General features: G+C 47.3%; 1 protein-coding gene across 1 annotated transcript; it reads right to left on the bottom strand.

Annotated features, from left to right (window-relative positions):
- Positions 1-11,768: 11,768 nt before the first annotated feature.
- On the bottom strand, positions 11,769-51,805 carry St14 (ST14 transmembrane serine protease matriptase). Its single transcript, XM_090319835.1, has 19 exons — positions 51,569-51,805; positions 29,963-30,122; positions 29,547-29,674; positions 29,284-29,354; positions 28,139-28,296; positions 27,950-27,985; positions 27,453-27,693; positions 23,735-23,874; positions 22,998-23,095; positions 22,521-22,630; positions 22,280-22,410; positions 20,254-20,358; positions 19,627-19,737; positions 19,413-19,526; positions 18,892-19,014; positions 17,869-18,055; positions 13,798-14,072; positions 12,666-12,802; positions 11,769-12,449 (listed from the first exon to the last, which is right to left on the bottom strand). The coding sequence occupies exons 1-19, from the start codon at positions 51,647-51,649 to the stop codon at positions 12,288-12,290; spliced, it is 2,568 nt and encodes an 855-aa protein (XP_090175961.1). The 5' UTR covers positions 51,650-51,805; the 3' UTR covers positions 11,769-12,287.
- Positions 51,806-53,804: the final 1,999 nt, after the last annotated feature.

The raw sequence follows: 53,804 nt of genomic DNA on the forward strand, positions 1-53,804 counted from the left end.
ACTCGGCCCCATGCTAGTGGTTCATGCTTGTAATCCTAACTGCTTGGGAGACTGAGATCTGGGGATAGCAGATCAAAGCCAGCTCAGGCAGGAAAGTCCATGAGACTTATATCCAATTAAATCCCAAAGGGACCAGGAGTTTGGCCTAGTGGTAGAGTGCCTTCCTAGCATGCATGAAGACCCAGGTTCGATTTCTCAGTACCACATACATAGAAAAAAGCTGAAAGTGGTGCTGTGGGTCAAGTGGTAGAGCTCTAGCCTTGAGAAAAAGTCCAAGGACAGTGCTCAGGCCCTGAGTTCAAGCCCATGACTGGCAATAATAAATAAATAATACCAAAAAAATTAGAAATGGAATTGTAACTCAAGTTGTAGAATGCTAACCTTGAGGAAAAAAAAAACCTCAAGGACAGAGCTCATGCCCTGAGTTCAAGCCTGAGTATTGGCACATTAAAAAATAATAATAAAGGTGTAAAACCTGTGTTCATTGTAATCAAGCTTTGCCCTTGCTTCCTAGAAGTTAGCTGTGATGCTCAATAGCTGACATACAAAATAGAAGCCCAAGGGGAATGCAAAATGTCTGAGGGACGTGTGACTGACCTTCTGGTATCAGTAATCCATGGCACCAAACACCTTGCCAGATCAAAACAACCTCTGAATAGCTGTGATGTTTCCATGTAAACATGCACCATGCATCATTTATGCCCTTGCTTTCCTTCCTTCCCTTCAATGCCTCTTGTCAGTCTTTAATAGTCCCTCTTCTACTTTTTGTGTTTCTGAATAGGAGAAAAATATCATGATAGTTGTCTTTGTGGGGACAAGATGTGTGCCCAAGCTCATGTTATCTAGGGCTTGAACTCAGGGCTTAGGCACTGCACCTTGAGCTTTTCTGCTCAGAATTAAGAGTCTCACAAACTTTCCTGCCTAGGCTGGCTTTGAACCATCATCCTCATATCTCAGCCTCCTGGAGATCTAGGATTACAAATGTAATCTACTAGCACCCCCCAAGTTTAAAAAAAAATACTGAACTACATTCTCCTGTCTTCATCTCTCACTTATTTTATTTTGTTGCAGTGCTGGGGATGGAGTCTCAGGCATGCTAGGCAAGCCCCCTACCACTGAGCTATACCCTACTCAAAATATTTGTAATATGAGATGTCCACCCAGTCCTTCTACTTGCCTGCAAATGACAAGATTTCATTTCTCCATAGGGTAGCACATTTCTCCATTCATTTGTCAGTGAGGCTCCTACAGCTTGGTTATATCAAATATGAGAGAGAAGGGGGGGAATACCCCAGTGCTGGGGTAACATCTAAGGGCAAGTGTCTATTGAAGGCTCACTTTGATTCCTTCCCATACATCCCCAGGAGGGGTACAGCTCAATTATAATGCACTTCTGGTGTTGGCTCCATCTTCATTAGATATGGCTTATCAGCTGTGCCTATAAGTTCATTTTCCTCCACATCCTCTTCAACATTTTTGCTAGATTTTTTTCAATAGCCATTCTAACTGAGTTGCAATGAAATCTCAATGTAGTCTGGATCCACATTTTCCTGATAGCTAAAGGTACTGAGCATCTTTTCATGTATGTATCAGCCATTTGCACTTTTTCTTTTAAGGAGTGTCTATTCAGGTCATTTGCTTTTTTTTCTTTTTCTTTTTTCTTACTTTTTTTTTTTGGTCAGTCTTTGGGTTTGAACTCAGGGCTGGGCCCTGTCCCTGAACTATTTTAGCTCAAAGCTAGCCACTCTACCATTTGAGCCACAGCTCAACTTCCAGCTTTTGGGGTGGTTAATCGGGATATGAGTGTCATGAACTTTCCTGCCTGGCTGGTTTTGAACTACAGTACCCAAAGCTCAGCCTTCTGAGTAGCTAGGATTACAGCCATGAGCTACCACCACCTAACTAATTTGGAGTGTGTTATCATTAAGCTTTTTGAGTTCTGTGTTCTCTGGATATTATTAATCCTCTGCCAGATGATGAGCTTGCAAAGCTTCAATCAGAAGATGAAGTATTCAACTTGAGAACCCTCAACTTCCCAACACCTCACTTTCCTCTTGGAGTTATTTTGAAGATCATGGCTTTAACCTCTCCACCCCCTCCTCCTTCCTAGCCCCCCAACCTCCCTGGAAGGAACAAGGCCAGGCATCCTGTAAGAAATATCTAAAAAAAAATTTAATATCTAGATGAATAAATAAGGTGTTGGAAATATGCAGTTACTATTAATGGATTCACAATCACAGAAGCTAGCAATCAGGCTCCAGTTAATTAAAAAATCATAAAATAAACCAAGGAGTCCTACCTCAATCTCGAGCTACGCAGGAGAGAGAGAGGCAGGCTGATCATTTGAAGCCAAGAGTTCAACATGAGCATAGATAATGGAGACCAAAAGCAAGTACATGATGATCTTCTGTCTGTTCCCTCCCTCCCACCATCATCTCCACCCTCGGGAATAAAGAAGCCCCGGTTCCAGGCTGGTCACTGAGCAGTCGCGCTCTTTCCAGCTCTTGTATGCTTTGTGAGGCTCCAGCTCTAGGAACAGTACCAACAAGTACTTGGCATGACCTTAGCAACCTCCCTCCCCACATTTTCTTCAGCTTTCCTAAAACCCAACATATGCCTCGCTGAAAACCTAGAAGTCAGGTGCCAAGGGCTCACAGCTGTTGTCCTCCTTACTCAGGCATCAGACACCTAGGGGACTGAAGTTTAAAGCCAACCTAGGCAGATAAGACTCGAACTCCAATTAATAAGTAGACATGCTGAGTGGGTTGAGTTGCAGTGGCCCACCTCTGAAATCCTGGCTACTGCGGCAGCTGAGATCTGAGGATCGCAGTTCAAAGGCAGCTCAGGGCCAGGAGTTTGGCCGAATGGTAGAGTGCAAGCACTCCTAGCATGTACGAAGACCCAGGTTCGATTCTTTGGTACCACATACATAGAAAAAAGCTGGAAGTGGTTCTGTGGCTCAAGTGGTAGAGATCTAGCCTTGAGAAGTCCAAGGACAGTGCTCAGGCCCTGAGTTCAAGCCCCCACAGCTGGCAAAAAAAAAAAAAGTAGCTCAGGCAGGAAAGTTCATAAGACTCATCATTTCTAACTAACCACCAAAAAAACTCTGGAAGTGGGGACCGGGAGTTTGGCCTAGTGGTTAAAATGCTTGCCTAGCATGCATGAAGACCCGGGTTCGATTCCTCGGTACCACATACATAGAAAAAAGCTGGAAGTGGTGCTGAGGCTCAAGTGGTAGAGCTCTAGCCTTGAGAAAGTCCAAGGACAGTGCTCAGGCCCTGAGCTCAAGCCCAGGACTGGCAAAAAAAAAAACTCTGGAAGTGAAGCTGTGGTGTAGAGCGTGGGGCTTAAGCAAGCAAACCCTGTAGATTAATGGTGGAATGCTTGGCTAGCATGCACGAAGCCCTGGGTTTGAGTCCCCAATACCACATACACAGAAAAGCTGAAAGTGGTGCTGTAGCAGTGGTAGAGTGCTAGTCTTGAGAAAGCCCAAGGACAGTACCCAGTCCTTGAATTCCAGCCCCAGGACTGACAAAAAAAAAAAAAAAAAGGCTGGGTATGAGGCTTAGCTCAAGTAGTAGACCAATAGCCATGAACAAGAAAGCTAAACAAGCATGCAGTCCTGAGTTCAAGCCCTACTACACACACACACGACATGGCTTAAAAAGAAACCATGAAAGGGATTCTACTTAAGATTTATGAATACATGCTTTATAGGTGGAAAACAGGATAGATAAACAGAATAAAATCCAAGGTATTCTGAAGAGTATACCCCTGAAGCAGAGAGAACCGTCCTCTCTGTTACCAAAGCCCAACTTCCTTTGGCCTCTGATGAACTTGCTACAAACCTAGATATCAGCCAGAAAGCTTGCTCAGCTCACTCACTCCACAAGGGCAGCGTTGGCTATCCAGGAAACACTTGTGGGGCTTCCAAAGTTGTCTACCAGTCCCTACAAAGCATGGGCTCCCATCGTGGGTGAAAACAACCATTGCATCTGGAGTGTTCACACAGTGGAGTGAGAGGGTAAGGACCAGGAAAGTCAGCAGAGCCAGCCACGGGCAAGATGCCTTTACAGTGGCATGGGAGCTGACATGGCCCGGCCACCTCGTGAGACCATGTGTGTTTGACTCTGCTTCTAGACACATGGTAGGGTCAGAAGAGGGAAAACTAGAAAAAAAAAAAAATGAGGGAGAGTAACAGTGTTCAAAAAGAAATCTATTCATGACCTGACTTAACGTTAACTGTAACCCTACCATATGTCACCTTTATAATAAAATATAAATTTAAATTTAAAAAGACACATGGCAAATTGCATGGGAGGGAGCTTGTGGGAAGAGGTAGGCTTCTTTCCCAGGCTTCTTGTCTTTGGCTACTGACCACACTGAAATGTAGTGTGTGGGTGCCCCCTGCAGCCCCCATGTGGAATGTGCCGCGGGGACATATCCACGCTTACTAGCCTTGAACATAAAGAACTCAGAGATAGTGCCTAGACCTAGAGTTCAAACCCCTCCACTGACCATAAAAGAAGGAAGAGGGCCAGGAGTTTGGCCTAGTGGTAGAGTGCTTGCCTAGCATGCACGAAGACCTGGGTTCGATTCCTTAGTATTACATACTTAGAAAAAGCCAGAAGTGGTGCTGAGGCTCAAGTGGTAGAGCTCTAGCCTTGAGAAAGTCCAAGTACAGTGCTCAGGCCCTGAGCTCAAGCCCAGGACTGGCAAAAAAAAAAAGAGAGAGAAGTATTTCTGTCCCACTTCAAAGGTTCCATTTGTGGGTCCTTGTGGGATGGGGAAATCTGGGCACAGGGATGGCCCTGTCTACGAGTGAACCCCATCCTTATCCTACCTTATCCCACACCTAGCACCAGGCAGAGGTGACACATGGCTTCTGGCCTGTTTCCTTGGCTTTAGGCAGCTCAGGGGAGGACTGCAAGGCGGAGGGACTGATGCTTCCCACTCAGAAGATGGAACACCACGTTCTGCTGCCCACGGCCAAGACCTCAAGGAAACATCTCTCCTTCCAGTGCTCACTGCCCCGGGCAGAGGAGAAAGAGGAAGCAGATGCGTTGGCCTCTGAGAAAGGGGAATGCCCGGGGGTTGCTGGGGGTAGCCAAGGAAATGGGAATGGGAAAGATTTAGAAGTGCTGAAGGAATCATTTCAGAACTCAGCTAATAAAAGTTCCTGTTGGCCAGGCCTCAGCCAGTCAATTTATTACCTGGCAACAGTCCTGGACCCTCCCTCCCAGAGCTCCAGGTGGAGAGGCCTCAGCTCCAAAAGGATGTGTAACTCCAACTGCCAAACCCTCAGGGTCCCCTCTGTCTTTTCCCTTCCTGAGAGACCTTCCAGGTACCCGCAGGGCCATCTCTGGGCCTGTCTCCCCTCCCCTGGAAACCATGACTGTGGTAGTGAAGATGGAGTTGGGGTTGTGTACAAGACACAGGGCCCTGAGTGTTGGCTGAGCTCTCACTGTACCTTATTAAGTGATAGGACACTGCAGATTCTATTCAGCTCCAACCCCCAGCAGAGGAGACAGGACATTTTCTAATCTCATTTGGCGAGAAACAGAATCCATTGGAGGTGGAGGAATAGCTAGTTCCCAGCTAATGGAAGTCTGTTTCTGTCTTTATGCTTTGTGTGTGTGTGTGTGTGTGTGTGTGTGTGTGTGTGTGTGTGTGTGTGTGTGTGTGTGTGTGTGTGTGTGCCAGTGTCAGTAACAGGGACTTGAAGTGAGAGTCTGGGTGTTCTCTTCAAGGCTAGCACTTTGCCACTAGAGCCACTGCTCCACTTCTGGTTTGTTGGGGGTTTTTTGTTGTTTTGTTTTGTTTTGTTTTTGCCAGTCCTGGGGCTTGAGCTCAGGGCCTGAGCACTGTCCTTGGGCTTTCTCAAGGCTAGCACTCTACCACTTGAGCCACAGCACCACTTCCAGCTTTTTCTGGGTATCTGGTACCGAGGAATTGAAGCCAGGGCTTTATGCATGCTAGGCAAGTGCTCTACTACTAGGCCATACTCCCAGCCCCACTTCTGGCATTTTTCTGGTTAACTGGAAAGAAGATTCTCACCAGATTTTCCTGCCTGGCTTTGAACCTTGATCCTCAGATCTCAGCCTCATGGTGGCTAAGATTATTGGCATGTCCACTCTCCTATGTTAAGGAGAGGCTGTAAAGTCCTCCCCTGCAGACAGCTGACTCACCTTAAATTTGTTAAGGCTCAGGTTAGGAGTTTGGCCTAGTGGTAGAGTGCTTGCCTAGCATGCACAAAGACTTGGGTTCGATGCCTCGATATCACATACATAGAAAAAGCTGGAAGTGATGCAGTGACTCAAGTGGTAGACTACTAGTCTTGAGGAAAGCCCAAGGACAGTGCTCAGGCCCTGAGTTCAAGCCTCAGGACTGGAAAAAAAAAAGTTTTCGTTAAGGCTCTGCAAGGTAGATTCTTCTCTTTCTCAGGCAGCTGTGAGTTCACATGCACTTCATGGAGCCATTTAAGGGCTGTGGAAGCCCTTGCATGCACAGAAAAAGACTCCCTGCAGCCTCCGTCCCCCACCAGGCACTGATCCACAGGACCTGCAACATCACACATTCCTGCTACTAGGAACTGAGCAATCCCTGGCTTTGAAGTGCACAGGGTCCTGCCTGCCCTGGGGTCTTGCTGAGCCCCACATGACACCACCCCTGCCCATTCCTAATCCCAAACTCTTTGTCATAGAGTCACAGAAACACTGAGTTAATGACTGGTGAATTCATGACTTGGGCTTTTCCTCCTTCTTCCCACCAGCTGGCGTGAATAATGTTACCTTTTTTTTTTTTTACCAACAGTCACAGGTTTCAAACTTCTAACTCCATGTGTGAGGGTCTTGGCTCACATCTGTACTAGCGACTCAAGAGGCTGAGACCTAAGGATCACAGTTCAAAGCCAGCCTGAGCAGGACAAGTTCATAAGACTCATCTCAGCTAGTGCTGGTGGCTCACACCTGTTGTCCTCGCTATTCAGGAGGCTGAGATCTGAGGCTCTCAGTTCAAAGCTAGCCCAGGCATGAAAGCCCATGAGACTTACCTCCAATTAACCACCAGAAAACCGGCAATGGCACTGTGGCTTGACAGTGGAAAAACAGTAGTCTTGAGCTGAAGAGCTCAGAGACAGCACCCAGGCCCAGAGTTCAAGCCCCACAACTGACCCCCCCCCTTCTCCCACAAAAAGACTTATCTCCATTTAACCAGCAACAAGCCAGAAGTGGAGTGGGCTTCAAGGGGTAGAGCATCAGTCTAGAGCAAAAAAACTAAGAAGGACCACTCCCAGGCCCTGAGTTCAAGGCTCTTTGTCTTAGCTGTTCAGGTAGGATGTACTTAAAGGCTGTGAACTTCAGAGAGGGAACAGATGGATGTCCTATGCAGTTGGAAACTGGCCTCTGAATGCCCTCTTGTATGGGGAGACCTCCGCCTTCCCCTCCAGGACCTGCGCCCTCGCCTCGCCTCCCCCTGCACACCCTGTTCTTGTAGCTCTGGAAAAAGCGCTGCACTGGAGATGGAAGAATTCCCCTGTTGCGTTAAACAGGACCATGTGAAGTTCTGGCATGGAGACTGGAGCCGGGGCTATTCTTGACCACAGGGGTGTGGGCCGGGAAGCAGTGATAACCTCTGAGGTGACAGCGTGTGTGGAGGGAAGCGCTCCAGCCAAGGGGAAGGGAAAGTTGACTTCACATCCCAGGAAAATACAGCCCTTCTGCTGGAAGATGCTGAGACAACGGAACAAACAGACAATGGAGCTGCTTCCACCTCCGCCTGGAAACACTGGCTTTTTAGGAAACGGAGGGAGGTGAGTGGAAAGGGTGGGATGAATACACAGCCCCCAGGCTGCAGGCAGAGGGTGAACTCAGAAAAGGAGGAACAGATGGATGGCTGGGTTTGCCGAAATCTGGACTTGGGATGTCTATATTGGAATAGTGTCCTTACTGGGGGCTGGTGGTTCACCCCTGTAATCCTGGCTATTCAGGAGGCTGAGATCTGAGGATTGTTGATCAAAGTCAGCTTGGGCAAGACAACTGAGACACTCTTTCTCTCTCTCTCTCTCTTTCACACACACACACACACCCAACCCTATAAAACATGTCTTCTGAAAGAAGCATTAAGGGCAGGGGCAGAAGGCAGACCTTGTGAGATTTGTCAAAAGTCTCAAAGGAACAAGGGACCAGGGCTGTAAGCCTAGCTACTTAGGAGGATAAGAGTGGTAGGATCTTAATTTGAAGCCAGCCTGAGAAGAAAAGTTAACAAGACTATCCCCAAAATAACCAGAAAAAGACAGGACTAGACATATGGTTTAAATAGCAGACAGCCAAGCAAGCAGGAGGCCCTGAGTTCAAAAGCCCCCTCCCATCTCGAAAAAGAACCCCAGGGTTTATGTGACAAGCAGCAATTTCCAGATGCTGCCCTGAGACCATTATGTCTGGTATGCAAAAAATAAAGAGGGCCTTGAATTAAACCACTTAAGAGAGTGACGCATACTGAGGATGACCTACCTTTCATCTTAACCAACCAGTAAGTTTCCTAACATTACGGAGATAGTGATATTATGTGGATACACACAGCACAAGGTAAGGTGTCTCTTCCTGGAGCCCCATCACCAGCCTCTAAGCCTGGATCCTATATTCCCTTAGCGTGGGGGTCTTAGGCCAGAAATTCAAAGTCTTGGTGCCCTGTTTTCTATTGGTAATGTGAGAAGGACAGAAGACCCTTTGGAGCTCAGCAAGACAGATGTGGTGGCTTCTGTCTTCAATCCCAACGTTGGAGAGGTTGAGGCAGGAGGATCGGGGGTTTAAGGCTGGGATAGGCTACTTGATGAGAACCTCAACAAAATTAAAAATTCTTCAGTCCTGTTCTTCTCAACCCTAAGAACCATCCTTTCTGGTGTCCTCAGGTCCTCAGGACCAGTAATCGAGACTGAGATGAGCTGGACACTGGGAGGGGCTGGGAACCAACTAGAAAGACCTTGTGCTGGGGTGACTAAAAGTTATCTAGAAACAGCCTTGCAAAACCAGTACCCACCCATCCACCCCACCCCACCAGCAGCTCTCCCCCTTGTAATGGTGCAACATTGCCACCGTGTGGCCAGGTGCTAAACAACAGCCTCCCAGTTCCAGGGACTCTGCAGCTAAACAATGGAAACTTAATGTGGTCCTGGGACTCAAAATTTTATCTCTTCTCTAAGATCTACCCTCACAAACACAAACTGCAAAATCTTGGTCTGAGTAGAACTCCCTATAGATGCAACACATACAAAATCCCAATTCAATATATTCAATTTTCTTTCTTTTTTTTTTTTTTTTTTTTGCCAGTCCTGGGCTTGAACTCGGGGCCTGAGCACTGTCCTTGGACTTTCTCAAGGCCAGAGCTCTACCACTTAAGCCTCAGCACCAGCTTCCAGCTTTTTTATATGTATGTGGTACCGAGGAATCAAACCTGTGTCTTTGTGCATGCTAAGCAAGCACTCTACCACTAGGCCAAACTCCCAGCCAGTATATTCAGTTTTCAGTGATTCTGATTAGTGGCTAATGGAGATAAAAGGCAATCTGCAACCAGGCACCGGTGGTTCAAGCCTGTAACCCTAAACTAATCTGAAGGCTGAGATCTGAAGAATGAAGTTCACAGCCAGCCTGGGCAAGAAATTCTGTGAGACCTTTATCTCCAATTAACCACTAAAAAGCCAGAAAGAGAACTGTGGCTCAAATAATCAGGTGCTAGCCTTGAGCAAAAAGAAGCTCAGAAATAGCACTATGCCCCAGTACTGGGGGGGGGGGGTGGAGAGAAGCAAATCTAGAGTCAGCTAGAGCTGGGGGAGGGGGGACAGGAAAGGGACCGACAACCCTGATCTGTCCCCCCAGGAAGTCCAGACTAATATGTAGGAGTTACTTGGGACACAAGTCCTCCCCACTCAGACCCAGCTACCCAGCTACACCTGTATGACAGAGGCACAAAGATTCTAAGGCACCCTTCACTCATGCAACAGAACAGCACTAGGGATGCTGAACAAACCTGGTTCCCCTCCAATCGCACTCTGCCCCATGATCACCTCTTATGGCCTGCTGGGGGCGCTGTCCACCACCTCCTGCAACTCTCCCTTAGGGGTTCCCAGAGAATGGCCAATGCATATAACATGCATTTGACTGCAGGGTCAGCCACACAATTTGTGGGACCACCTCTGAAATGTGGGGCCCCTTGGTGAAGACTTCAAGGGTAGCAATGGTACCTGCTACTAATCAAACACAGAGAGACCTGAGTATAACCTTCTGCAGGTAGCACCCCAGCCAGGTGGTTTGGCATGCAATGACAGGCATCTAGCTCTCATTCCACGCCCTGACCACTGGACTTGGCTACACAGAAAGCCTGCATTCAGTAAGTTGAATTTCTTGCCATCTGCTTGGAGCTAAGAGTTCTTGAATCAAAAATGAAAATGTATGCAAAACAGTTTGAGTTCCTTAGCAGCTGACCCCTCCCCCTCCCCCTCCTGCCCGTTCTTCCCAGCTTGCTGCATCCCTGTGTGGCCTCTAACTATTTGAGTGCCCAGTGGTTTATCTTTATGGGCTACTTAGCAACCAATGTAAGAGGATGAGATTGAAGGACCATGCTTCTAAGCCAGTTAGGATAGGAAAGGCCAAGAGACTCTCATTTCCAATTAGCCAGCAAAACGCTGGAAGTGTTATAGAGCTCAAGCGGTATAGAGCTTTTGTTTTATGTGAGAAAGCTAAGGGACAGCATCCATGACTTTACCTGAAGCCCCATAAAAATAAGTAAAAGTGCTCTGCTTTTTCTCCTTATCCCAGTCAAAAGGCTTATTGGACTTAGCTCCTTATCAGTGTTTGTTTGCTCATTCCTTGCTGGTATTGGTGCTCTGCTACTTTAAGTCACAACTCCACTTCTAGCTTTTTTGCTGGTTAACTGGAGATAAGAGTCTTGATGGCTGTCTATCATTTTGAAGGCATTGACATTACATTGACTTCCTAGGGATCAAATGCGACTGCCAATCCAGACAGACTTCTAAGTTCTTGCCAATACATGGGAGTGACGGCATCACTACATCCGGGCACTCGGTGATGCCACACTCAGAGGGACACAGCCTACAACTAAAACATGCAATGTGCTAGCATCTCTCCATTCTATAGCCAAGCCAGTATAATGACCTCCCTTCAAAATGTCCCTTCAAAAGATTGCTGGCTCTGCCCCAGAGTGTTGACACTGGCAACCCTGAGCGAGGACAGGCAATTTCAGAGGAAAAAGGATTAATACAGGAGGAGCCCTTAAGCAAGGCACTGCCCATTTCTCCAAGGCCTCAGGTCCTATCTATCCACCCCAGGCTGCTCTACTAGCTTCTTGAACACCCTGTGTCTGTGTGTGCAGACCTGTGCACACACAAAGCTCACATGATCCACCTCCATGACCAGTACATAGCCACACCACTTCCTGATTTCCTCTGACACAACTCCTCCCTCTCCCAAACTGAATCAGACCTGGGAAAGTACAGCTCTCCTTCCACACACAGGCCTTGCCCCCACACTCCCTGTGGCTCCACCTATGTCGGAGCACCCAGGCCTCTGCTCCCAAGTGCTATAAGAGCTTTAGAATCACAGCCCCAGGATGGCTTGACAGGGCACTGTGGCCCCACTCTCAACCTGACAACCACAGTCTATGTGAAAAGGGATTTATGAACACATTCTTGAAAAGGAAGTTAGCAGGAAAGGAGAATTCAGAGTTGGTGCATGCCAATAAAAAAAAAAATTACCTAAAAAGAAACAAAATGTTTTACTCATACACACAAATACACACACCGAGCTCACCTTGGGAACTGGTAAAACAATTCCAATCTTAGGTTCTATTTTCCCAGTCCTTGGAGCTTGGATTTCCTAGAACCCCTCCCGACCCCTCCTCCCATGCCCTTGGGCCTGCAGCCCCTCCCCCTCCACCAGGCAGGTCCCAGAAGCTGCCCCACTGAAGAGACAGAGGAAGCAAGGCTTCAGGAAAGTCTTTACCCAGCCTGAAGCTGGAATACCCTTTGTCCTCGGCTGGACTACCGGCACAAGTTCCTCCTTTCCTGCCTCCTGTCCTGCTCTGGGGGCTGAAGGAGGTTCCAGGTTCTGCAGCCGATCTGGAGAGTCTTCTGGGGTGCACTTCACAGTCTGGGCTGCGGGGGCGGGGAGCCTAAGCAGGAATGCAGTCAGTGGTCCTGTTCTCAGTCTGCACGTGTGCTTTGGGGTCGACCCATCGGGGGTCCTGTTGGGGTAACTGGAGGCCGGCTCCTGCCTCTATACTCCAGTCTGTTCTCTGATCCAGTCTCGAAACACAGGAAGCCTTGTGTACACGCCTGGCTTATTCTTTTGGGCGCAGCCTTCGCCCCAGCTCACCACGCCTGCCTGGAAGAATCGGTTGTCTGCCTCCACGCTGGACAAGGGTCCACCAGAGTCGCCCTAAGCAGAAACAAGACCTGTAAGCAAAGCCCCGCCCCCGCCCTGCCCGGCCCCGCCCAGACCTGGCTCCACCCCGCCCAGGCCTGGCTCCGCCCCACCCAGGCCTGGCCCCGCCCCACCCAGGCCTGGCTCCGCCCCGCCCAGGCCTGGCCCCGCCCATCCCAGGCCTGGCCCCGCCCCGCCCAGGCCTGGCCCCGCCCACCGGCTTCCACACACCTGGCAGGCGTCCACACCCCCGCTGAGGAAGCCCACGCACATCATGCGAGGGGTGATCAGCTGTGGCATCAGGTCCTCACAGGTCGTCTGGTTAATGACTCGGATCTCACCTTTCTGCAGGATCAGAGCCCCTGTGCCTGGGGGAAGAGGGCAGGACAGGACTGACTGCCAAAACTAAGGGAGCCGTGCTGCAAAAAAGCTCTCGGCAGATGCTACCTGCAAGGAGTGAGCTTACCAGCCAAACCTGGAAATAATCTAAATGCCCGTGGATGGCAGGTCAGTGTCACCAATAGGTAAACATGCCTGCAGCTGCACACAGGTCATCCCTGTGGGAAGTCATGCAGCCAGAGGTCATGCCACCAAATGCCACAGGGGCTGTATCAGGGCAATGAAGCTGCAAAGTGGCTTTTACTATTCTCTTCCTACCTGTTACAACTTTTCAACAATGGGTGATGCTAGTGGAGTTTTTTTCAACCTAAACTCTAGCAGCTAACAGCCTGCCTCCTACACGTGGGGAGAGAAGGAAAGGGCAGGTGGCTCATTCCTAAGTGGGATCAGGTCACAGACACAGCTTAGTAGCCTTTCCAAATCACAGACACGCTCACGTTCATTAAATACTACTCCTGCCTAAGGAAGATAAAGAACCAGGCACATACCTGGCATTGATGTGCTCACCTGTAACCCTAGCTACTGAGGAGGCTGAAATCTGAGGAACACAGTTTGAAGCTAGCCAGGACAGAAAAGTCCTTGAGACTTATCTCTAATTTGCCAGCAAAAACCAGAAGTAAAGGAATGGCTCAAGTAGTAAAATGACAGCCTTGATCAAGGGGAAAAAAAACCTAAAGGACAGTGTCCAGACTGAGTTCTAGCCCTAGTACTGACATGCACACGTGCATACACATGACACACATTCACACAATAGCCATGAAGCAATGTGTCCCAGATCACACGTAATTAATTAATCTATCAGAAGCCTCCTTTCCGCCCTGAACAGCCAAGCACAGGGAGATCAGAACCCACCAGACCAGAAACCAGCCAGGGCCCTTGCGGATGGGGATGGTGTCATACAAATATAAAACATGGGAGGAAGGCCCAGGGCTCAGCAGGCCCCTCAGCGCATCCTGAAGCTCACCTCCCTCCTGGGTGTGCCCCCAGCCCGTGACCCAGATGGCCTTGCCAGCGGGAAAAACATGGGAGGTGTCGGGCAGGCAGATGGGCCGCACCACGGTGCTGAACTTGGCCGGCTTCTCCAGCTCCAGAAGCGCGATGTCGTAGTCAAAGGTGAAGTCGTTGAAGGAGGGGTGGGTGATGATGCGCTTAAGCCGGTGCTCCTGCACCCCAGACGCGCTGCGGTTGCTCTGGTCCAGAAGGCCCAGGTAGACCACCCACATGGTGGGGTCTGAGTACCTGGGAGGGGAAAGCGTGGTCATGTGAGTGTGGGAAGACCTGTGATGGGTGCACACCCTACCGCTTCAAGTGTCTATGTCTGCTCACGTTCATCAAAGCCTCCAACAGTGGCAGAGGATCAAGTGAGCCAAGAGTACGAGCCTAACCCCTAGTGAAACAGCACTTTTAGTGTTTGTCAGAAAATCTGTATCTTATGGATCTGAACTTTCATAGGACTTAGACAAACTCCAACCCAGTGTGTGAACATAGACCAAAATGAACTTAAATAATCTGTGCGTGTGTGTTAGTACTGGGAATTGAACTTAGGGCCTCATACTCTTCTTTAGCTTTTCACTCAAGACTGTCATTCTACCACTTGAGCCACATCTCAACTTTTAGCTTTTTGCTAGTCAACTGAAGATTAGAGTCTCTTAGGTTTACCTGCCAGAGCTGGCAGAGCTGACAGAGCTGGTGTCAAACTGAGATCCCCAGGTCTCAGCCTCTGAGGAGCTAGGATTATAAGCATGACCCACCATTGCCAGGCAGGCCCAGCTTTTTAAACTCTGGTTTTTGCAAATTTGGAGTTGAAATCCCATGGGCTTTTCTGTCCTGGCTGGCTTTGAACCTTAATCCTTGGGATCCTAGACTCCTGAGTAGCCAGAACTACATGTGTAAACCACAGGTGCCTGATTACTAACTGAGGGGTATTATTAATTGCAGTTATTTATTATAAATGCCAGTCCTGCATTTATATAAGAAGCTAAAGACTGGGGCAGGGAGTCTGGCCTAGTGGTAGAGTGCTTGCCTTGCATGCACGAAGACCCAGGTTCAATTCCTCGGTACCACATACATAGAAAAAAGCTGGAAGTGGTGCTGAGGCTCAAGTGGTAGAGCTCTAGCCTTGAGAAAGTCCAAGGACAGTGCTCAGGCCCTGAGCTCAAGCCCAGGACTAGCAAAAAAAAAAAAAAAAAGAAGCTGAAGACTAATTGGACAAGGCCAATTTAGGCAATATAGGCAATATAAGCCAAACATCGGCTTGTTTTTATGATTTCAGTATATTTACAACATTTTGTACATTTGAAAATTTTCTCAAAATAAAAAGTTGGAAAAAGGGGCCGGGAGTTTGGCCTAGTGGTAGAGTGCTTGCCTTGCATGCACGAAGACCCAGGTTCAATTCCTCGGTACCACATACATAGAAAAAAGCTGGAAGTGGTGCTGAGGCTCAAGTGGTAGAGCTCTAGCCTTGAGAAAGTCCAAGGACAGTGCTCAGGCCCTGAGCTCAAGTCCAGGACTGGCCAAAGAAAAAAAGTTGGAAAAAATGTATCCTCACAATAAAACTAAATGAGTGTCAAAGAAAAGAATAAAGACAAGTCCATTTGCTCTCAGGACATTGAAGTGTCAGGTTGAGCTGGGCACGGTGGCTCACGCCTGTAATCCTAGCTACTTAGGAGGCTGAGATCTGAGGATTAAGGCTCAAGAAGGCTCTTCTCAAGCTGAAGAGCTCAGGGACAATGCCCAGGCCCAGGGTTCAAGCCCCACAACTGACCAAAAAAAAAAAAAGAGGCAGACTATGTCAAGTCATAGCACCCCTCCTCATCCAGTGTTCTTCTTTGTATCTGTCATTTTTTGCTTCCCCTCCCCCACTCTGGTACTGGGGTTTAATGCCAAGACTTCGTGCTTGCTAAGCACTAGTACCTTAGTACCACTGAAAAAGGAAACACACAACATAACACAACACAAACCTGGTGGCTCACACTTCTAATCCCAGCTACTTGGAAGTGGAGATCAGAAGATCACAGTTGAGGCCAGCCCAGACAACAAGTTATCAAGACAATTACACAGCTGTCATCCCTAGCTACTTAAGCATAAATAGGTTTGAGTCCAGCCTGGGCAACACAAGAATCTCTGTCCTTAGCTGGGAGTTTGGCCTAGCAGTAGAGTACATGCATAAAGCCCTAGGTTCGATTCCTCAGTACCACATACACAGAAAAAGCCAGTGATAGAGCGCTAGCTTTGAGAAAACAAAAAAAGAAAAGAACCCATATCCTGAAAAGAACTAAAGCTGTCTGAGTGCTGATGGCTCAGACCTATAATCCTAGCTACTCAGGAGGCTGAGACCCAAAGGATCACAGGCAGAAAAGTTCAAGAGACTCTGTCTCTAATGTAACTAGCAAAATAGCCAGGCTGGAGGCATGGCTCTAGTGATAGGGTGGCTAACTAGCAGGTATGAGGCCTTGAGATCAATCCCAATATGAGGAGAGAGGGGGAAAGGGGAGTGGGGAAAGGAAAAGAGAGACTGAGAGAAAAAGACACAAAGACAGAGACAGAAACAGAGACAGAGATGGGGAGGGGGAGAGGGAGAAAGCGAGGGAAAGGAGAAAGAAAGGTAGGAGAGAGACTGAGAGATTGAAAGGGAAGAAGGGAGGGAGGAAAGGGGAGAGAGAGAAAGAGAGAGACAGAAAGAAACACTGTAGTTCATGAGTCCAGAGAAGCTTGGGACAGTGAGCTAACTTAGTTCCCTCCAGCCACTTGTGTCTCCACCACCCACACCACACACACCTGTCTAACCTGCCTAACACCTGTGCCTTTACCTACTTCCTGATGGGCCTTGGCTCTCCTCTCTTCAGGAGAGTGATGGAGGCAGCGTGAGTCACCTATTCCCAAGCTGCCTGCTGAAGAAGAGCATGAGCAGGAAAGTCTAACAATACTTCTGACTATGTGAATCTTCTACAAGGACTTGCCTATGTCCTCTGAGCAAGCTGTTCCCATAGATTCCTTCCTGTGGCCAATGACTGGGGAGCCTGGGAGGCCAGGAGCTAAGACAATCAGCTATAGCCCAAACTTCTAGCCAGTGGTCCTGACCCTGACTCTATACCTGCCCAGTCCTGGGACACTGGTGTGCCCTTTCCAATGTGCCACACACAGTGATAAGTGTCTCAAGTTGATTTTCAAATTTAGTTCTCCCAGTCCAAGAATAAAACAAGTATCCTATCACCAGTGAAAATCCAATGCTGGGGCTGGGAGTTTTGCCTAGTGGTAGAGTGCTTGCCTAGCATGCACAAAGACCCCAGTTCAATTCCTTGGTACCACATACATAGAAAAAAGCCAGAAGTGATATTGAGGCTCAAGTGGTAGAGCTCTAGCCTTGAGAAATCCCAAGGACAGTGCTCAGCCCTGAGTTCAAGCCCCACAGTTGGCAAAAAAAAAAAAAAACAAAGTCTGAATACCTTGGCCAGGTGCCAGTGTCTCACACCTGTAATCTTAGCTATTGAGGAAACTCTGAGAGACTCCTATCTCCAAAGAACCATCAGAAAACAGGAAGTGGCACTGTGGCTCAAAGTGGTAGAGCACTAGCCTTGAGCACAAAAGCTCAGGGACAGCACCCAAGGCCTGAGCTCAAGTCCCATGACCACCACCACCAAGAACAGTCTGAATAACCTGTCCAAGGTCCTTTGCTAGCCACAGCTGGAACACAAAGTCAAGGCCCATCTTCAACCAATCCCAAAGAACCAAGCCATTCAGATGAATTACACAAGCTTTGGCATCTAGACAACTAGGCTCAAGTCTGGCTCTAACACTTAGCTTGCAGCCCTGAGCCCTTACCTCTCTGGGTGTCTGCTTTCATCAAGTGGACATATAAACAGACGGGCCGAACCAGTTAGGGTGGCAAACACATGGTGCTGGACCAGGAATGAGTGTCCAATAAAAAGCGAGTATCTATTTGCACTGTAATTAAGCTCCATCAGAATATCTGCCTGCCACCCCGGTCTTGCCCCACCCCATTGTGAATCATGGACATCCACATCCAGAGACTTACTTGAACATTTTCTCATCTGTAAAGCAATGAGCTGCAGACACCAGCCAGTTGGCAGAGATGAGCGAAGCCCCACACAAGTGGCCCTGGCCCAGAGCGTGGAGGCTCACCTGCCAGGGCCACTCACCCTCATCTGCATTCGTACCACCAACAACTCGAGCGTGCTTGGTGAAAGACCGCAACCCACAGTCTGCAGAGGGCAGAAAACACCAAAGGCCAGTGAATCAAATAACACCCAGGAACCAGGTACAGCATGACTCCACAGCAGGGGAGCCAACTCTGTGCCCTTGATCTAGCAATGCTAGATCAAGTGGTATGAGGAACCTTCTAGATGTACCTGTTTTGTTTTGTTTTCCTTTAGTGGTATTAGGATATTAGGGCCTGCTTGCTAGGCAGGAATTCTACCAATTTGAGCCATGCCTCCAACCTTTTTTGCTTTAATTATTTTTTTCAATAGGGTCTTGAATTTTTGCCCAGCCCAGCCTGGATGATCTCCTCCTATTCATGCCTCCCTCATAGCCAGGACACAGCTATCCATCTTACTTATCAACCTTTCTGGTTGAGACAGGGGTTAGGGAAGTTTTTACTGACTCTTGGCTTAGGCTGGTCTCACAATCCTCCCAGTCTCTACCTCCCAAGTTAACTGGGATGACAATGATGAGCCACAAGCCTCCTGACTTGTCCCCGTCTCTGGCCTCCATGTTCCACACCTCACCCCGTGCTATGCAAATACTCTGAAGGGCTCCAGACACTCATGGGCTTGCTCAGACTTGACTTGGGTATCATTTGTCTAGATTTCCTTGCTCAGTGCTGAGGGCCGTGGCTCTGTGAGGAAGAGTGGATGGGGACATGAAGGCACTGAATGGTGGCATTCTGCTCAGTGCTTCTGAACCACTAGGCAGGTTAGAATGTAAGCACTGCTGTAAGAGTAAGGCGCTATGGAGATTTCCACCTTGATTCTGGATGCATCCTTTCACAGTGACAACCCACCCCGTAATACACAGCCCCACACTCCACCCCACTCACCACAGTACTTCTCGTCTGAACCATCACTACAGTCCTTCTTCCCATCACACTCAGGGTTGCCTTTGCTCAAGCAGAGCCCATTTTGGCATCGATAGGTGTGTCTGGTACAAGGGACCACATTCACTGTTGGTGGGGGAGGACACGGGAGGAAATTGATTCCTTGGAAATACCCAGCTAGAAGCCAGTGTCTATCAGAACACCCCCAGATCCTTTATAATAATTTTTTTAAAAAATACCCCAGATGTTATACCATGATCCAGCCACCTAATACCCCTTGCCCAGACCTGCTCCACCCATACCCATAGCCACTGTTCTTTCAGTCCCACTACAGGTTCTCCACCTTCTAGAAGATTCTCCCGCTCATCCTCACACTTTTCTGGAAGGTCCATATTTATAAACTTGGGCAGGCTTTGTGTGAGGCAGCTGCTGCCTGCTCCCTCGGGGTGCAAATTCAACTAAAGGGACATTTCTGTCTCCACAAGAAGTCTCCCCACAGGAAGACAGGCAGGTTCAGGCCTCACCATTGTCACACGAGATCTCATCTGAGCCGTCCCCACAGTTGTCTATTCCGTTGCACTTCTGGCTCTCCAAGATGCACTTCCCATTGGAACACTTGAAGGACCCATCTGGACAACCTAAAGAAGCCAAGCCCTTCCTTAGCAGTGCAGGCTACCTGGCTGCACCAGCCAGACAGGTGGCAGGGGAGCCCCAGCTGCTACCACCCTGGGCACTCACTGCACTTCAGCTCATCACTGTTGTCCCCGCAGTCATTCACATTGTCACAGACCCAGTAGAGGGGCTTGCACATCTTGTTTGCGCATGTGAACTGGTAGGTGGCATTGCATTCTGCAGTGGAGGAGAGGAGAAATCAGCCCCTTCCTCAGCCTCATCACTGGCTGCTTTTCTGAGTGACAGGTATAGGGAGGCGGGCCTTCAGAGCTGTCAGGACTCTTGCCCATCTGGTGAACAGCCTGGAGTAAAATTCCCAATGGCAGAGAGAGGCAAAGGGACCCTGTCTTCACAAATTGAGGCAGGAGAGTGGAAGGTGGGAATTTTCACCCACTTGAGATTTTTCTACCATAAGGATCAGCTGACCAGGAGATGGGGCCTAGCAAGGTCAGGAATAGGGGAGGAGGGAGGAGATGAGGTCAGAAGGGAATTGGACTGTGTTAAAGGTAGGAGGGGGCAAGGTCATACACAGATATGAAGGCCAAAGGGGGCAAGGAGGGCAGGAGGGCGTGGGGTCATGGAGAAAGCTGGAGGGCTAGTTGGGGCAGGGCCAGGGGCAGAGCAATGGAAGGGGGCAGGCTGTGGGGCCTGGGTGGCATGAGGGCAGGACAGGGGTTCGCCAGCAGCACTCACGGCAGTCCCGCTCATCACTGTGGTCGGCGCAGTCCACCCAGCCATCACAGCGTAGCTGCTTGCGGATGCAGCGTCCAGTGTTGCACATGAACATGTTTGGGCACGCTGCAAGACACAGGACAGGCCTGAAATCCATGGCTCCTTCCCCCACACCACCACCACTGCTGACTGCAACCCAGGAACTCCAGGGGCAGGAAGAGAGTCTGGCTGCCTGCCCAGTCTCTCCTCGGCCTGTGTGCCCAGCCTGAGTGCCCGGCTAATGGCCTGTGACATGACGAGTGTGTCCTAGCCAAGTGAAAACACTTCAGGCATACTAAGTGCATTCCACTTTGCTTTTCTTCCTTTTTTCTTTTCTTTCTTTCTTTCTTTTTTTGGCCAGTTCTGGGGCTTGAACTCAGGGCCTGGATACTATCCTTGAGCTTTCTCAAGGTTAGCACTCTACCACTTGAGCCACAGCACCGCTTCTGTTTTTTTCTGTGTATGAGGTACCAAGGAATCAAACCCTGGGCTTTGTGCATGCTAGTCATACAGTCTACCACTAGGCCATGCTCCCGGCTCTGCATTCCACTTTTCAATGAAACTGGGAGGCTAGGTGCCTGTGGCACATGCTTATAATCCTACTCAGGAGGCTGAGAGATGAGGATCATGGTTCAAAGCCAGCATAGACAGAAGTCTGTGAGGCTCTGATTCCAGTGAACCACCAAAAAAGTCAAAAGTGGAGCTGTGGCTCTAGTAGTAGAGTGCCAATCTTGAACAAAAAAAGCTTAAGAGGGGCAGGGAGTTTGGCCTAGTGGTTCAAGTGCTTGCCTAGCATGCATGAAGACCTGGGTTCGATTCCTCGGTACCACATATATAGAAAAAAGCTGGAAGTGGTGCTGAGGCTCAAGTGGTAGAGCTCTAGCCTTGAGAAAGTCCAAGGACAGTGCTCAGGCCCTGAGCTCAAGCCCAGGACTGGCAAAAAAAAAAAAAAAAAAAAAAGCCCTGCATACTTCAGTACCAAGCACTCCCCCCCCCCAAATAACATCTTATTGTGCACATGCAAATATTCCAAGATCTAAAATACCTGAAGCCTCACACAGTTCTATTCCCAAGCATTTGCGACATAGTATTTTCTAATATATGTGATTTTAAAATTATATTGTGCTATCAGCCCCAAAGTCACAGTGATGCTGAACCATAGGGACAGATGGTCTTAGGAACTGAAAGAAAAAGTCTTCAGGCTTTATTCTTCACCCCTAACCCCCAAACTGGGATGTAACCCTGAATAGTTTTGTTTTGGAATTCCCATACTGGGAATTTGATCCCAGGGCTTCATGTTTGCTTGGTTTGCTTGCTCAGCTAGTGCTCAACCACTTAAGCAAGCCTAGATTTTTGCTAGTTATATTTTAGAGGTGGATTTTTCTGCACGGGTTGGTTTTGTACCATAATCCTCAGATCACTGGCTCCTAAGTAGTCAAGGTTACAGGTGGGACCCCTTTCCCTTTTTTTTTTTTTTGCCAGCCCTGGGCTTTATTCTCAAGGTCTGAGCACTATTCTTGGGCTTTCCTCAAGGCTAGCGCTCTACCACTTGAGCCACAGCACCATTTCCAGCTTTTCTATGTATGTGGTACCAAGGAATCGAACCTGGGTCTTCGTGTATGCTAGGCAAGCACTCTACACTAGGCCAAACTCCCAGCCCCTTTGTCACCTTTCTTAACAAAAAGTCTGCAAGGATGGACTGGGAATGTGGCTTAGCAGTAGAATGGTTACCTAGCATTCATGAAGCCCTGGGTTTGATTCCTCAGTACCACATAAACAGAAAAAAACGGAAGTGGCACTCTGGTTCAAGTAGTAGAATGCTAGCTAGCCTTGAGCAAACGAAGCTCAGGGACAGTGTGTAGGCCCTGAGCTCAAGCACCAGGACTGTCAAAAAAAAAAAAAAAATCTGCAAGGATAAGAGGTATGCATCTCCCATTGTTAGCTCAGGAAGCAGCGCTGGTAAAACAGAGTGCATTGTGGGCCAGCCCCTCTTACAGTATTTACTCACGGTTTCGGGAGTCATAGGACAGGTATTCAGCTAGGAACCCTGTGTCAGTGTAGGAGTGATCTGAATGAAATCGAACTGTCATCTTGTTACTGTTGCTGCTGACCACAAACGGAGACCTCTCTCCACAAAACCTGGAGGAGAAGCACGGCGTGAGAAAGAAGCCAGCGCACTGGGGTGCAGGACAGCCTAGCCTTTCACATCTCCAGCTCCGCCCTTCTCCCCGGCCCCTCCAGCAGCTCACTTCTCTCCATTAATCTCCACATAATCCTTAGAGCAGGTTCCCGGCTGCACATCGTGATCGAGCAGGTAAAAGAGTTTGAATCGCACCTTCACGTTCTGCTTGTTGGGTACCTGGACAGAGAAACGGTCAATGCTGCACTTGAACTCAAGGCCTTATATCCTTGCTTAGATTCTTTGCTCGAGGCTGGAGTTGTACCATGTGAGCCATCTCTCCCTGTCCCAAACAGAGAGGTTAAACACAGGCACCAGAGTCCTCAGTCAGTCACTGATGAGGACCTAGGACCTGAGTTCGAGTCAGGGTGTGCCTGACGACGTGCTGCAAGAGTCTACGCCAGTAGGGATGGCTTTAAGTTGCTGAAGACTCTTCCTCTTCCCTCTCCTGCCCTTTCTTGGGATGCTGACTTGGGGCATCTGGCACTCCTCCCCCTCTGCCCCCATCTTCTCTCTCTCTCATACACCCATACCACACAGCTCCTACCTCTATGTTCCATGTGCAGTCAATGTTGGGTGGGTAGTGGCCTGGGTAGTAGGGGCTGCTAAATGTTCCTTGGGCTTCACGCAAGTTGCCTCCACAGCCTGAGTGGAAAAGCAGGACACAGCATGAGGACCAAGGACTTGTTGAATCACGGGGCATTTGAATGTGTCCTGAGGATAGTGGCCCAAGGCCTGGAGCAGCCAGCTAGGATATTTGTCACTTCCAGCAACTGACTTCTTTAAAAGTAGTTTTTTTTTCTTTCTTTTCCTTTTTTTTTGGATCAGTCTTGGGGCTTGAATTCAGATCCTGGGTTCTGAACCTGAACCCGAGCTTTTGTGTTCAAGGCTAGTAGTTTACCACTTGAACCACAGTTCTACTTCTGACTCTTTCGGTGGTTAATTGAATACAAGAGTCTCACAGACTTTCCTGGCCAGGAACCAGATCTCCTCTAAATTCTCAGACCCTCAGATCTCAGATCCTCAGCCTCCTGAGTAGCTAGCGTGACAGCCATGAGCCACCAATGCCTGGCTCAAGAGTAGCTCCTGATCCAGATAATGCAGCTGAATGGCCTCGAGCTTTAAATTTCTTTCACCAACTAATATCAGCTCACCAACCCCTGGGCCTACAGCCTTCCTCAGGTTTACCCTCTAAGGTCCTGACCCCTTCTCATGGCCTGTGAGTATACCCTCCTCCACTCCCTCCAACCCTCCTCCACCCCTCCCTGCCCCACTCATCCTTACTGATCATCTTGGGCAGCTGGAAGAAGGTGGCCTCAAAGCCAGGATGTCGCCGCTCTGTGTTGGTTATGAGTGTGACCAGGAAGACGTTCTGGGAGGAGAGGAAGGTCAGATTGTAGGAGGGAGGGTATGTGCCACATAGCCTGAAGGAGAAAGGGGACAGAGTTAGGGAGAGAGACAACAATCAGACTTCACATACCTGACTCCCCGAGCAGATGGAGACCAAGGGCTCCATGCCAAAGCCTGGTCTTGTACATAACGTTGTGGGTCAAAAGACACTCCCCTGGATACTCAGGAGGCTGAGATCAAAGGAAGAAGCCAGAAAGTTTCAAGAGACTCTTAGCTCTATTTACCCACCAAAAAAGAAGTGGAGGTATGGCTCAAATGCTAAAGTACCAGCTTGAGTGAAAAATGCTAAGGGACAGCACCTAGACCAAATACAACCATTCATCTTTTGTTTAAGCTAGCAAAGCCTTACACATATTAAATGCCTAACAGAGAATTCATTAAGCAAATTGGGGGTTGAGGAATATTAGTAGTAATAGCAACTAATACTTATTAAGAACGTGCCTAAAAACAACAACAACAACAACAAAAACCCTGTTGTGTGGTACATACTTATAATCCTAGCACTCACAAGGTGGAGGCCGAGGGATCGTTCGGGGTCAAAAAAAAAAAAGAACATACCAACTATAAATAAATGTAGAACAAAGAATCTCAGTGAGAGCTGTGGATAAGTAGAGCTGAGATGTGAGGAAAGGGAAACAGGCTCTGTTAAAGACTGGATACCGGTGGAAGGGCGATGGATTAATGTGGAGGGTAAATGAGGCCAAATAAGGGTGAAATAGTTTGCATCTATGGGAACGAGATCTGGTAAAATTGTATTGGGACGAGAGGAGGGGAAAGAGTAAGGGAAAGCGATGCAGGAGGTGATAATGATTGAGGTACATTTCATAGACACATGGAAATGTCACAATGAAATGCCTGTTGAACAACTAATGTATGCTAATAAAAAATTAAAATAATCTGTGCATTTCCTATATATTATTTTTTAACTTGTGCCAGTACTGGAGATTGAACTCAAGGTCTGGGTTCTGTCCCCTAGCTTTGTTATTCAAAGGTGATGCTCTACTACTTGATCCACAGATCTACTTCTGGCTTATAGCTTAATTGGACAAAAGGGTCTCATGTAGTTTTTGTTTGTTCGTTTTGGTTTGTTTTGTTTTTGTCAGTTGTGGGGCAGGAACTCAGGGCCTAGATACTACCTCTGAGCTTTTGTGCTCAAACTAGCACTCTACCACTTTGAGACACAGCTGCACTTTTGGTCTTCTGGTTAATTGGAGATAAGAGTCTCACGGACTTTTCTGGCTAGGCTGGCTTTGAACTAGAATCCTCAAATCTCAGCTTCCTAAAAAGCTAGGCTTGCAAACTTTAAATTTCTATTTTAATTGTATTAACTATATACAATTAAATTTACTAAGAAAGAAAAAAAATTTAAATATGCCAGACCCTATTAGATACAAATAGTACAAAAGCGAGGACTCAATATTTGCGTACCCAATGCTATGGACATGGTATTGGAAATATAAACACAACTACATAGACATAAAAATGTATGACTCTAGGTGCCGGGTGTTTGGCCTAGTGGTAGTGTGCTTGCTTAGCATGCACAAAGACCCAGGTTCGATTCCTCGATACCACATACGTAGAAAAAAGCCGGAAGTGATGCTGAGACTCAAGTGGTAGAGTTCTAGCCTTGAGAAAGTTCAAGGACAATGCTCAGGCCCTGAGCTCAAGCCCAAGACTGGCAAAAAAAAAAAAAAAAGAATTATGACTCTATAGACATGTTTTATTACATAGATTAATATGTATTTATGACATACAAACCCTCAGCCTAATTTTAATTATGCTCTAAAAGCTAAGTGCCACTGATTATATATAGAGATTCCCTTCTTGAATATTTGTTAAACACGTCATTTGAAATATGATATGAAAATCAATGTTAATAAATTGTTTAATAAAAAAATATGCCAGACCAAGTATGGTAGTCCACACATATAATCCTTGCTACTTTGGAATTTAAAATCAGAAGGATAGCAGTTGGAGGCAGAAGGACAAAATTATGAGACTATATATTTAAAACAACTGAAGCAAAACAAAAAGCTAGGAGTACAGCTCAAATGACAGGAGTCCCTGACTAGTAACCACGAAGGCCCTGAGATCAAAGCCTCAATATTTTCCTTCTTTTTCTTTGTTCCTTCCTTTATTTATTTTTTTAATTTTAATTTTGCTTTTTTAGGTTTTAGCTTTTTTTTGGGGGGGGGTGTCAATCATGGGGCTTCAATACTGTCCCTGAGCTTTTCAGCTCAAGGCTAGCGCCCTGCCACTTTGAACCACAGGGCCATTTCAGTTTTCTGGTGGTTAATTGGAGAGAAGAATCTCATGCCTCCTGAGATCATAAGTGTGAACCACCAGTACACTACTGGTTTTGGCTTCTTGAGCCAGGGTTCACTATGCAGCCCAGGCTGATCTCAGACAAGCTATATAATCCATGCTGGCCTGTCAAATCTCCTCCCTCAGCCTTCAAGTGCCAGGATTACAGGTACACACTACAGCTACACTCAGCCCAATTTTGCTTTTACATGGGTCAATTAATAATATTCACAACAACTTAATAAAGTGGTTGTCCAGCAAGGAATTTAAGTTCTGCTTAATTATCTCTATTTCATGAATCAGGGAATCAAGACACAAGAAGTTCAGTACCTAGTCCAAAAATATATGGTTAAAACTTTAGAATACAAGGCTGGGAGTTTGGCCAAATGGTAGAGTGCTTGCCTAGCATGCACAAAGACCCAGGTTTGATTCCTTGGTACCACATACATAGAAAAAAGCCGGAAGTGGTGCTGAGGCTCAAGTGGTAGAGCTCTAGCCTTGAGAAAGTCCAAGGACAGTGCTCAGGCCTTGAGCTCAAGCCCAAGACTGGCAAAAAAAAAAAAAAAAAACTTTAGAACACAAACCTAGACAACTCAGGCACCAGACACCACACTTCTAATGATTTTTGCCATCTCCTTTAAGCAATGCAAAGTGAGGCAATCATCACAAACAAGGCCGAGAGTCAGGCTGACTGATTTGAAAGATGGCATTAACAAACAATGTATAGTATAATCTGACTTCTGAAAAACACATACGTACATACATAACAAAAGTATGGGAAAGGGCTGGGAATTTGGCCTAGTGGTAGAGTGCTTGCCTAGCACACTGATGCCCACCCAGGATCAGCCAATGCCTAGGGACAGGTGAGGGATCATCTGTAAACGTAAATCAACCAACTGAGGGTCCACACACCTCCTCTATGAGGCAGGACCCTATCCTTATGCTAATCCTCCCAGCAGGGGAAGAGGGAGTGGGGAGCAGACCTAGGCTTTCAAGCCTGCTAACATGATTCAAATTGCCGCGCCCTAACCTTGTGCACCCCGTATCATCTGTATTCCAGGGGAAGGCTCATGTCCACCATCTTCCTTGCCAAAGGCAATGATCACCTGAGAGACACTTGCTGATGCTAAGAGGACATCACACCTGCCTTCACTGCATTTCACAGTGAGCGGCAGCTACAAATGACAAGCTGTATCTCCGACCTGTGCAAGGGTAGCTTCAAGGGGTGCATACTGGCAGAGATGGCAGCCGGCCTGCTAGAGCATGTTGCTGTCTTCAGGATACTCACTGGACCACAGCATGGGGCTCCACAGGGCTCAGGGTGTCGTACACCATGACTAGGTCACTGTTCTGTCCAGTACAGGGTGCCACGTCAAAACTACGGAAGGTGAGGCTCAGCACGGAGTTGGCATCCCCTCGCAGGGCCCACTGGCAGCGGGCATGAGCTGGGTAGGGGCTATCCGGAAAGCCTGGGGTGGCGAAACGAGTCCGCTCCGAACCTCGGGCGTGCAAGGCGAAACTGCAGCTATCTGTTTAGGGGACATAAAGATGGGCACGGGTGGGGCTGGGGCTGAGAACTGCTGGGGAAAGTCATCTAGAGGTCCAGTGGTGCTGGACCCCAGACTTCCCAGGCACCCCACATCCTGAGGGAGACAAGGCTGGGGACTCTTGGGGGGAGGGAGGACAGAGGAAAAGAAGGCTCAACTTTTGGGAATGCACCTGGCTCAAGGGATATCTGGTCAAATCCCACCTCTTGCCAACATGGGGTGGAGACATGTTACTTACTGTCCTGGGTCCTCTGTACTGATCTGGGGTCAGAAGCTGAAGAACAAGAAAGAACATCTGCTACCATCTAGATCCTCATGCTGCTCCCGACTGTTCCCAAGGGAGGGGCCAGTAAGCAGGGGTCTCTCCAGAGCACCAGCCCCACCCCACTCCCCGCACAAGCCCACCCCTGGCCCACCCCTGACTCACGGAAAGCCACCACTGAGGTCATCACGAAAGAGTGCAGGGCCCGTGCTCTGGGCGGCAGAGTGATCACACGCTCCATCGCCATGGCACGCTCTGCCTCCTCCTCCAGGTACTGGGGGATGCTGAACTCTGACCAATAGTAGGCGATGACACTGCCCTCGCTGGAGAGATGGGGGGAGGGGGGGGCTGAGACAAGGAGGCTACAGGGACCCACATTTTCCTATACAACTAGGAAGGGGCACACACTGAGGCTGTGCTCCAGACCCCTATTTGATATCTTGTCCCTTATCTTCACCCACTCCCCCATCCCATAAATGTATCCTGGGACAGTTTACCTTTAAGACTGAGGCAAAAAAACTTGGAATTTGGCTACTAACTTGGACACATTGTATCCCAACTCACAGGTCTGATTTCTGATCAAGGAAAAGTGATGACAATGCCCCCTGCCACCCACCCAGCAGTCCTCAGGATTTAATTAAACAAGGAACATAAAAAGCTCTTTGGAGCCAGATGTGGTGGTGTACACCTGTAATCCCAGTTACTCGGGATGCTGAGGCAAGAGGACAAAAACCTATCTGACGAGCTCAAGAAGAGTATCTAGACCCAGATTTCAAGCCCCACGACAGAGAAGAAAGAAGGAGGAGGAAGAAGAGGAGGAGGAAGAGGAGGAGGAGGAGGAGGAGGAGGAGGAGGAGGAAGAAGTGAGGGCAAGAATGGGTGATAAGGCCAAGTGAGAGCACTAAACTCTTAGTTCAGACAGAATGGCACATGTCCCGGTGGTAGACCAGTTGTTCTACCTATATGGGGTCCTGGATTCCAGTTGCAAACCAAACTGTGAGGGGAGGAGTACTTTATGGAAAACAAATTATGTTAGCATGAAAGTCTTTCTGAGCACCCCAACTTGTTCAAACCCAAGTCCAGAAAAATAATTACTACCCTTCCTGAGCACATCTCATGTGACAGGCATTGTGCAAAAGTCCTCCCTTGCAGAAGGACAGAACAAGGACTCGCCCTCAGCTTGCCAAGCCAGACTTTCAGCTTCACCTCTCCTAGTTATGAAGCATTTTGCTCCACACACTACTCCCTACTCAGAATGCCTAGACAGTGCAGGGATGCCCCCACACCCCGAGCCCTCCCCCAGCACCCACCTGAAGGCAGTCACTGTAGACTTCTTGTGGTAGGGGCCCAGGACAGAGACTTCACTGTACAACAGCTTCAGCTGAGGGAAGGGGACAAGGCTCATGACGGGCCTAAGGGCAGCAATAACTGCTTCCCTAGGTCCAGGTTACATCCTTCCCTCCCAGGATGCCCTCCTAGACCTCCCTCCCCCAGGAGGACCTTGGGGCAAAGGTGAGAAGTTTCCCTTCCACTTGGTGGGGCTGACAAGATTCTGCCCTGGGCCTGGACTCACCGCCTCCTTCACCTTGTTGGCCAGGCTTTTGAATTCACTAGTGTTTGAGTTTTCATATGCATCTATGAAGTTCTCATTTTTGATCCTCAGGTAGCCATTGAATACCTTCTGAACCCGCACGTTCCGATCTGTGCCAGGCCAAGAGAGCAGTCAGGGGCCATAGCACTGTCTCCACCTGCCCTCCCCTGCCTGCAGCTGCCCACAGCACCAGAGGAGCCAGTGCCCAAAAACCCAGCTCTGACTGGCTCCCCAGCACTCTCCAGCACACAAAATAGATCCAGGGAGGTAGTGCCCAGAGATCTGTCCTCCCCCAGCTTCCCTCCTGCCCAGCACAGGTAGGCCCCAGAATCTGTCCCTGAAGGAGAAGGGACACACCCTACCTCATCCTCCCAGCAACCCAGCCCAGCGGTACTCACACTGGAAATGCCACACCAGCAAGCCAGCCACGAGTGACAGTAAGAGGAAGCTGACCAGCAGGGCTGCCAGCACCACCCAGCGCCTGGGGCCCCGCTTCTCCACCTTCTTGGTATTGTTTGCAGGCAGGAACTCCACACCCTCCTCCAAGCCATTCATGCTCTGCAGAGATACACAGCACTTAATAACTTCCCTCACCACGTTGACAGCCTCTCAGCCCCACTCAGGAAAATTGTGAGGGCTGGCTCATGGGAAAGCCAGGAGAAGGGCAGACTTCATCCTTGAGTGCCTGGACCACTCTGCCCAGATGTGGAACCCACTACCCAATCAGAGGAAAATGAAGGTGGCTGGATGAACATGAATTGCTTAACAGCTGTTCTCTGAAATAAAAATAAAAATAATAATAAAATAAAATAAATGGTTGAGTTCCAGTGGCTCATGAGCCTGTAATCCTAGCTACTCAGGAAGCTAAGATGTGAGCGCCATAGTTCAAAGCCAGTCCAGGTAGGAAAGTTTGTGAGAATTTTCTTTCCCATAAACTACTCAGAGAAAACCAGAAGTGATGCTGTGGCTCAAGTAGCAGAGAGCTAACCTTGTGCAGAAAGAGGCTCAGGGACAGTACCCAGGCCTTGAGTTCAAGCTCCAGGACGAAGAAGGAGGAGGAGGAGGAGGAGGAGGAGGAGGAGGAGGAGGAGGAGGAGGAGGAGAAGGAAGAGGAGGAGGAGGAGGAGAAGAAGGAGGAGGGGGAGGGGGAGGGGGAGGAGGAGGAGAAGGAGAAGGAGAAGAAGGAAGAGGAGGAGGAGGAGGAGGTAGAGGAGGAAGAGGAGGAAGAGGAGGAGAAAGAGGAGGAGAAAGAGGAGAAGGAGAAGGAGGAGGAGGAGGAGGAGGAGAAGGAGGAGGAGGGGGAGGAGGAGGAGAAGGAGAAGGAGAAGGAGAAGAAGGAAGAGGAGGAGGAGGAGGAGGAGGAGAAAGAGGAGGAGGATGAGAAAGAGGAGGAGGAGAGAGAGGAGGAGGAGGAGAGAGAGGAGGAGGAGGAGAGAGAGGAGGAGGAAGAAGGAGAGGAGGAGGAGGAGGGAGAGGAGAAGCAGGAGGAGAAGGAGGAAGAGGAGCAGGGGGAGGAGGAGGAGGAAAAAGAGGAGGGGCACCAAGATGGAGGACAGCCAAGTGTCAATGGCTCACACCTATATTTCTAGCTACTCAGAAGGCTGAGATCTGAGGATCAAGGTTCAGATGAGCTTTTTCCCCATAGCACAGGCCTGTGCATCCCTCTGTCCTGGGGAAGCATGATACTCTTCCACTGTGGTGGTTCCTGATCACTCCTAACAGACCCCAGAGGACATACAAGGAAAGCAAGACCTCACCCTAATTCCATAGACTCAGCCAGTTCACACTCTCTGCTATGGTTTTTCTGGTAGTCCACTTGAACAACATATCCATTAACTCACTGCTATCCTAGGGTCTCTCATTTCTGTGACACTGAGGCATTTACATCACTCATCAGAATTTCCTATGTGCATGTACCTATGCAGTATCTCACTGAGAAGCGCCTCTCGGCCCCAGCCACTTCAGAACTTTCCAAATCATATGATAATAACACTGTCTTGATTCATCAGCTTAAAATATTGACTGATTTCCTTTTTTTTTTTGACAAATATAAATTAGAGGCAGGGGGAGTGGGGAGTGTGCTGAGACTTGAACTTAGGGTCTGGGCACTGTCCCTCAGCTTTTTGTTCAAGACCAGCATTCTACTACTTGAGCCACATTCTACTTCCAGTTAAGAGTCTCACAGATTTTCCTCACTTGGTTAGCTTCAAGCCACTATTCTGTTTACTAGTAATGCTTCCTTTCCTATTCGATTTATATTTACTTATATTTTCTTTTTCTTTATTTCTTTCCTTTTTGTTAATTGTAGGGCTTGAATTCAGGGTATGGGTTCTATCCCTGAGCTTTTGGGCTCAAGCTAGTGTTCTACCAGTTTGAGCCACAGTGCTACTTGTAGTTTTCTGGTGCTTAATTACAGATAAATGTCTCATGGAGTTTCCTGCCTGGGCTGGCTTTGAACCATGATCCTCAGATCTCAGCCTCCTGAGTAGCTAGGAATGCATAGGTGCCTGGCTTTCAACTTACATTTTATTTTTCTTTTTTTCTCAGTCATGGGTCTTGAACTCTGTGGCCTAGGCACTGTTCCTGAGCTCTTCAGTTCAAAGCTACTGCCCTACCCCTTGTGCCACAGCACCACGTCCAGTTTTCTAGTGGTTAACTGGAGATAAGAGTCTTACAGACTTCAGTGCCCAGGCTGGCTTTGAACCATGATCCTCAGATCTCAGCCTCCTGAGTAGTTAGGATTACAGACATGAGCCACTATACCTGGTGTCAACTTACATTTTCTTGAGGTGAGTTTTCATTTGCTTATATTTCCTCTCAGAATAACAACTCCATATAATATCTCAGAGCTCTGTCATCTTCTCAGTTTACAACTAAATCTTTTCTTTTTCTTTCTCTCTCTCTCTCTCTCTCTCTCTCTCTCTCTCTCTCTCTCTCTCTCTCTCTCTTCTCTCTTCTTTCTTTCTTTTTTGCCAGTCCTGGGGCTTGAACTCAGGGCCTGGGCACTATCCTTGAGTCTTCTAAAGGCTAGCATTCTACCCCTTGAGCCACAGCTTTTTCATGTATGTGGTAGACCAAGGAATCAAACCCAGGGCTTCGTGCATGCTAGGCAAGCGCTCTACCACTAGGCCAGGCTCCTGGCCCTTCATTTTCTTCCTGGTGGCTTTCTCCAAGAGTCTTCTGTCCTTTCTCATAGTGAATTTCCTACACCATCACCCTGGGAGCTACCTGCATCTTTGTCTTGAGTTGAAGCCCATTGTCTAAAATTCCATGTGTTCATTTCTCTATTTCATTTTCAGTAGCTTTCTGAAAAGAAAATGCTTTTTTTGATACTTTACCTATTTCTGAGAAAGACCTTAATTCTACATTCACATGTGTTGATAGTTTGCCTGGAAACCTATAGAATCATAGGTTTCAAATAATATTCACTTTAAATTTTGAAAACATTGTTCTTGAGAAACATAATAGTATAAAGCCATCATCTCTTCTACTTATGACTATTTTTTTTTTTGCCAGTCCAGGGGCTTGAACTCAGGCCTGGGCTTTCTCAAGGCTAGAGTTCTACCACTTAAGCCACAGTACCACTTCCGGCTTTTTCTATGTATGTGGTACTGAGGAATCGAACCCAGGTCTTCGTGAATGCTAGGCAGGCCAAACTCCTGGCCCCTAATTACGACTTTTAATTTAATGACTGTTTTCTTTATCTGAAAGCCTTGAGGTAGTGCTTAGAATGGGATCTTAAAATTTCGTAAAGTTGAATGCTATTTGAAATGTCTGCCTTTCTGGAAAACTTGCCTATTTCTTAGACATGTCCTTTCCTTGGTTTTCTCTGGTCTACTTTCTTTAGTTCCTGTTGTTGTTGATTTTTTCCTTTCTCTATAGTAGCCATCTCATTTTTTTATAACCTTTTTATTTAGGGTTCTTTTTTTTCATTCTTACAATCAAAATTTTAGTATATAAGTATTTTCTTATTCTCTGGGCTTTCCCATTTTATGGCATCTTATATTCATTTTTTCTTTTGGTCAGTTGTTGGGCTTGAATGCGGGGCCTGGGTGATATCCCTGAGCCTCTTTATGCTCAAGGCTAGTGCCCTACCACTTGAAACACAGCTCCATTTCCAGTTTTCAGGTGGTTAATGGCAGGTAAGAGTCTCAAGACTTTGCCGCTTGGACTGGCTGTGATCAGCAATCCTGCAATCTCAGCCTCCAGAGTATCCAGGATTGTCACACTTCTACTTTCAGTACTACCTGAGCTTAAGGGCTAGGAACAAAGCTTAGTGGTACAGTGCTGACTTAGCATGTACAAGCCCTTAGAAAAGAAGTTTGTGACCTGACTTAAAAGCTCATTATAAAGGCAATTGGCTTTATTAAACTTCAAAAGTCATACATTTCACTTCCAAGAGTGATGTTTTATTCCGTATGAGTAAGTAGCCTTTGCTTGTTTTCTAAATGTACTACCTTCTTGCTCTTTCTTATGATCTAACTAGACACTTTTCTAGATTACCTTTGGACTTTGTCTCTGGTTTTCATTATCAGATAGTAAGTTTTCTTTAGATGTTTTGTCACTGGGCGGAAGTGAGGTTAGGGTAGTATTTGCTTTTAGCTAACTGTACATCATTTTCCCCTAGTGTATGTGGCTTTAGTATAATAGTCCTTGGTTGTCTATGAGCAGGAAGGCAGGAAGGAAGGAAGGAAGGAGAAAGAAGGAAAGGAGGAATTAAGAAAGAGAAAGGAAAGAAGGGAGGGAGGAAGGAAAGAAGGGAGGAAGGGAGAAGGAAGGGAGGAAGGAAGGGAGGGAGGGAGGGAGGGAGGGAGGGAGGGAGGAAGGAAAAAAGGAAGCAAGGAAGGAAGGAAGAGGTTTGAGAATGTGGCTTAGTGGTAGAGTGCTTGCCTAGCACACTGGGTTCAATTTCTTCGTAGCACATAAACTGCAAGCCAGAAGTGACACTGTGGCTCAAGTGGTAGAGTGCTAGCTTTAAGCAAAAGAAGCTCAGGGACAGTGCCCAGGCCCTGAGTTCAAGCCCCAAGTCTAGTGGTGGGGTGTGGAGAGAAGGAAGGATGGAGGGAGGGAGAGAGGGAGGGAAGCAGGAGGAGAGGGAAGGAGAGAGGGAGAGAAGGAAGGAGGAAGAGAGGAAGGGAGGGAACAAGAGAGGGAAACAGGCAGTAAAAGAAATACCAGGAAATCATTATTATATTTAGATACATTTCCAATTTTCAGAGTCATTTCCTATCTATTTTCTTCCATTCTACCACTACCAAGGCTGGTACTGCCTCTCTGTTAATGAAACAGCAAGGAGAAACTATTAGGCAAAATGATTGTTCCCTCCAAGTCATTGCACTATAAAGCAGCTGCAGGATTTGAGGGTGGTTGCATGAGTTTTGAAGCTCCACTCAACACAGAAAGAACTGATTAATCAATAACCAGCTTTCTCCCTTTTATAGCCCTAACTCTGCTCCATCTCCAGGCATAGCAAAGGCCATCCTGCATAACTCTAACACTTTAGTGATAAGGAAACTGAGGCTGAGTAAAAGGGCGTGGCCTTTCCAAGGTTGGGGAAGCAGCAAAGCTGGGACAAAAGCCAATCTCTTCCAACTCTAAGGCAGGGTTTCCAGTACACGCATGCTTAGCCGCAGAAGGTAAAAGAGTATGGGGGGAGAGGGCAAAGAGGTCGGGGAGCTCCAAACCACCCTAGTTCATTAATTGCACTCATAACCTATCTGTGGCCTGAGTGAACCAAAGAGAAAGGATATCTGCTTTTGCCTGTCTGTTTCTCCTTAAAAGTAAACATCTCTGCAGGTGCACATACAAAACCATGTTACAAAGCCAGGTGCTTGCTTACTACAAACAAACAGAGGTCGCGTGACTGTGGTGGCCTCTTCCTACCCACCAGCTCCACTTGGGAGCCATCATCCCCAGAAACTCAACATGGCTGTAGGTAAAAACAAAACAAAACAAAACAAAAAAAAAAACACACAAAGGAAGAAATGGTTTTAGGATGGAAGAACATGAAGGACTCGAGGTATGTATCCAGGACAGATCTTGGAGAGGTAAAAAGGAGAGAACTGAGAGACAGGCTGCAGGATTGAGATTTGATGACTGCCATTCCCTCTTCCCAGAGGGAAAAGGGTGTCAGGTCCAGAAACTCAGGAAGGTGTCCAAATGAAAAAGCAATTTATAGGAAGCAAGGGGGAGATTAGGGGGAAGAGAGGGAGAGAGGTTTAATTTCATTTACTGATATAGGAACCAGTCTTCTCCCATTAAGTCAGAAGGACTGGAAGCTAAATGCTGAGCAAATGCAGCTCTGGCTATGTTAACCAAAGGATCTCCCACTTTTGGTTCATTAGCAGGATGCTAACTCTCTAAATCCCTCAATCCTCAAGCTCTGGGACCAACAAATCCAGAGTTTGTCATTAGTAGCTTAGAGCATGATACTTGCTAGAGAAAAGCAAATTAGTAAGTAACTCCATATGTATCAACAACAAAAATATTCTCCAAAATTCACACAAGACACCAACCAGTGCAGTTAGCTAGCCACATATAAATCGTCCTGTTTAAGGCTATTCCTCAGTTAACTAAGTTCACTCTGGTGTAATCTGCTGGGAAAGCAGAGATCATCGGATCCTTGAAACCTGAAATGGTCACTTGGACCCCCAGCGAGGTACTGCGAAAGCCATTGGCATCTTATATAGAAACCTGTTTCAGCTGCTGGCAATCAAGGTCAAGGGTCAAAGACGATGTCATCATTTATGGACACAGGTGAGTGGCTCAGACCTGAGTCTAGGACAAGGGTGGCTAGATTGATGAGCCACTGCTAACTGTCACTCTCCCCTTGCACATTCAGTGACTCAGTGTCCCCACCCACGAGATGGGGCAGACTTCGATTCCATCACCACCACTCTCAGGCCATGAGAGCCATAAAATGTCTCTGTGATTGTTCAAGCAAGAAGGGACAGTACAGACTGAGTATGAGGAAGGTTTCCACGGTAAGGAGGCATTCTGTGCGTTGTCAACTTGCTTTCTTGTTTAAGAAGAAAGGCGAAGCCAACATAAATAATCACGCCAGCCAGTTCTAGTTTTATCCTGGCCAGAGTCTCTAGAAACACGGTATGGCCAAGGGCCATCTTAGACCACAGAAGTGACATCCTCCAAAATGGAACGCGGTATATGCCATCTGTTGGCACAAGAGACGTAGGCTGTGCTGGGCCAGAGAGCAAAGGCAAAGACAGCGAAAGTCTTCCTCTTCAAGTTGCTCATTGCAGGCATACCTTTCTTTATTGCACTTTGCTTTATGGCACTTGGACGATATTATATTATTTAGAAACTGCATTTGTGCTCAATCTGTAGGTGCCATTTTTTTTTCCCAACAGCTCTGATGACTGCTGCCATTTTGTAGCAAGAGCACTTTTACTTAAGTGATACACATTGCTTGGTTTGTTTTTGTTGTTTGTTGTTGTCATTTTTGTGTAGATTGCATACTCAAGAGACATTACAGGGTAAATGTAACTTTTATATATACTGGGAAGCCAGAAACCTATCTACGGAAAATTCTGATTACTGAAGGAGTTTAGAACGGGATCTGTTGGCATCCCCAAATCTGGTCTCCAGTTAGGGGGGACTAGCCTAGACTTAGACAGATGGTCTGAAGTTAAACCAGCAGACACAGGTAAACAGAGGCAGCTGTACAGATAGCAGATATCTGTAATTCAGGGGGCGGGATGTCACCCTACCTTCCCAGTCCAGGGTTTAATCTAGAAAGGACACTTGAAAAGGTCATCATGAAAATATGAGAAAGGGATGAATAAAAAGTGGGCAGGGGTTGAGGGGCAGGGGCCTGGGAGAGACCCATGTTGGAAACATACAACACACTCACCAACCTAGGCAACTGATCTAAAACACCAGATTCTGGGTTGGCACTGGTATCTCATGCTGGTAATCCTTAGCTACTCAGGAGGCTGAGATCTAAGGACAAAGCCAGCCCTGGCAAGAATGTTCATTGAGACCTTCATCTCCAATTAACCATCAAAAAAAAAAAAAAAAAACCAACCCAGAACCAGAAGTGGAGGTGCAGCTCATGTAGTAGAACACCAGACTCGAAGGGAAAAAAAATCTAAGGAACAGAGTGCCCTGGCCCTGAGTTCAAGCCCCAGTACTAGCAAAAGAAAGCAAGAAAGAGGTTAGGAAATTAGAAAGGAAGAGAGGAATAGAAAGAGAGAGGCTGGAAATAAAGAAGAGAGGGAGGGAGAGAAGGAAGGAGGGAGGGAGGAAAGAAGGGAGGGAGGGAGGGAAAGAAGAAGAGGAAGGGAAAGAGGGAAAGAAGGGAGGGAGAAAGAAGGGGAGGAAAGGGGGAGGGAGAGAGGGAGGGAGGGAGAGAGAGAGGGAAGGAGAGAGGGAGGGAAGAAAGGAGGGGGGAGGGGGGAGAAAGGGAGGGAAGGAGGAAGGGAAGGAGAAAGAGAGGGAGGGAGCAAGAAAGCAAGCAAACAGATTTTACAAAAAGTCATTGGTTACTCCACCTGTCGTTCCTGAGACTTATTAACTTGTAAAAAAAAAATAGAAAAAGAAATTAAAACACTGCAGCACTGTTCTGCACCCACATTCCCAAGCTCTTCTCCTAGGAGGGGTAAGGGTCTAGGATCTAGAAGAGTTTTTGTTGGTTTGGTTTGGTTTCATGTGTGTGCTGGTCCTGGGGCTTGAACTCAAGGCCTGGGTGCTGTCCCTGAGCTTCTTTTTGCTCAGGGCTAGCATTCTACCACTTAAGCCATAGTGCCACTTTTCTAAGTTATTTATTGGTGATTAAGAGTCGCATAGACTTTCCTGCCTAGGGTAGCTTCAAACTACAATCCTCATATACTAGCCTCCTGAGTAGCCAGGCAGCTGCTGGCAGCTCATGGCTATAACCATAAGATCTAGAAGTTTTTACAAGAACTTCTGGTCATTCTTTTCTTTTTTGATTAGGTCTGAGTCAGGTACTTAAACTAGGTACTTTAGCCCACTGGCTAATGCTCTACCAAGTGAGCCATGCCTCCAACTCTCAGGTCATACTTAGGAAGCCAAGAGTAAGAAGCTTTCCAGTTCCCAGGCAGCTGGCTCATCCACTTCCCATCACCAGGAGAGGAGGCTGTAGGTGGACCTGTCCCAGCCTGTCTATTTTAAACCACCACCTGAGATGCAAGGTACTTGCTGTGCAGGCTTGGGCTTTACTTCCTGCCCTGGGGGCCCTCCCTCTACAACATTACAGCATTACTCCAAAAGTCCCTGTGGCTGTCATCAGTTTCCTCTGAAACAGACACGCCAGCTCCTCCTCAGGGAAGACTGGCCAGCTGGTGGGGATACCCCGCCCTTTTGCCTCCTGGCCCTTTCACCCTTGCCCTCTGATCCTGTCAGAGTCCATTAGCTTTCCCACCAGACACAGCTGCTTTGAAATGGATAGGGCTATGGGATGCAAGGATCCTTCCTTTTTTTTTTTTCTTTTCTTTTCTTGCTGTTCCTGGGGCCTTACCTCTGGCCTGGGCCCTGTTCCTAAGCTTTTTTGCTCAAGGCTAGTCCTCTATCACTTGGTTGGGCCACAGTTTCACTTCTGGCTTTTTTCCCCCTCTGGCAATTAATTGCAGATACATGTCCCATAGAATTTGCTGCCTAGGGTGGCTTTGAACTGTAATCCTCAGATCTCAGCCTCCTGAGTAGCTCGAATGACAGCCGTGGACCACTCAGCACCCAGTGGATCCAGATTTTCCTACAGATGTGTAACTGCAGTCCAACCAGGGAACAGAAAGCTGACCTGAGGCCAATAGCTGTCACTGAAGAAAGTTAACCAATAGGTTTCAAACTCAGACCATAAAGGAAAGTCCCTCAGGAGATGCTTTGAGGGCACTCTGTTAAGTGTCTGCCATTAAGTAGCCCACCTTTGAGAGATGGCATGTCCCACTCTTAGCGAGGCCCAGGCACCACTGCCCACACAGCCTCAGGACAGGGGCCACACACACTGATGCCACAAGACCCTCCCTGCAAGGAGACAAAGTTCTCACTGCCTGACCCAGGACTGTGCTTCCTCTTTGCAGGATGGGATGGACATAACCCATATAAGGGGTCTAGCTGCAACCTAGAGCTCTTGAGACAAATACTGCCTCAGTCTTTCCCTCTTAAAACTGGGTTAATGATCCCTTATGGCAATCTACGTAGAGTGCCTGTAGAACATAACTAGCCAATTCCCACTAATGAAAGAGCTTACATACTGTCTCCCTTTGATTTGGACTTCTCTGCCCACCATCCACCCATCTGTCCAAAGCCAAGCAACCAGTCCTCCCTCCAGCCTGGGGGAAACCAGCTGGGATGTAATAACAAAAACTATCACAGTACAAGCCTGTGTGGGCCTCAAAAACACCAGGTAGAAGTAGGTCTTCCTGGAGGCCCACTGTGTGTGAAGGGCTGAGTTAAGGCAAGTCCAATCCACCTATCTGCCCCAGGAAGCCCTCCTCACCTTCCCCATTCTCCTCCACTGCTTCCATCTCTGTCTTACCAGAATTAGCACTCCATTGTTTGTTTTCTGTTTTTCTTGGTGAGGAGAGAGGTACAGGAGATGGAAACCGGGACCTCAAGTATGCTAGTGGATGAATGGATGGATGAGTGATTGATGGATATCTCTACTCAGATATCCATATTCAGCTTTCTCCTGTATCAGGCTGGGATGCTCTAGGAGATGCCAGTTCCAAACCTGTTTTCAAGGTACCTTTGTTTCCTTGGAGGGGGAATGCTATAAGTATTCTCTGAGGTTCTGCTTCCCTCAAGATCTCTATGTCAAACCTGGCTAGACTCAAATTCAAGTTTGGACTCTATTTTCTCTTCCTCTCATGATCCCTGACCCTCAGTTCAGTTTCCTAAATATCTCTAGCTCTTTCAATCCATGCAGTTCAGGCCGACCTTATCCTTATTTTGCCCAAAAACCATCTTTTTTTATGCCAGTCCTGGGGCTTGAACTCAGGGCCTGAGACTGTCCTTGCGCTTTCTCAAGGCTAGAGCTCTACCACTTGGCCCACAGCACCATTTCTGGCTTTTTCTGTGTATGTGATATCGAGGAATTGAATCCCGGTCTTTGTACATGGTAGGCAAGCACTCTACGACTAGGCCAAACTCCTGGCCCCAAAGACCTTCTGATTCCAGCCCAACCACCTACCTTCTTCCTGTCCTGAGCTATCATCTGCAACAGTAGAACCCAGCAGATCCACCCAAAACTACACAAGAGCAGTGGAGATGTGGCTGGCCTCAAAGAACTTTTTTCCATTCATTTTCTTGATTTTTCACAAAGCCTGTTTTTATTTTAGGGGCAAGTACATTTTTTATTATTGAAATTTCTATCAAGATCGTTAGAGGTTCCCAACAACTATCAGAAATAATACTGAGAGGTTCTTTATTCCCTTTGTCCAGTCCCCCCCGCCATACCCCAGTGGTAACACTTGTACAAACTGTTATTACAACATTGACATTTACACTGATGTGATCCATAGATCTGACTCAGATTCCTTATCTTCCTTGTTCTCATGTGTGTATGTGCACATGTGTAGTCAGTCTATCAGTAGTATAGTTTCCTGTATCCACTATTGGTCAAGACTATGAAAAGCTTCAATGGAAGAGTCCCCCTAATGCCTTTTGTAAGCAGACCCACTCCTTTTGATTACCCATATTCCTCAGTCCCTTAAACACTAGACTTGTTCAGTTCCTGCACTGAAATCATAGCGTATATAAGATTTAGACACTCTTGGCTCTTTTCTTTCACTATGCATAGTTCCTTAGAAAAATCATCCAAGTCACTGTGTCTATAAAAAAAAAATGGATGATAATCCTTTGTAGGGTTGAGGAGTATTCTGTAGGTACCACTTGGCCTTGGAGTACCCAGAGATCTGCAGAAGTTAATGGGAAAGCCCAGGGTCCATCTATGGAACCTCTGAGAATTGTCTAGATTCTATCAGTGACGCCCAGACTCCTAACTGAGCAATCTAAGAAACTACCATGGCAAGAGGACCATAAATCAAACAAGGACCCCTGCACCCCTAGGGGCCCATGGTTCTAAAATTTCAACACAGAACTATAGGACTACTCTTCCTTCAGAATCAGATTGGGACAAGTTCTAGAGAACATCTCAGGTCCCATCTTCCCAGAGCCATTGAAACAAGTTAGGCACTGATTAGCATTGCAACAGAACCAGTACAATTTTTCCTGCTCAGGGCAGTGCCAGAAAATACTCATGTTACTGTTTATGGTCACCATTGGTCTGCCAATCAAATTCATTTCCTCCTATCACAAAATGTTTTCTAAGCCTCTAGCCATCAAAGTTAACAACCCCCCCCACATTAGTCCTGTGAATAGTTTTTGGTATGTTGTATTATTTATGACACAAAGACAGGAAATTAATATATATGTTGTTTTTCTTTGCAACTCTTTCCAGTAGGTATTTAGCTGGAGACAGATGGAGAACCCACTGACAATGCAAGCTGGCAGCATATAGCGTCTTCCTACCCTAAACGATTTACCAGGTATATCTTCTGAGAACTCTCCAGGAAGGCTCAGGAGTTTGGCCTAGTGGTAGAGTGCTTGCCTAGCATGCACAAAGACCCCAGTTTGATTCTTCAGTACCACATACTTGGAAAAAGCCAGAAGTGGTGCTGTGGCTCAAGTGGCAGAGTGCTGGCTTCGAGGAAAAAGCCCAAGGACGGTGCTCAGGCCCTGAGTTCAAGCCCCAGGACTAGCAAAAAGAGAGAGGGGGGGCTTATTAGCCTCATGGTTTTGGAGGCTTTGGTCTAGGACCAACTCTTTCTGTTGCTTTCATGCCTGTGCTGGATATCATGATGGCAACATATGGCAAAAAATCAAGCTGTTTACCCCATGCTAGAGACATGAAGAAGATAAAATAAGAGGGCCAGCAGTGGGCCTAGTGGTAGAGCACTTGTATAGCATACACAAAGCCCTAGGTCTAATTCCTTGGCACCACATACACAGAAAAAAAGTCGAAAATGGTGCTGTGGCTCAAGTGGTAGAGGGCTAGCTTTGAGCAATAACAGCTGAAAAACAGCATCCAGGCCCTGAATTTGGGTCCCAGTACTAGCAAACATACAAAAAAAAAAAACTTCAACCAGGTTCCATCTTTAAAAGTTTCCCTACCCCAGCACTGATGGTTCACCCTGTAACCCTAGCTACTCAGGTGGCTGAGATCTAAGGCTCACAGTTCAAAGCCAGCTGGAGCAGCAAAATCTATGAAACTTGTATCTCCAATTAACAGAAAACCAGAAGTGGTGCTATGGCTCAGAGTGGTAGAGCCCTAAGCAAAAGAGCTAAGTAAGGAACAGTGCTCAGACCTGGAGTTCAAGCCCCTCAACCAAAATAGAAAAAAGAAAGTTCCCACCACCTCCCATTAAAATCATGCTCAGGACCAAGCCTTTCACACATGGACCCTTAGAAGTCACTTACAATCCAAACGACAGCACTGTTGGTAAGAAGCAGGCCGCTTATTCTTATAATCCTAATTATTGGGGTATACGACATCCGAAGATCACAGTTTGAAGCTAGCCCAGGCAGCAAAAAGTATGTGACACTCAGAACTCCAATTAACTAACAAAAGCCAGAAGTAGAACTGTGGCTCAAGTAGCAGAGCATTAATCTTGAATAACAACGTTCATAGACAAGCACACACGCGCATGCGTACACACATACACAAATAACAAAAGAATTCCAGAATTTCTTTTTGTCTATTTGCTTTTGTTTGTTTGTTTGTTTGTTTATCAGTCATGGGTCTTGAACTCTGGCCTGGGCGCTGTCCCTAAGCTCTTCAGCTCAAGGCTACTACCCTACCCCTTGAACCACAGCGCCACTTCAGCTTTTTCTGTTTATGTGGTACTGAATCCCAGGCTTCACGCATGCTAGGCAAGCACTCTACCACTAAGCCACATTCTCAGCCCAAGAAATTCACTTTCTAATGCATGTATTTCTATACTGTTTGACTTCAAATTCCCCTCCTCGACATTTGTAATCACAAACAAAAACGTTTTTTCAAGAACATGCATAAAAATAGCAAATTATTGCCAAATTTATTTGTTTGTTGATATGTTTTGGTGCTGGTCCCAGAGCTTGAACTCAGAACCTGGGCATATCCCTCAATTTTTATTCTTATTTTTTTGCTCAAGGCTGGTGCTCTACCACTTGAGTCACAACTCCACATCTGGCTTTTTGGTGGTTAATTGGAGATAAGAGTTTGGGGGACATTCCTGCCTGGGCTCGCTTTGAACCACGACCCTCAGATGTCAGTCTCCTGAGGAGCTAAGATTATAGATGTGAGCTACCAGCACTTGGCTCCCTATTAGCTTTTTAGTAATAACTTCCTAAAGTATAACCAAACAAGAACTTAGAGAAAATAATTTCAGATTTGAGGCAGACACATTACAAGCCTGGCCTTTAGTCAGGTCTGGGTATTTTGTGGTAAGTAAACACCCTGACCACAGGTAGCAGGCAGTCTGGTTTCTCTCACTGAGGGTGGTGTATTGTATGTCTTAACACAGATGGGAATGTTCTGTTCACAGCAGTGTGTGTTGTCCTGCTCTTTCTGACTGACTCATAATTAGAGCATCCAAGGTATGGATGGACCTTTCCCTCCCATCTCAGTGTCATCTACAAAGCAGAGAAGCAGAAGTCCCAAGTCCTCATCTGTTTTTTTTACCAGACAGGAGGTGGCACAGAACCCAAGAGGAAGTGAGGGGCAGCCTCAAGCAACCATCTGAAGGGACCCTCAGTCACTCAGTCAGACACAAACCTAATCGGCTTCAGGATCTGTCCAGCAGACAACAAACTGCTATCTATGCCTTCCCCAGAACACAAAGGGCTTGATACATGGTACTATCTCACTCTAGACAAGAAAGCACGCATTTGAGCCAGGCACCCATGGCTCACACCTGTAATCCTAGCTACTCGGGAGGCTGAGCACCAAGTAACACAGCTTGAAATCAGCCTGGTAGGAAAGTTTGAGACTCTTCTAATTAACTACCAATAAGCTGGAAGTGAATGTGTGACTCAAGTGGTAGAGTGCCAGACTATAGTGAAAAAGCTTAGGGACAACACTTAGACCCTGAGTTCAAGCACCAGTACCAGTACAAAAATACATATATACATACATACATTAAAAGCACATCTTTGTATGTAGCAGAAAGAAGTGTGAGAGGGCTGGGAGTTTGGCCTAGTGATAGAGTGCTTGCCAAACACGTACGAAGACCTGGGTCCGATTCCTCAGTACCACATACATAGAAAAAGCCAGAAGTGGTACTGTGGCTCAAGTGGTAGAGCTCTTGCCTTGAGAAAGCCCAAGGACAGTGCTCAGGCCTGAGTTCAAGCCCCAGGACAGGCAAAAAAAAAAAAAAAGTGTGAGAAATGGAAATAACCTGCTAAGTAGTTTTTCAGCTTAAAATACTCACCATAATTTTGTAACCATATTCTTAATAAATGAAGCCACATTTTGCTAAAAAACCTTGTTGAAGTCACACCTCCAGCTGTTTCTAATCTGCTACCTAAGTAACCTCATCAAAAGGGAAACCAGACAAATTTGGAGGAGGTGACTTTGGTGTCTTGTCTTGGCGCCTGATGATCATTACCCTCTTATTTTTTTTTTTATATGCTCCCAACTATGTCTAATGATGTGTACTGGGATTTTGCTGGGAATATGCATTCATCAAACGCCATCGCCTTTGGAATACAGTTTTATAATAGCATTGTGGCTCCACTCCTTGGCTTTGAAGTCTCACAGATCAAGGTCTGAATTCTTGCTCTACTTCTTCCCGCCTTTGGGCTATTTATACAAGCAGCCTTTTGAGCTGAAGTATTCTTTTCTGTAAACCAAACATTCTCTCCATATGGCCACTGGGAGGCAGCCATATTTAAGAAACCCATATTTAAGGAAGAGGAGAAATGGCACTCATGTTCTTCTCCACCCTTCCTCCATCACCACCATTGCCTCTACATCATCAGTGGGCTATAGAGAGAGAACAGATTCGAAATCTGACTACTCAATCAGTTATTCTATCACAAGGATTCCAGAGGAAACCCCCATGTATTGCTAAACCCAGACAAAATGGGCAAAGTCAGAAAGTACACACACCTACAACAAAATCTTTAGTAGGGATTTGCTTCTAGAACAGTCCTTGACTGGGCATATCACTCAAAGACAGAGCACTTACCTAGTATGCATAAGGGCCTGGCTTCAATCCCTAGCACACCACACACACACACACACACACACACACACACACACACACACACACTGTTAACAAAGATGAAAGAGCAATCACTGCCCACCAGCTCTGAGCCAATGCCAACCACCCTTCTTATCACAGACATCTAGGATGAGAACATTGAGAAGCTCAGAAGTTTCTACCCTCATCTCAATGCTACTTAATCACTTTTAAAATGCAGCCTATCTCATGCTTCATTTCAGAAGTACCTGAAGAAATTCTTGCCAGGAGTTTGGCCTAGTGGTAGAGTACTCGCCTAGCACACATGAAGCCCTGGGTTCGATTCCTCAGTATCACATACATGGAAAAAGCCAGAAGTGGGCTATGGCTCAAGTGCTAGAGTGCTAGATTTGAGAAAGCCCAAGAACAGTGCTCAGGTCCTGAGTTCAAGCCCCAGGACTGGCAAAAAAAAAGGAGGAGGAGGAGGAATGAATCAAACAAACAAGTAGATGAAAAATGAATTCTTACCCTAAGTAATCCATCTCTTTCGGAGCCTACTGGGCAGGCAGACCTGTTTTGCATGTCACCGACCAGGGAGAATACAGTAGAGCCAACACACTAGGTTCTAACTAGATAGAACTACCACCCTGCTGTTTGACTTTCAAGCACATTGCTCAGCCTGTCTATCCTGCATCCTCCTCACCTATAAAAGGTTAATAATGACAGCAGTTACCACATCATTTCTGTGGATCCTACATCTGAGAAAGGAATCAAAGCTCTAATTGTGGAGCTGAGGGCGTAAGTAGCTCAGTGGTACAGCACTGGTCTAGCATGCACAAAGCCCTGCAAAAACAGTACAAAAATAAAACTGGAGGCTGGGAATGTGGCTTAGTGTAGAGTACTTGCCTAGCGTACATGAAGCCTTGGGTTTGATTCCTCAGTACCACATACACAGAAAAGGCTGAAAGTGATACTGTGGTTCAAGTGGTAGAATGTTAGCCTTGAGCAAACAAACAAACAAAAAAAGCACAGGGACAGTGCCAGGCTCTGAGTTCAAGCCCCATGACTGGCAAAATAGATAGATAGATAGAGCAAGCAAGCTGGGTATCAGTGGCTCATACTATAATCCTAGCTATTCAATAGAACACTGAGATCTGAGGACTAGATTTGAAGTCTTTTTGAAATCTTTTCTTTTTGAAAAGACCACGAGACTCTTATCTCCAATAAAACAGCAAAAAGCTGAAAGTAGAATTGTAGTTCAAGTGGAGAGTGCCAGCTTTGAATAAAAAAAGAAAAACAAAACCTAAGGGATAGCACTCAAGCCTGTATTACAAGCATAAATAAATAAAAATATTGTATGTGAACTGAACAAGTGCAGACTTCCTTCTTCATATCATAATCTCCTAAACAATATAACAACTGTTTACCCTGTATTAGATGTTATGCAAATACTCACATGCCACATGACCACATCCAGTCAACAAGGACCACCTATGCAATGGTGTATGCCATACAGCCTCGGTATTACAACTGGCTACATCATAATCATTGTGTGACAACATTGTGATATTCACACATCAACCAGATCTTCTAGTGACCAAGTTTTTAGAACATATCCCTATCATTACATAACACCTGACTGTACGATTACATGAAGACTTGAGCACCTCAGATTCTGGCATTCACGAGGGGTCCTGAGTATTGAGAGGCAATAGCTCACGAGTCCTGGCAGTGCTATCTAGGGCTGCAGATGCTCACAGCATGCACATACTAGACGTCACAGGAGCTATGGGATCTAGGCTCCTCAGAGACCCTGGTACATTCTCCCTCCCGTTCCAACCACAAACTGGTCTGGGCAGCACCACAGATTGAAGAAGGAACAGACAACAGGGGAACTTCAGGACTACCGGCCGTGGAGGGCAGAAGCCACTGGCCACAGCAGCCAGGTGCAGAGAGGGAGAAAGCTGGTTCTCCTTCTGCAGTCTGTGAGATGACACTGTAAGCCACCATGTTGGCTCTTAGCACACCAGTTTGGGACACTTTCACCGGTGCTAAGTGATTTAGGGTTCATGCCTACTGAGGGGCAATCAAACTAGAGTGGTCTCTTCTGCCTCACTTCTCCCAACTACTATATGATGTCATGAACCATCACATTTCCCAGAATGTGGAAAAAGGAAGGGCTTCTAAAGCTCTCTGGAGAAAGCTCCTCTCCTACACAGAGTCCTCACCTATACAGTACCCCTAAACTCTCATGGCTCACTGCCTCTCTCACCACCACCCCAGCCCTGCACACATGCTCTAAGAGAACAAGAATGGAGCTGGCTGCTGGTGGTTCATGCCTGAAATGCTAGCTGTGCAGGAAGCTAAGATCTGAGAGGATTGTGGTTCAAAGTCTGGCCAGATAGAAAAGTTTCGAAGACTTTTATCCCTAACAAACCATCAAAAACAAAAACAAAACAAAAAACACAAGTAGAGCTGTTGCTTAAACAGTAAAAGTGCCAGCCTTGAGCTAAAAGTCAAGCAAGAGCCCCGAGTTCAAGTTCCAATACTGTCATACACAACACACACACACACACACACACATGCACGCACGCACGCACGCACGCACACACAGAGAAGAGAACAAAAAAGGTTAGCATTTTTGTCTGGGAGAAAGAGTGTTGTGCAACTGTCTGTCATCTCTTTCCATAGAAACTGGAGAAAGGGAGAGAAGAGGGCAGGGGACGAGAGTCTAGATTGTCCACTGCTGAGGTTTGGTTCTTCAACACTCCTTGAAGCACTACTGCGTGTTTAGTAAAGTAAGAGAATCCCTAATAACTGGCATTCTCATTGTTTTGTCTTGCACCCTGGTAATATTATATCACTTTCCTGTTGGTCTCAAAACCTAACTCAAATTGCTTGATCTGGACAGCGCACTGCAATTTACAAAGGGCTTTCATGAAAAATATCTCTTTAAATCTTTGCAACAAAGCTGGAACATAGACATCATCCCATTATAGAGCCAGAAAAACTGAGGCTTACAAAGATTCGATAACATGGCTAGACCCATGCAGCTCTGGGCCTTGGTTCTACGCTGCCTGTTTCTGTCATCACATGAGATGCCTCCAGCCCAGTCTATCCTGGATCTTCCAAGATGAGTGAGACAGACATCCCCCTAAGGGGCTTTGCTACAATCTTGAACTCATGACACTGAATGTAACTCCGTTATTCCACACTACATGGCATAACCTGAAGGCAGTGACATGTGACAGGGGTCTTTCCCACAGCAATTTCCCAGAATCTGGCAAATCCTCAGTGGCTGGGTGTACTACTGTGTCATTGAGCGACGGAATAAGTGAATGTTTGACCAACGAACAGAAAACTCAAATCGCTAGAGTTGTACAGCCTAGACTCTGACACCAATTTTGACCCCACAGCCTCAGATTTCACAACTCTAGTCTGTTTAGGGTGAGAGGACACTAAGTCTTGCCTTTGGAAATCTTGCTGATTATATATGTAGAGGTTAAAGCAGCTTCATAGACCCTACCAAAAGGACCCCAGGGACCGAGCTACTCAGTGAAGCAGGCTTCCCAGCTCTCATTACTACCAAAACAACAGGTATCTACACACCTGCTCACACACAGGCACAATCCCCAGGGATTGTGCAGCAGGGCCTAAGGGAAATCACAGCACCATGGGATTACTTTCCACTTCATGAGACTTGTGGGTCTGGGGTTGGTGCAAGGGCCTTGGGATAGGAGTATCCAGAGACAATAACCATCAATCAGGGATACAGGAATGGACGCAAACAGGAAATGAAGAACTCAAAGCACCAGCATCCCTTAAGTCAGGGCTCTACTGGCAGACAGAGGTAGCATGGCATAGCATGGGCTGAGAAAATTTCAAGGCAGAGTCTACACAACCCACCTGCAAACAAACGCTGCCAGGTGACAAGACAGAGAGAGAGGCAGAGACAGAGAGAGACAGAGGGGGGGGGTGGATTTCTGGAGAGACTTGGAATCGGAGAAATATGTGAGGACTTCCTGTAGAAATGAAAGTGAGTTGTGGTTAACTTCCTTCTAGACATACTGGCTCACCTCAAACTTCACACTCTCCTTGCATGACTCCCAAGATGAAGTTCTCTAAAAGAACAATTATACCGGGCCGGGAGTTTGGCCTAGTGGTTAAAGTGCTTGTCTAGCACGCATGAAGACCTGGGTTCAATTCCTCGGTACCACATATAGAAAAAAGCCGGAAGTGGTGCGGAGGCTCAAGTGGTAGAGCTCTAGCCTTGAGAAAGTCCAAGGACAGTGCTCAGGCTCTGAGCTCAAGCCCAGGACTGGCAAAAAAAAAAAAAAAAAAAAGAACAATTATACCATGGGGTTCTTTAGGAGCCCCCGCCCCTAATAGACTATAAAGTTACAGGGTGGGTAGCTCAGCAGGAGAAAAGACAATGAGCATTGAAAGAAAGTAAATGGTAGGAGTGAAGCAGAAGGAAGCCCTCAATGGCTGGGAGAGTAGATGAGCTTTCCAGAAGAGAAAATGGGCAAGGGGAATGGAAAGTTCTGGCTTATCGCTGATGAGTCAGAGAAGGAGGTGATGACCCCCCCCCCCCCAGGGCCTGGTGGGTGGGGGAAAACAGCTTGTGCCTCAGTTTTCACTGTCAGCAGATGCATCAAGAAAGGGAAGACGGGAAGGGTAAACCTAGAGGGAGAGGAGCAAAACAACCCAGAAGAAACAAACACCACCAACAGGCTGCCTGCTGAAGAGCCCCTAGTAGGCACATAGCAAGAATTCACAAACACCCCCAATTACCGAAAGGAAGAGAGAATGGCTCACAGCGGGGCGGAGGACTTAGCCTCTACCTGAAAAGTGAAAGAGACAACCAGCCCAGCTCAAAGGCTGTGTATGATGTTGATTCAAAACCGTCTCCGAATCTGGCACTAATTGAAGAAAAAGAATGATTTGAGACAGATTCCAAACCTAGCCCTCACCAAACAGCCCCTAACTCTGGCAGCACACTCACTTCCTTTCCAGTAAACCTGGGGTGTTACTGTACACAGTTGTGGTGAGTTGCCCTTAGTTGCTAGTTGTAGGTGTGTCCTTCAATAAAGTGACTCCTGTAGAGTAAGATGTTCTTGGAACTTTCAAGGGATTTTTTTTTTTCCCAGCCAAAAAAAAAAAAAGTTTCCTGGTTCAAGTATCATCAGAAGGAGGACACGCGCTCTCATTCACTGAGTCATGGAGACCCCTTCTTATGGGGTCTCCATTCCCTTTGGGAGAAGCCCACGCTAACTCAGCCCTGGAGACCTTAGCTCCACCCTCTCTGCAGGCCAGAGCTCAGGTCAACCAGTTGGTCTTTGGCAAGGATTCCGATGTGGAACAGGAAGAGGAAAAGTTCCTTTCCGAGGCTGAGAATAGACGAGTCGCCAACGCTCACCGATCCTCAGCCTCTGCGCCCTAGTTCCTTTCAAGATGTGCATTTAGTCAAACTCGCTAGGAGCCCCTATTTTGAAATCAGGGAAAGAATCTAAAGGACAGGAAGGCGGGTGGTGCGGCTCAACGTCTCCAAGGCCCGGCGCCCTCTTGCCTCCAGGGTGGCCGGCGTGGGGGAAGATCTTGTACCAAAAGTCCAACCAGCCCCGCCCGGTCACCAGCGGCCAGGAACCCGCCAAACAGGAAATTCCACCTGTGCGCCCAGGCCTGGACCACCACACCGGGCAATGGGAGTGGAGCTGGGCACAGCCCAGGCCCCGCGCGCCCGGCCCGGGGGCGCAGGGGCCCGGATGGTCGGCGCCCAGCTGAACCCCCCGAGCCCTCACCCACCTCCAGCCGCGAGCTGTACTTGAGTCCCGCGCCGAAGTCCTTCGGGCCCCCTCCGGCCTTGCGGGTCCGATCGCTCCTCATAGTGGCGGTGGCGGGACGTGGGTGTCAGAGGTGTGGTCCCCCGGGGCAGCTGGCTCCCATGGCCCGCCGGGAGCGGGGCGCGCGGGGGGCAGGGGGCGCAGCGCGGAACGGGTTCCCGGGCAGGCCCAGCGCGCCCGGCCAGCGGCGGCGGCGGCTCTCGCTCTCATTCTTCCTCCCAGCGCAGGTAGTTTCAGGGTGTGGCCTGCCAGACTCGGCCCGCCCCGCCACCCTCGCCCGCGCACCTGTCCCAGGCTGCGCCGCCCCCCGGAGGAAGCTCCGCCTCCCCCGCCGAAAGCCCACCTAACCTCCCCGGGGCGGGCCAGAACGGGGGATGGGGGGTCGGTGAGGACCCCACAACGAAAGCTGAGGCTCCCCCGTCCCCATAGCCTTTCTCCTGGCAGACGGCCCTTCCATCCCCGCTGTGCTCCCCCAACTCGGGCAACTTCAACCCCTCCCCGCCCCATCTTCCGCCATGAGGACACCTGGTTAACCTGGCTGCGTCCCAGTTAGGACCCCTCTGGAAGCAAACTGAAAGAGTGCTGTCCCCGCGTGCCTCTGGCCTCCCAGGGGGCAGTGGCAGCCTCTTCTCCCCGAGGGAGGCCTTCGGCTGTGGCCAGCACCTAGGCCTGGCTGGAAGAGGTCCTGAGAAACGGTCCTTCAGCTATCCGGGGTATCAGAAACCAACTTCTAGGTCAAGCAAGCATCAGTGTCTGAGGACTGTCACTGGAGCTGCTCAGGAGGCTGAAGTCTAAAGAGGGCAGTTCGAAACCAGCCGGAGAAGAAAAGTGCTTAAGACTCATCTCCAATTAGCCATTAAACTAACAAAAACAGAAGTAGAGTTGTGACTCAAGTGGCAGAGAGCAGCCTTGAGCAAATAAAGCTAGGAGAGAGAAGACAGAAAGAAAAGGGAGAGGGAGAGAAAAAGGGAAAGAAGATTTTTTTTAAATTACTTTTAAGTAGTTATACTGGGGCAGGAAGCCTAGCCATAGAGTGCTTGCCTAGCAGTCATGAAACCCTGGGTTCAATTCCTGATACCACATACACAGAAAAAGCCAGAAGCGGTGCTGTGGTTTAAGTAGTAGAACACAAGCCTTGAGAAAGCCCAAAGCCCTGAGTTCAAGCCCCAAAATTGGCAAAAAAAAAAAAAAGGAAGGAAAGAAAGAAAGAAAAAAGTAGTTGTACAAAGGATTTGCCATTTAACAAAGCAGTTTATAAATAATAAATAGACACATGATAAATCAATGTCACCACTTCCAACCTTCTCACCTATCCCACTAACCACTCCTTTCTTCATGGTCTTAATTTTGTGGGATATACACTGGATTCTTCACTTCATTCTCCTCCTCTTCTTCACTTCATTTGTCTACCTCTTTCCCCTTAACCAGACCCTACTCCATCCTTTTCAAGTACCTGCTTCCTAGCATGTTATTTTGCTGAACTTTGAATTTGCCTTTCTAAGGAATTACTCTATTTGAGTTCTCCCTTGAATCTACCGCATTTCAATGAATATATTTGTATATACTTGCATATCACTCAATGTATTTTCTTACAAGTTTATAAGCTAAATCTAGCTTTCACATATAAGGGAAAATATGTATCTTTTGTCTCCCTGTGCCTGACTCAATGCACTTCATATAATTTTTTCCAGGTCTTTGCATTTCTTTACAAATGGTACAATATCATTCTTTCTAATGGATGAATCAAATTCTGTTGTGTATATATTACACATTTTCTTGATCCATTTGTCCACTGAGAGGCATCTGGGATGATTCCATATCTTGGTTATAGTGAATAGTGCTGTAAAATTAACAAACATGCTAATGAGTTAAAAAAAAAAAGCCTTCTCAGAAGAAGTACAAATGGCCAATAAACATATGAAGAAATGCTTAACATCTCTGGCCATTAAGGAAATGCAAATCAAAAACTTAAGTTCCTCAAAAACTTAAATAAGAACTGCCCTATGATCCAGCAACTATACACCTGGGCATTTACCCAAAAGATTACAAACCAGGATACAGTAAAGCCACCAGCACAACCATATTTATTATAGTACTTCCTGGATTTTTGTCCTATTTTTTTGCCTCTTAGTGGTCACACTTCCTTGTATGAAAACAGAAACCTATTAGAATTGTTTTAAGAAGAACAAAGAGGATGG

Source organism: Megascapheus bottae, chromosome 27 (assembly GCF_031878675.1).
Source record: "Megascapheus bottae isolate mThoBot1 chromosome 27, mThoBot2.hap1, whole genome shotgun sequence".
NCBI lineage: Eukaryota > Metazoa > Chordata > Mammalia > Rodentia > Geomyidae > Megascapheus > Megascapheus bottae.

Coding starts and splice junctions, on each gene's coding strand:
- St14 (XM_090319835.1), bottom strand. CDS start 51,649: ATGAGGAGCGATCGGACCCGCAAGGCCGGAGGGGGCCCGAAGGACTTC. Junction 28,297..29,283: donor TCTACAGTGACTGCCTTCAG/GTGGGTGCTGGG, acceptor CCATCTCTCCAG/CGAGGGCAGTGTCATCGCCT. Junction 23,096..23,734: donor CCAGCTGCCCAAGATGATCA/GTAAGGATGAGT, acceptor TTTTCCACTCAG/GCTGTGGAGGCAACTTGCGT.